At 33.7% G+C, this 53783-nt stretch overlaps 5 protein-coding genes, 1 long non-coding RNA gene and 1 pseudogene across 7 annotated transcripts; all 7 read left to right on the top strand.

Annotated features, from left to right (window-relative positions):
• Window positions 1-5924: 5924 nt before the first annotated feature.
• LOC111200577 lies at window positions 5925-7254 on the top strand. Its single transcript, XR_002654240.2, has 2 exons — window positions 5925-6622; window positions 6708-7254. It is a non-coding gene; the product is annotated as an uncharacterized LOC111200577 (long non-coding RNA).
• Window positions 7255-9319: 2065 nt separating this feature from the next.
• Window positions 9320-12906, top strand: LOC106347138 (proline-rich receptor-like protein kinase PERK10). 2 transcript variants are annotated; one of them, XM_013786634.3, is made up of 8 exons: window positions 9320-9679; window positions 9930-11082; window positions 11249-11659; window positions 11742-11828; window positions 11904-11974; window positions 12075-12151; window positions 12241-12388; window positions 12468-12906. In XM_013786634.3, the coding sequence occupies exons 2-8, from the start codon at window positions 9930-9932 to the stop codon at window positions 12822-12824; spliced, it is 2304 nt and encodes a 767-aa protein (XP_013642088.1). In that variant the 5' UTR covers window positions 9320-9679; the 3' UTR covers window positions 12825-12906. The 2 variants fall into 2 exon arrangements, with proteins under 2 accessions (XP_013642088.1, XP_022546714.1); XM_022690993.2 differs by having other exon boundaries at window positions 9323-9538.
• Window positions 12907-13382: 476 nt separating this feature from the next.
• LOC106349999 lies at window positions 13383-13700 on the top strand. Its single transcript, XM_013789947.1, has one exon. It carries the CDS (start codon window positions 13383-13385, stop codon window positions 13698-13700), a length of 318 nt encoding a protein of 105 aa, XP_013645401.1.
• A 20133-nt stretch (window positions 13701-33833) lies between these two features.
• Window positions 33834-36749, top strand: LOC106350000. The gene has a single exon (XM_013789948.3). The coding sequence runs from the start codon at window positions 33834-33836 to the stop codon at window positions 34917-34919; it is 1086 nt and encodes a 361-aa protein (XP_013645402.2). The 3' UTR covers window positions 34920-36749.
• Window positions 36750-37859: 1110 nt separating this feature from the next.
• Window positions 37860-39415, top strand: LOC106350001 (annotated as a pseudogene).
• Window positions 39416-40022: 607 nt separating this feature from the next.
• Window positions 40023-42753, top strand: LOC106350002 (UPF0725 protein EMB2204-like). Its single transcript, XM_022690992.2, has 5 exons — window positions 40023-40934; window positions 41012-41143; window positions 41230-41416; window positions 41482-41603; window positions 41693-42753. The coding sequence occupies exons 1-5, from the start codon at window positions 40851-40853 to the stop codon at window positions 42242-42244; spliced, it is 1077 nt and encodes a 358-aa protein (XP_022546713.1). The 5' UTR covers window positions 40023-40850; the 3' UTR covers window positions 42245-42753.
• Window positions 42754-44574: 1821 nt separating this feature from the next.
• On the top strand, window positions 44575-49061 carry LOC111200730. The gene has a single exon (XM_048740626.1). It carries the CDS (start codon window positions 47441-47443, stop codon window positions 47918-47920), a length of 480 nt encoding a protein of 159 aa, XP_048596583.1. The 5' UTR covers window positions 44575-47440; the 3' UTR covers window positions 47921-49061.
• The last annotated feature ends 4722 nt before the right edge of the window (window positions 49062-53783 follow it).

The following is a 53783-nucleotide window of genomic DNA, read 5'->3' as shown; positions in this document are numbered from 1 at the left end:
ATTATTACATGATTTCAATTTTTTCCCATTTTAAATTATTTTTAAGATCTACTGAACAAGAAGACTTCTCTAAGAAGACTTCTTTGTAAGTCTTCTCACACAGAGGATTATAATGGTAAAACTCAATACATGTTTTCGGTTTAGTTATAAGGAGATTGTTGTAATTTCACTAGCCTTTTGGATTTATTTTGCATTTGACTGAATTTGGGGTACACTTTTGTATTCAAAATCAAGTTTTGAGTCATTTTTGGCAATTTCCCCTAAAAAGTTATAACATGTAGTTTGTATTAATTAAAAAAGTGCACTGCTGAGTTGTTCGTAATTGAAATGCTAATTTTACATATGTGGCAGCTTGAGAATCAATTGAGAATTTTGTTAGTCCAAAATTAAATTGTTAGGGTATGTTATATTATATAGTATGTCAATTATGCACCAGTTATTTATCAAATTTAAATTATTATATATTCGTTCCTTAAATGAAACCTGCAAAATTACCTAATGTGATTAAGATATATATATGGTAATTAATGATTTTAAATAATAAAGATTTGCTAACAATCTGTATACTTTCTATCATTTTTGTTTAATTATTTATTATTAAAATAAATTACATAATTACATTAATCATATAATAAAAATTTAGACTTTTTTTGTATATATTGTATTTTGAAGTTTTCAAAACGAGTATAAATTAATAAAACTGTGTAATCTCACATAAACTTTTGTGATCAAGGTTTAAATTTTTTCTATAATAAGATACAATGATTATAAAATCATAAGAATAAATAATTTTATTTTAGTAGGTGTTTATGTTACATATATATATATATTTCATATCGTTTAAATTAAACTATACATCATATGAAAATACATACTTATATTTTGATATATGCGTTGAACATATATTGAAAGTTAATATTTTAATTTTGAAATCTTCATTGTTTTTTTAAATGATTATAAATTATTAAAACCACTAAACATTCCACATTAAAAAAATCGTTGGTGTGAAATATTGTTATCCAAATATGCAAATAATCATAAAATCATATGAGTAGAAACCTCATTCAATAAATATGTATATTAAAAGTATACTATATATCTATGTTAATATCATTTAAATTTAATTATCTATATATATATAAATATGTTCGCTTCTCTCTTGTGACGCCACGTCATCAAGTCGTGCGTTATGGGAGTGACACGTGTCCCATTTTATATTTGGGGTCAAAATAAATGAATGCAGTTAGGGGTAATTGAACCAATCACCTCTAGCACTGGTAATTTCTCTTTGAACCACTAGATTAAAGTCACGTTTTATAAATATGTGGCCGCGAAAATATTTATTTGCGTATCGGCTGAAAGCCAATGCTTCTTCTGCTTGTGGCCAGGGCCGACACTGAACTGACGTCAAGATGAAGATCTTGAAGTTAAAAACTTTGCTCCAAACAGTTTTGCAATGTTTCCAACCTTTATAACTTGATGCATATAATATATATCAAAATACATTTATTTTTTTTTTTTTTTTTTTGACAGCAAGAAATTTACAGACTCATATTGACTCTGTAAACCATATTGGTAACTCCGCATCCATGTGAACGACAAAGGACAATTGCTTTCTTGCACTACGTGCTAAGCTATCTGCCCGAAGATTCGCCGTCCGAGGTACATGGACGATGTCTGAATTAAGGAAGCTTCCTTTGAGGAGCTTGATATCTTCCAAATAGCTTTCAAATGCTGGCCATTCTTCTGGTTCCGAAACCATCTTCACCAATTGAGAACAATCCGTTGCAAAAGTAACCTGGAACTGTCTTAAGTTCTTCATGCATTCCATTGCCCAAATCAAAGCCTCTACCTCCGAATGAAGGGGAGAGAGGCATGCCCTTACATTTCTTGCCCCCAGTAGACCATCAAATCCCGGTAAAGTACTATACCAGCCTTGCCCTGACATTAAATCCTTATCCTTCCATGAGCCATCAATAAAACACCATCGACCTGGTGTCTCTAAGGGAGGAATGGTTTGTACCGAGAGCCCCCTCGTTGGTTCATTTCCTACCTGTGCTTCTGCCCAGAGTGATGATTCCACTTCAGCTAATTTTAGAGTGTCACACGGATCAATATCCAAATTACTAAAAACTTTGTTATTTCGGCCTTTCCAAATATACCATAGAATCCATGCAAACTGATGGTCATCCATTTTCGGTTGCACTCTCCAAAAAAGATGATCCATATTAGTAAATAAAGAGCTGATAGGAAAGATATTAGGCGATGACAGAATCTTGGATAGTGCCCACACTTGACGTGCAAGGGGACATTCAAAAAATACATGATTTATTGATTCTTCCGGATCTCCACAGCGAGCACAACATATATCTCCTCTTATCCCTCTTGCCTTTAAATTTTTCATTACCGATATACATCCTGAGACCAATTGCCAAAGCAGGTATTTATTGTACACGCTTTTATTAGTTTTGCTTTTAAAAGAAGGTATTTACAGTTATAAATGTTTTGTGCCAGTGAAGTAATGGCTGAAAAACCTCTATACATATGTCATTTTAAAATAACACCCAACTTCTATATATAGTCAATACATATGTCCATGTTATATTATAGACTAAATATTTTCTCTTTTAAAAATATAGAAAACAGTTTTTTTAGTCTACAAGCAAATATTGTAGAGCAAGTATGCATTACACAAAATAATATATATTTAAAATCTATACGCAAAAACATAAAAGTTGTTATATGCCTCTTTCTGACACATGCACCCTCCACTATGAATAAAAATTAAAAAAAAAACAGTATTATCATCAAACTTTATCACAAATCCATATTTGTACATATATAATTATGAGTTGGACAATTAGTTAATTTGATACAATACCAAAGCAAAAATAATCGAAAAACAATTATACCACCGCATACTAACACATAACAGATAACCAAATTCTTGAATCTTATAACAAATTTCAACTCGAGCATTTAGTGAATATCAAATTAACTAATATCCTGCCCGTAGGGCGGGCCGACCCTAGTATATCATATACAATAGATAAATTGATTGGTTTGATTTATTTACCCTAAAATGATTGCAAATAAACAAGAGCGATCGTTTGATTTATATCTGAATGCCAATTTATTACATAATAATAACTGATTTCTGATTTATTTAATATGTAATTATTATTTTATTATTTTATAATATGCAGAAAAACATAAAATAAGTAATAAATATAAAATATTTATTTTGCAAAAGGTGCGGATCTTAACCTAAGTATGTATCTCTTTAATAATTTTAAATCTTAAACATTTTTTAAATCTCAGGCCAAAAAAAAATAACGAAATGAGAATAAACTCAAAAATCAATATTTATATCGAGCAATAACCAAAATAAAAAAAAACAACACAAAAATGAGAAAAATATCGAGATAGATATGATTGGCACGTGAACGTAGACTTCTCATAACTATAATTAACTTTTAAATTGATAAATCATGATATAAAACTGAGCTGGCATAGTTTCATTGTAACCAAATAGTAGGCATGAGATTCTTTCGCCTAAGCGTTAGGTTCTTATGCGATAAGTGATTTTTTGACCCAAAATATTTTAAAAAATGAGATCAGCTCATCAGTAAACAAATTATGTAATTAACAAAAAAAATTAAAAAATTGTTTAATGGCCAAAATATTAATTCGATCAATAGTATAAATTTTATTTTTTTCATACGATATACCTTAAATAATTTTCAAATAAATTGCCTTGCGCAAGACGCATGTCTTAATCCTAGTGATTGGAATTAAAATCGAAAGTATTCTGCATAAATTTTAGAATTAACCAATTTAAAATTTTGTTGGATTGCAAAACTTTGATAATTGATTTTAAATCATTGATTAAATCAAGAATCTTGAAGATTTAAAGGTAGGAAAACAGGTGGAGGTTCCTATATATGAGTTTGACTTTAAGTCCAGCTCTCGTGTTGGATACAGGTGATGATGCTATGCTGGTTAACCATTATACTCATTTGAAGACATGGTTTGTTTTATTAATGCCATGCTTTTGATTTTTGTTAGGACTCTTGATGTCCCAGCTTCTAGGATTGTGATTAGGGATATATGCTTTGAGTGAAAAATTGCGACCTTTGTTGGATCTCCGTGTGTCTGTCACTGGCCAGTTCACTTTGATCTTGTTAAACTTGGTGATATACAACGTGCAGGGCAACAGCCAGAGGAGATAATCCATCAGATATCTGAAACAGTTTGTTCCCTCAGTCCTTTTAATATCTTTGCTTCTTGGCTATTAGTGGTTAAGTAAACTTAAAACAACTTTATTGTTTGTGTAGGTGTACACTATGTACAAAGCTTTCATAGAGCCCGGATTCTCCGGACTGCTCAAATCAAAATACCCCTTCACTGGTTTTCAGAGCCCAACATACATCTTGAAGGTTTGAAAAAATGACTTGATTTTGTCTATCCATGCTGTAATAAGAGCTGCTCTGTAATCTCATTATTCATGTATTTGTTGTCTGCGTTTGGTAAAGTGAAGTTATTTTGCTGTTTGGTTTGTTGTAGTCGAGAAAGGATGTATCCGTTGATCAGATCAAGGCGGTCCTTTCTGAAGGACATACAGAGACTAAGGCCCTGTTCGTTTGTACATCTCGAAAATGCATCCAGATGGTCCATCTAGATGTCTTACCCAGATGCTTCATCTCGGTGTTGTTCGTTTCTTTATTTCGTCCATGCATCCAGATGAATCATCTAAATGTAACTATGTTCGTTTGCTTGTCATTTTTTAACTTCCATCTGCATCCAGGTGAAATTGTTAATAAAATGACTAAAATATAATTTTTTTTACGTTTTGGCGGAAAAATATAAATTTTTACGGTTTTTAGCCGAAAATATTTTTGCGGTTTTTGAGGAAATATGTGTTTTTTCGCGAAAAATGCATTTTTATGGTTTTAGCCGGGAAAAACATTTTTGCAATTTTGGTGGGAAAATACATTTTCCGGTTTTGGCGGGAAAATACATTTTTTCCGGTTTTGGCGGGAAAATGCGCTTTTCCGAAATTGGCGGGAAAATACATTTTTTTGGTTTTGGCGGAAAAATACATTTTTCCGGGTTTGGCGGGAAAATACAGTTTTCCGATTTTGGCGGGAAAATACAGTTTTCCAGTTTTGGCGGGAAATGCACTTTTTCGGTTTTGGCGGGAAAATATGATTTTCCGGTTTTGGCGGGAAAATACATTTTTCCGGTTTTGGCGGAAAAATACATTTTTATGGGTTTGGCGGGAAAATGCGTTTTTCCAGTTTTAGCGGGAAAATACGTTTTCCGGTTTTAGCGGAAAAATGTTTTTTTTTTCCGGTTTTAGCTGGAAAATGCATTTTTCCGGTTTTAGCGGGAAAATACGTTTTCTGATTTTAGCGGGAAAATACGTTTTTCCGGTTTTGGCGGGAAAATTTCATTTTCCGGTTTTCGCGGAAAAATTTCATTTTCCGGTTTTGGCGGACAAATTTCATTTTCCGGTTTTGGCGGTAAAATTGTGTGTTTTCAGTTTTGGCGGGAAAATGCGTTTTCCGATTTTGGTGAGAAAATTTCCGTTTTCCGGTTTTGGCGGGGAAATTTTTTTTTTCTGGTTTTGGCGGGAAAATGGAATTTTTCGGTTTTGGCGGGAATATTCTGTTTTCTAGTTTTGGCGGGAAAATTCCGTTTTCCGATTTTGGCGGGAAAATTGTGTTTTTCGGTTTTGGCGAGAAAATGCGTTTCTTCGGTTTTGGCGGGAAAATGCTTTTTGTGGTTTTGGCCGGAAAATGTTTTTGAGTTTTGGCGGGAATATGCGTTTTTAGGTTTTGGGGGGGGGGGGATGCGTTTTTTGGGTTTTGGTCGAAAAGTGCGGTTTTACTGGTTTAGCCGAAAAATGTGTTTTTATGAAAATGTGTGTTTTATGTTTTTTTTTGCGGAAAACGCATCTTGCGGTTTTGGCAGGAAAGTGTGTTTTTCAGTTTTTGCGAAAAAATGCATTTTTGGTTATAGCGGAAAATGGTATATGCAATAAAATATAATTTACGGTTTGAAAATAATATTTTAATTTTAAAAGGTTATTTTTGTCATTTATCATTTTGGACTGAACTAGATGCATCTGCATCCAGATGCACCATCAAGACTCACCTTCATTTGGGTGAGAATTTGAGATGAGTTTTTAAAAATTCAGATGGGTGATCCATCTGGATGTAATATTATAATGCACAAAACGAACATCAATTTGTATATTCATCCAGATGGATCACCTGGGTGAGCAAACGAACAGGGCCTAAGGAGGAGACCTATGATATATATATCTTCTTCCTCCTGGTGAGATCCAGAGTCGTGCCAATCATATTAAAGGATGCGGAATAAAGATGGAAAGTACAGCCTCATGTTTGAGGTTTGGCCCTTTCAGAGTTTTCTTTCCATGTGGTGAATACTTATGGTTATGGTTACACAGAGGTATGTCAACGCAAAGAGACAAGAATCTGTCCAGGCTCAGCTCCAACTTCGTATTTTATTTCTGGTCTGGACAATGGCTGTTTGACAAATTCTATAATGCCTCGTTCATCCTCATCCTTCCAATTAGCCAAGGATTTGCCACTAGGTGAGTCTACCTCTCTCGTTTAAGAGATTTGGATTTTTCTTATTATTGCTTTGAAAGGCTGAGTTGGTGTTTATGGTACAACCAGATATCGACTCTCTCTCACATGGACAGCGTCAAGGTGATGCATCAATTGGATAATCTGTGCAGTCTGATGAGAGAAAGCTCATCAGCAGAAAGGTCACGCCTAACGAGAATGGGAAGCAGTGATAGCAGTAGCAGAGACTGATCAATCAAAAGCTTCTTATTGTACAATGCGAAATCTAGTAGACTGCCTCTCGTGTTAACGTTGGCTCTTTGCAGCGTAGGGGTTGTAGTGTTTAGGAGCTGCTACGTTAACAAGCGGCAATAACATCTATAAGCACTTTGTTTCTAGTCTCTTTTTTTGGGTATTTTTTTTCTCTCTGGAGGCGTTTTGTGAGCTTCCATGGTTTAGTACTTAGACTATGACACCAATTCTAGATTAATTTCATTCAATAAAGCTCAGTGTCTTAGCTTAGCATTCATTTTGCTCTTCTTTTAGTTCTTACATAATCAAAGACGAGACCTGGATGTGAGAACAATGCTTCTTTAGAGGCAAGTCTTGTGAAAGACTTTTTGACGAGGTAATAATGGTCTTTGATGGCTTTTTAATTCATGTTAGCGGTTAATAGTTACAACTTACACAACACATGGAGTCCACTTACTCTTGTCTTTACTGCGGTTCTAATTAAGGTTGAGATGATTCTCCAGTCACTAGAATATGAACCCATCTCACATGCCATTTCGCTTCACAGTCAGAATCATATGGTTAGTACATTTGGTTAAACTTTAAAAACCAGGCAAGTTTCAAACCAAAAGTGGAAAGAGCAGGCTGCTGAGATCGACATAAGGAGAGAAAATGTCAATTGACAAACAGACAGAGATAGTAATCCAGTTGCATGCTTATATCAATAGTAGGAATCTTCAAACCAAACTTCACAAGATCATGTTTCTTTACACATTCTGGTTAACATGGATCTAAAAAGGTGAGATATGCTTTGTTGCTAAGAAAAGTGGATCAGAGTTTTTCATGTTATTAAAATCTTTGTTTGAGGTTCCTAATCTGACTGTGATGTCGTCACAACATAACTGAAAGTTTGAAACATACTCACATACATAAACTCTTTGTTGCAAAAAAATAAATGCGGTCCCACTAAACGTGTGCATGTCACTGTTAATTATGTAATGAATGAATGTTCGAAGAGAGTCAAGTCAACAGCTACAGTTCCTGGAAAGATCTTAACTAGAGGCACCAAATGTTGCCGTGTGTTATTTCACTGAACACAATTTCTCTTTTTTTTTTTTCTTCTGCAATGATGATGACGAATGAGGCTTGCTTTTTCCTTTCACACATAATAATAGACCGACTGATGTGTAATTGTGTATGATACAAGGTTATATAAAACATATATATACATGTGCGTATTAATTTCGACCGACACAAATATTTGTCCGGAAGATCCTCCATTATCTATGGTTAGTTGGTTACACGTTGCCGGTTACCCCAAAAGTGACTACTGAATAATAGTAAAATGCTTTGTGAATTTTACACTAAACTCTTTGTTTGGGTGAATTTTTCTACCTGTAAGATTGCAGATTCTGGAATTATATATTTTATATTATTAATGTATTGACAATGTTATAAGTTACGTAACTTAAGTTTTATTTACCATTTTTGACAGTTAAAAATAAGATCTCGACCAATCTTTAATTTTGTCATTTTATTCATTCATTTATATATCATACTTACTAAACCGGTTACCTAAATTGAATCGGCTGTCCGATTCAGATTCTTAAATCATCAACCATTGGACTTGCTCCCAACTCATAAGTGTGCACTGACGATGGAGAATGACATTGTGGTGTGACCAGTGACCACTTAGAGGAATGGAAAATAAAAAAAAAGTGGTAATAAAACATAACAAAAAACAAAAGAACATAATATTAAAGGCATGTAACTGATCTTGACAATTGGGTTCCACATTGTGACTTTTTTCCTTTTTTTCTTTTTTATATTGGCATGTAACTGATATGGACAAAATGGTCCCAAAGTTCTCAACGTCCCTTTCATGAAATTTAACGTCAAGCAACGAGTGAACTACTGTTTTCAGGATTTTACATAATTTTCAGCACCAATCGTACATATATTATGAACTAAATATACAAATAATTACACTTTAAATCCAATAGTTTATGTCAAATTTTTAATTATGAAACAATAGTACTTAGGCAATGGTTGTAAAATTTCACACATTTCACTGCAGTTTAAGTTTTTTTCTTACGTTAAAATAATTTCAAATAAGGCTGTTTGTTCGTAACTGATTTTGTAATATTAACACATAACAAAAATATATATTTTTAATTTGGTAAATACTTTTTTAATAATACGAGAAAAATAAAAAAAAAAATGGTTAAAAATGAAATGAGTGAAGAAACTTTAGATTTCCATATATAGTAATGACTTTCCTAACTAAAACAAGATTTCAGTATAGTAATTAATTATTTGTTTGCAAACCAATTATCAAAAAAATATAGTAGGTAATTGCCAATTAGCGATCTTCTTTTTGCAAAAACAAGCAAGAAATAAAATAAAAATAAAGCTAAGATTTCATGTTGACCGTTGATTAGACGTTACAATAAAGCATTCTTTTTTTCCTTTATGATGCATACAAATATATTAATTAATTTGTCTTAAGTTCCTTCCCATATGAATTTTCTTTTCGTTCTGATGACTTGTTTGATATTATGATACACACAAATACAGTTTTGATTCATCCATTCATCTGCCTTTGAATTTTGTTTAGTTACTTCTTTTCTTCCACACAAACAGCCTTGATAATTTGAAGGCTTCAGGCACACCACCAAATCTTGTATGCTGCGCAGACGCAATCTCAACTGGTGAGAAAAAGAAGGAGACAAGTTGCTTACTTGGCCATTAGCTAAGACTAGCATATAATTTTCTTTTTCTGGGTGTTGCAAGGAAAATCTTTTACAGAGAGATCTGAAGTTTTGTTTGCATTAAGTCTATCACCAAGTCAGGTAATCTGAGATTTTGGATTCAGTGATCTGGGTTCTGCTCGGAAGTTCATTTCACGATCTGGGTCTGCTTCGTTTCGAGTAGTTTAGGAACAGTGTTGGGTAAAGTTTGGTGCTTTACGGTTCCTCTGTCTTCGTTTCGAGTAATAGTAGTAACAGAGTTTGGTAAAGTTTAGTGCTTTACGGTTACTGTCGTCCTCAAGCTCTGGATTTTTCGGTGAAAATTTGTTAAAAATTGGGTCTTTTGATTTAGATGGCTACACCGGTGCAGCCTCCTACGGCGGAGGTGCCACCGTCTCCACCTTTGTCTCCCGGTGGTAATGCTGTTTCTCCTACGAGAGAGCCCATTGATGGCAATTCACCGGAGATCCCAAACCCTCCACCTCAGTCTACTCCTCCTCCGGCGGCTCCTTTATCATCTCCACCACCAGAAGATTCTTCCTCGCCACCTCCACCTACCGGAGCTCCTCCTCCTACTCCCACGTTACCTGCTGACCCTCCACCACCACCATCACCTGACACCTCTCCCCCTCCACAGCCTCCCATTTCACCACCATCGTTCCCTCCACCGGAAACATCTCCTCCTCCTACTCCCTCTTCACCTGACCCGCCATTAAACCCACCACCACCGCCACTACCTGAGATCTCTCCCCCTCCACCTCCTCCACTACACGAGCCTGCCGTTTCACCACCATCATTTCCACCTCCGGAAGTATCTACTCCTCCACCACCATCATCACCTGAGAGCTCTCCTCCACCACCATCATTACCTGAGAGCTCTCCTCCTCCACCATCATCACCTGATCGGCCTGCCATTTCACCACCGTTATTTCCGCCACCCAAAAGCTCTCCTCCACCACCTGCTTCAGACCCACCTACAAACCCACCTCCGTTAGTCCCACCGTTACATTCATCTCCACCTCCCCCATCACTTCCTCCTCCACGTCCTCCCCCCTCCCCACCAGGCTCACAACGTCCTGCTCTCTCTCCTCCTCCTCCTCCACGGGATCCAGAACATCCTCAGCAACCTCCTCCTCCAGATTCTAAACGTCCTCCTCCACCAGAGAAAATCCACCCACCTTCCAAACCAAGTCCAGCTCCCTTACCTTCTAACTCTTCTTCATCACCCTCACCACCATTAGTTCCATCTCCTCCTCCTCAAAAATCTGTACCAGACTCAGGCAATCCACCTCAACAAAACAACCTTACTCCTCCCGTGACAAACAATTCCAGCAACTCAGGTTTTAGTACAGTAGCTCTCGTGGGTGTGAGTATTGGTTTGGTCCTTGTGCTCCTTGGTCTTATTGGAGTCATTGTCTGGTGCGTGAAGAGACAGAAAAAGAGGCCTTCTTCCATTGGAGGTGGCTATGTTATGCCATCTCCTATAGTTTCCTCCCCAAGATCAGGTACATTTTAACAGCTAACCCTTAATTCTCTTTCTCACATTAACTTAGCAAGCATGGCTGAAAGAACTCTCCTTAGTAATGTATTGATGGTTCTTATCTCAACTTGAAGTTTATGTTTATGGACATTTCTATGCGCACTTGTTTATCAGTAGTCTCTGTTGTTCAGATTCAACGCCTTCCAAGACAAACTCGTCTGCCCCGCTAGTGGGAAACCGTTCTAGCAACCGGACATTCTTTTCACAACCAGAACCTGGTGGCTTTGGTCACTCAAAGGAACTGTTCTCATACGAAGAACTCGTCAAAGCAACAAATGAATTCTCAGATGAAAATCTACTGGGTGAAGGCGGGTTTGGTTGTGTATATAAAGGGGCTTTACCAGATGGAAGAGTGGTGGCTGTTAAACAGTTAAAAATAGGTGGAGGACAAGGCGATCGAGAGTTCAAAGCTGAGGTTGAGACCATAAGCAGAGTTCATCACCGGCATTTGCTTTCTTTGGTTGGATACTGTATCTCCGAGAACAGGAGGTTGCTTATCTATGATTATGTTCCTAACAACAACCTTTACTTCCACCTTCATGGTAAGCTAGAATTTAAGACTCACAGATTCATAGAAGACAAAACTACTGTTACTTAAAAACTATGTTTCTTCTGGTCTTTTAGCTGCAGGAACACCGGGTCTGGACTGGGCAACGCGTGTTAAAATCGCTGCTGGTGCGGCTCGTGGACTAGCTTATCTCCATGAAGATTGTAGGTTTCTGTGTTTATCTGATGGTACTATCTTCTTATGGTTCTTGGCGGCTAAACTAATTATGTGAATGGCAGGTCATCCTCGTATCATACACAGGGACATCAAGTCATCCAACATTCTTTTAGATAATAACTTTCACCCTCTGGTATAATACATATTCATATTCATCTTCTCTTCTGAATTTGTAAGGCTGCTGATGTTTATGATCATGAGTTTTAGTAACATTTGATCTCTTGATTCTTTAGGTTTCTGACTTTGGTCTTGCAAAGCTAGCTCTAGATTGTAACACGCATATCACAACTCGTGTTATGGGAACGTTCGGGTAGGTGTTGGTTAAGTTCTCATAATAGTTCTCTGTATGTAATGTTGCAATCTCTGCATCTAATACAAGTAGTGGTTAATTATTTCCAGCTACATGGCTCCTGAATATGCATCAAGTGGCAAATTAACTGAAAAATCAGATGTCTTCTCCTTTGGTGTTGTTCTACTTGAGTTAGTCACTGGACGTAAGCCTGTTGATACATCACAACCCTTGGGAGATGAGAGCCTTGTTGAATGGGTATGGCATAAAATAAACATTTTTGAGAATGGAACTCTTTTCTTTTAGTCCAATGTGTTTTTGTGTTGAATGTTTTCAGGCTCGTCCTTTGCTTAGTCATGCCGTAGAAACCGAGGAGTTTGAAGCTTTAGTAGACCCCAAGCTGGGAAGAAACTACGTTGGCGCTGAAATGTTTAGAATGATCGAAGCAGCTGCAGCTTGTATTCGCCACTCAGCTGCAAAGAGACCTCGGATGAGTCAGATTGTGAGAGCTTTCGACAGTCTAGCTGAGGAAGACTTGACCAACGGGATGAGACTAGGCCAAAGCGAGGTCATCGACTCAGCTGAGCAGTCTGCAGAGATCAGATTGTTTAGAAGAATGGCTTTTGGCAGCCAAAACTACAGTACAGATTTTTTCACTCACAATATTTACAATAGCAGAGACGAAAACGTGTAAATAATATATCAGAAACAAAACTCATTGGAGATTTTGATTTTGGCCAAGAAATGAGATCTCTAAGCAGAACCTTTCTTGATTACCACGGAATCACATAAACACTGAGAGGAAAGGTTAATATGAGTTTAGAACCTCAATGCAAGTCCTCTGGTTCGTCTAGTCCAAATCTTTTGGAAGAAGAGATGAGAACAGGATAGTGAGTGGTTTCATCTTCTTACATGAGAAGTCACCTCCTCTGCATCTATCTTCTCTTCTGTGATGTAACTCATGCCCACTCTTCTGCTAATAATAAATCAACAAGGTTCTCTTCTCTTTATGTCATCACCAAACTTTTCATTGGCGTGTGTAAATATAGAAAGATGAGAATAGACCTATTTGCCCTTATATGAACCACATTCATGTTGGGGAATAGTATCAATGGTAACAAGGATTTGAACAGCTACAGTTCTTTTGCCGTCCAAGATTCCTAAACATGCCGGTATACATGTCTTGTGAAATTCACACACCAGTCTATGTATTACATTTGTAGTCCTTGAAGTTTTGTGCGTAACAAGAGTAATGGAAGAAGACTGTGGTGTCCTTTCATGCTGCTGCCAATGCCTTGTGTTACAAGTCACTACCTTCGTCTTCTTCAAGGTCCCTTGTAAACTTGGCCAGAAGATTAAGAAGTTTGCGAAGAGAAGATGTGGGAGAACCTTGCAACCAAGAACGGAGGAGGATGTCGTCAAAGAGGAGCGTTGGTATGGAAATGGGGTTGTGTTTGAAGAAGGCTCATCAAGATCTAATTGCATTGAAGTCACTGAGGGAATGTTGTCGATGAGCAAAGAGTTCGGTTTTGGAAGCTTCTGGCGCCATGAAGATCTTCTGACATTGTAGATGTCAAATAGCTGGAGGAAAGAAACAGAAATGAAAACTTATCTTCTGTGCTTATGGCATTCATGTGGTGTTATTGATCAAGAATCGTAAAAAGAACTTACGGGTTCAAATCTTTTTCTCAGAAAGACAGATGAAGATATAGGTGACTAAGACAAAGGCTGTAATATTGTAAATCTTTGTTTAATCTTGTCTTAACTTATGGTATAATCTTCCACTGCTTTCCAATATAAGTTGTTGTAATGATCTACTACTTTTCCCTTGAGTATTATGCAGTTTATTTCGTCCAATTTCGTATAATAAAGTGGATTCCGAACCCCATAACCTCTCCACGCCGACCTTTAGAAATTCCGATTTAAAGAAGAACACTTTGTGTCAAAAGTGGTTCATGATTTAGCAGGAAGTACAAATGAACCAACCCATTTAACATGAAGTACGATGAACCAATTGATGGATCTGAAAATCGTTAACGTATATAAGAAGATATCTAAAATATATATAAATTGATGACTTAATATTAAGAGTGTGTTTTATTGATAACAAGATATGAGTCCATGTGTTGCAACGAATTTTGTTTGATGATTTAATTTCATAAAAAAAAACATAAAAATAATAAAATCATTTTATTATAGTTTTAGGATTGTTGTGTTAGATTTATTTTACAATTAAGAATTCGTTTTCACACATAAATTTCAGTTAATATTTGTATTTATAATTATGGTCCATCGGTGAATTGTTATAAACTTTCTACTTAGGTCTAGAGAAAATAATCATACCTAAAAAATTTAAACCACACCTGATCCAAAGTAAGAATTAGAAAGAAAAATAAAAGTGAAAGTTAAATAAGGCCAATCGAGTTAATGACAATATCATACACTTTATTATGTACTAATTTTATATTTTATTAAACTATAAAAATGAATTAGAAAAAAGTACAACATAGTAAAACCAAAAAAAAGTAATAAGATGACGATGAAGTTTGATGAAAAATGCATATAAAGATCACTTATGGTGACAATAATAATAATCTACTAGGATAAGACCCGCGCCTTGCGCGGGATTAAGTTATTATTTTTATTATATTTTGGAAAATGAAACAATAGTTTGGCTTCATTTGGATTAATCCGGATATCGGATTGGTTTCGGTTCGGTCCGGTTTTTTTCGGTATTTGGTTAGTAAAATATAACTACTATTCTAAATCCATATTTACTTTGACTTTAGTTTTTCACATACTTTTGAAAGATTTCAACTGGACGACTAAATTGATCAGCCAATCTTGTTGCTTTAAATCATTAGTGTTTATATATATATATTATTTAGTTTGAATATTCATTAAATAAAAATTCATATGCGTTATATTTTATGATCATTTGTAACTTATTATAACAAAAAAATAATCTATTGATCACAAAATTTTCAGAGTGGGAATATTCAAATTTCTAATAATATATAGACGTTTTGAAAAATTCAAATATAACATATAAGAAAAAATATAAAAGTTTTTATTATATATTTAATGTGATTTTTTAATATCTTTCAATAATATAAAATTAAAAAAAAAGAACTAAGATACCAAAATTGTTATCAAATATTTATCATTCATAATAATTAATTTTCATATATACGTTAATCATATTAGGTAATTTCGTAGCTTCTAATTAAGGAAAGTGCAAAAAAAATTTTGGTAGATTATTTATCAATTCGATAGTTAGTTTAATAAAAAATATAATGTAAGTCAAGATGGACCAACCTATTTTTCTAAGAATAGTATATTTTATATAGTCATTTATTAAATGAGAATTTATAATCATACAGTTCTATGATCATTCATATCATTTTATAACTGAATATTTAAATCATCGATAACAAAATTTTCAATGTGAAATCTTTAATAAGTTTATAATTTATAAATGTTTTTGAAAATTCATTGAAAGTTTTAATATTAAAATATTTATGTAATCTTATGGTATATATTATAATCTATATATATATATAAATATATATGTTTTATTATTAAATGATATTTTTTACTCATATGGTTTTAAAATAATGTGTATCTTCTTATAATATTAAATAAAAATTCATTTTAATACAATTTTATGATCATTTGTAACTTATTATGACAAAAAAAATAATCTATTGATCACAAAATTTTCAGAGTGGGGATCTTCAAATTTCTAATAATTTATAGACGTTTTGAAAAATTCAAAATATAACATATAAAAAAAATTATAAATGTTTTTATTATATATTTAATGTGATTTTTAAATATATTTTAATAATATAAAATTAAAAAAAGAACTAAGATACAAAAATAGTTATCAAATATTTATTATTCATTATAATTAATTTTCACATATACGTTAATCATATTAGGTAATTTCGTAGCTTTTATTTAAGGAAAGTGCAAAACATTTTTTGGTACGTTATTTATCAATTCGATAGTTAGTTTAATAAAAGTGTAATATAAGTTAAGATGGACCAACCTATTTTTCTAGTAATAGTATATTTTATATAATTATTTATTAAATAAGAATTTATAATCATACGGTTCTATGATCGTTCATATCGTTTTATAACAAAATATTTAAATCATCGATAACAAAATTTTCAATCTGAAATTTTTAATAAGTTTATAATTTATAAATGTTCTTGAAAATTCATTGAAAGTTTTAATATTAAAATATTTATGTAATCTTATGGTATATAGTGTTTAATATATATATATATATATATATATATATATATATATGTATATATATATATATATTTATTTTATTATTAAATGATATTTTTTACTCATATGGTTTTAAAATCATGTGTATCTTCTTATAATAAAAATGTTAAACCATTGATCATTAATTTTTAACATAATAATTTTAATAGTTTTAGTCATTTATTGTCATTTTTAAAAATTCAAAATATAACATATACGAAAAAATCTAAATTTTATTTTTATAGCTAATTTGATTGTTTAATTTATTTTAATAATATAAAATTAAACAAAAAATGATAGAGGAGATATACATTGTTATCAAATCTTTATTATTAAACTCATTAATTGTCATATATATATTAGTCATTTATGGTAATTCCGTAGGTTTTCTTTAAGGAAAGAAAATATCATATCATATCATTATATCATATAGTTTGACCAACTTATGTATCTAACAACATATAAAAATCGAATGTGGACCTACTTATTTTTCAATTGAATGTAATTGACTACCTAATTGAGTGCCACCTATGCATTGGGACCTCTTTTAATTAATACAAAATTGAGGTTACATCTTTTCAAATGTTCCTCAATTAATATATAAGGGATTTAATGACCAAACATGAAAATATATATCAAACATGTGTTTGATTTTCATATGTCCAAACACATATAAATAGCATTTACGACCACATCCTATTTTTTTATTTGTTAACTAAAGAGTTGTAAAATCCTATCTTTCATTTACGGTGGAAGCACCGTGGCCTAGTGGTCAAGGTTTAAATGCTTCTACACCCAAGTATGGGGTTCTAACCCCATACAAGAACCCCATACAAGGCAATTTCTATAGGAAGAGGTCTGGGTTTCAATTCCCGGAAAGACGAATTATGTAAAAAATTAGAGAAAATGCTTATAAAATATCTTCAGCATGGTACAAAGAGTACCGCCAGGAATGGATCTCACAGGACTACTCAGAGTGATGCAGTCAAGCGTGAATCCTCATAAAGAAGGTAGAATTGTCGGCTGTAATATCGTATATGTAATGTTTCTCATAATTTGTAATAACATAATTAACCAGACAAAAAAGAAAAATAAAAATTCAATTACCATCAGATAATTATATATATTAAATTCTTTTAAAATTAATATGTCCATCATAAAGTTCGCTCTTTAAAGTATTATCAATTAACTTTTTACAATTCTCTTATGGTTAGAATTTAAAAAATATGATACAAATATCATTATTTAGGATTTTGTTTTTTTAAAAAGAAAACAACTATCAAATAATATTTTACAGCTTTTAGGGTTTTAAAAAAGGAAATTTTAATATTACATAATCTTTTAAATTATATTTTGTATAGGATTTAAAAAGTAAAATTAATATCAAATCATCATTTTCCACTTAATATTAACTATTTTTTAAAAGTTGCTATTTTCAAAATTCGTATTTTCAATATCACTAATAGTTTTACAATTTTTCTTTGTTAATTAAATAATTTTTAGTATCATGTTTTTCTTTAAATTTATAAAATCAAAAATTACTACTAAGTAAACTCTTTCAATTCTCTTTGATTAAGATTAAAAAATTATTTCCACTTAATATTAACTATTTTTAAAATTTGCTATTTTTGAATCTCGTATTTTCAATATCACAAATATTTTTACAATTTTTCTTTGCTAATTAAATAGTTTCTATTATCATGTTTATCTTTAAATTTATAAAACTAAAAATTACTACTAAATAAACTTTTTTAATTCTCTTTTGTTGAGATTAAAAACGGAAACAAATTTTACAAATGTCTTTGATTTAAGATTATAGGAAAAAGAAGTTGTTTTCACATAATGGCAGGTTTTTTGACACATTCATAATTTTTTTTATATTATTGACACATTTCACAATCATATCGGGTGAGATATTTGAAGTTATTTTTGGTTTATAAAATTTTAAAGACAAGGTTATTTATTAAATAAAATAAATTAAGTTATTTATAGGAAAATAGATTATTTTAATTTTTTTTATATTTTATTTAGACTTTTTAAAAAGGAAAAATTAATTATTTTATAATTAATTAAAAGGAAAATTTTCTTCAAGACTTCTCATTAAAATATTCATTGTATTTGTAGGATACCATAATCAGGTTTTGTTTAAGATTTTTGTACAATTAATTTACTTTTGATAAAATAAAATCTGTTTAAATAATTTTATATTTTGTCTTGTACGTACAAACACATATTCATCATCTTCACTTATACTCATTTACGAAAACGACATCATAATTAACTAAATGATGATAGCATCATAAGATGTAATATGAATAATAAAAAAATGTGTTGTATCAAGAAATGAAAAGAAAATACTCAAGTAATATTTTATTGTAAATACTATTGTCTTTTATGAAGAAAATATGAGGAAGCTTAAATCTAAATATAGATGTGAAATATTTGTACCTATTGTTAGTTTATAATTTTTGTAATATATAATTATCTATCAAAAAGAAGTTTAGTTATTTATAAGAAAATAATAGGAGTACTTTTACAATTTTCTTTTGCTTAGGCTTTTAAAAAGGAATTTAACATATTTTATAATTAGTATTTCTTTATGATTTTCATTAAATAATTTCTTGTGCTTGTAAGATTTTATATTTCTTTCTAATTTAAGATTTTTTTTTTAACTTAATATTTTGTTTTATATATTTTTTAAATATATTTAAAACGAAAATTAATTTTATTTAAAGAAAAAACTACTTTCAGATAGCTTTTGACAATTATTTTTTGTTTAGGATTTAAAAAATTAAAATTACTATCAATCTTTTTTTAACAATATATAATTGTAAAATATTATGTATTAGAAATTTTCCTTTTCTACAATCTTACAAAGAACAGTAAGAGTATATTTTTGTAACAATAATTTTCTTTTATAATAAGATTTATAATTGTATCATATGTTTAACATATTTCATAATCTTAAAAAATTTAATGACACATGTCGCGATCATGTTAATTAGCAACTTTGAATAACCAATCTTTATATAATAAGATATGCGTAAAAATATCTAGAACAAGAGAGTATTATTAAATTGAAAGTATAGGTCCCTCTCGAAGAAATCATATCTTTTTTTTTCTGACAACAAAATGTTATTCTATTACTCAAAGAACTTGAGGTGGTCTGGGTAACCAAACCAGAATAGAATAACCAATGAAATAAAGAGGCCTATGGAAGGATCTTGCAGTTCTAGCTAATGAATCTGAGGTCTGGTTTTGCGCCCTTCGGATATGGGTAATCTTGAACTCCGGGAAAGATATCTTGAGTATCTCTATTCTCTCTAGTTCCGTCGCATAGCCTGGCCAATTCGGGGGTTCCGCGATCATGGCGATCAAATCCTTGCAGTATGTACCGAAGCTCTGACATGTCGAGTACTGCATCATATTTTCCATCGCCCATCGCAATGCTTCCAGCTCCGTATGCAATGTGGACTCTCTTCGGATGCAGTTTCGTGTTCCCATGAGTTGTACTTTTCCTAAGCCATCCATCCAAGCCCATCTACATCTACTATACTGTATTGTAGCTGTCCATGATCCATCTACCATGCATATATTCTTCAAGCTTACGACTTGCGGTTCTTTATTGCAATCCTGTGTGGCCGTTTGGTTTCTCTCATTTGCAGAACCATGCTTGGGATTCGCTCTCAGCATATCTAAATAGTTCTAGGGGGTCCCTGTCGATTCCCCTAAACAGTTTATCATTCATCACCTTCCAAATATACCAAATGATCCAGAGATAAGGATCTCTGTCTAGTTCAGGCTCTACTATGTCATTCTTTCTCCAGAATAGATAGTCCATGTTTGCATAAATACTCGGTAGATGGAATATGTCCTAACTTGTTGGTGTCGACGATAATGACCAAACTTGTAAAGCTGGTGGACATTCGAAAATCACATGAGTTACATTTTCTTCTGGTTCTCCGCATCTCGGACAATAATTATCGCATCTCATATTCCGCCTAATCAGGTTCCTTGTTACCGCAACATAATCAGATATTAATTGTCATATAAGATTGCATATCTTTTTTTGGAGCTTGTAACTTCCAAACAAAGGCTTAGAGTTTTGTTATGCTGGGCTCCAACACCTCATTTTCTCCTCTACATTTAATAGATTTCGAGCTACCCAATATCCTGACTTTATTATGTACTTTTCATTTTTGGTGAAAGACCAACGGAAGGTATCTCGGCGATTTATAATGTACATGTAGCTTGTTGTTATTTTGGATAACAACATATTAATAAGAATTATCTTATTTATTTTAAAAAATAAGTTTTCCATAATCTCTCCACTCCGACCTTTAGAAATTCCGATTTAAAGAAGAACACTTTGTTTCAAAAGTGGTTCATGATTTAGCAGGAAATACAAATGAACCAACCCATTTAACATGAATTACGATGAGCCAATAGATGGATCTATAAATCGTTAATGTATATAAGAAGAAATCTAAAGTATATATAAACTGATGACTTAATGGTAAGATTGTGTGTTTTATTGATAATATGCGTACAAAAGATCTAGAACAAGGGAGCATGATTAAATTGAAAGTACAGGCCGCTCTCGAAGAAATCATATCTTTTCTTTTACAGATGTGTCTCAGATGGATTTATAATGTACATGTGCATTGTTGTTATTTTCGGATAACAGCATAATAATAAGATTATCTTATTTATTTTTAAAAATAAGTGTTTATTTTTTGCCTAATTTTTAATATGTTATGTATAATCATTATTTAATCTAATTTAAAGTTATTATCTAATCAATAAACAAATATATAGTTATTAATATATAATTTATTTTAAATTTTGTATTGTATGATTGTATAGATATTCGTTAAAGGTATTTTAGTAGCTTTAAATTTTTGGTGTTGATTGTTTGAGTAGTTTTTGGTTAATAGTTTTGAGATTTTTAGATATTAGACTTTGGTTTTGGTTTTTACTTCTTTTATATTTTTTCTTTTGGTTTTGCTGTATTTTACTTTTTCAAAAAATAACTGATACATTATTAAGTTTAACAAATTACAGATTGACCCCATTAACTTAGCTTATGATCAATTAAATCCGATTACGATGTCGTTACCATATACTTCGTATATGTGACATGTATTAACATATACATCGTATAGTTGTTGACACATTCTCATATATTAGATGGTTTCCACCATATTAGCTTAAACGTCGTGTAGCTAGAAATTTCCTATAAGGTATCAAATATTATGATTATTATTTAATAATAAAAATATGTTTAATTGTTTTTAATTTGATATTTTAAAATTCTATTATATTAAATATGAATCATAAAATATCTATAATTATACAAATTTAAAATGCCTGAAATTTTTGAAACCTAATTATAAAATATTTCCTAATATGCATTATTTTTTTTGTTTGAATCTGAATGTAAATTTTTTGTTCTTTTCCAAAATTAATATAATATACTGTATTAGTACAAAGTTTTTATGTTTTTTTTTTATTTTATGTTGTTTTTAATGTGTCTAATAATTACTTAAAATTATTAAAATAATTAGTTAAAAAAAAATTAATAACTATCTTTTTACAATTAACTAACATTATATATAAATACCTAATTTTTATTTATAGATTTAAGCCACAAATAAATTAATGAGAAATAACCTAGGATGACCTAAATTTTTTTATCACAAATATAAAATGACAAAATGTTTCATTAGAGAGACAAATAGACAACAAATTTTCTTTAAAATCCTAGAACCTACCCCGTAACCCACTCAACAAATCTAAATAACAAGTCTACATTTTTTTTTTTTTTTGAATTGAATGTTAAATTTAATTCAAAAAGAAAATACCTTGTTACAACTATGTGTGACATTTCCTAATATTTTCTATACAAATTCGAATAAAACCAACTAGAAAGAAAGAGGCTTTCCCTTCAACTCATCAAGCTTCTCATCCCTTGTCAATCTTCACAAATCAACCTAGCACTCACTCCTACTAGGCAGCCAGCTCTCACTCCTACTGGATGTCCAGCACTCACTCCTACTGGACCTCTTGATCACAAATCAACCTAGCTCTCACTCCTACTAGGTAGCCAGCCCTCACTCCTACTGGATGTTTAACCCTCCCTCCTACTAACTTTCCTCAATCAGAACATGGTAGATTAGAATCAAGCTCACTCCTTCAATCCTTATCACCCCTTCTGTCGTCCATAAGAAACAACCAACTCCATATTTCTATAAGCTCATCTTGTACTAAACCAATAGCTCATCCCTTCTTCAAACTCTTTATCTCCCTTCTTCCTTATTATGGAGAATTTATTCCTCATGTTTTTGTCAATCATTCTGATCAACAAACTCACCGGCGAGGATGTTTCTCCATGCCTTCTCCTGTTTCTCTCCCTCCAAATGGAGTATACTGCTGATTGAAAACCATATCTCACCGTAAATAGCTTGATCTTCCCCAGGGAATGATCCAACGCCAAACGTATTATACCTCTCCAGCTCGATGTGTATTGCCTATCCATAACTCCCTTCATCAAAGCCTCCCATAACTGAGAAGAATATGGGCAATCAAAAAATAAATGAGACAACGTCTCATGCGGATCTTGACAGAGCACACAAGCCGTATTAACACTTCCACTCCATCTACTCATTCTTTCTCCAGTAGGGAGTCTTTCATGCATTGCTGTCCATAGAATAAAGGAGAATTTTGGCGTTGCATGCTTAAACCAAACCATCTTATGCCAGTAGCAGCTCTGATATTTCATCCTTATCACTTGCCAAGTCTCCTTAGCTGAGAAAGAGTTCCTATAAGCTCCCTTACTATTCCTCCATAATGAAACATCCTCTTCATCCATTAGATTGGATTTGAATCTTTCTATCTCAGCTTCCACTTGGTTAAAAATTGGAAATCGATGGAACCTTCTTCTGTGTCTGATGCACTCTTCCACTCTTGCATTTACCGAGATTCCCAATACCATATAACCTCTATCACTTAACAGATCTTTCAGACAACCCAACTGCGACCACGACTCATTCCAAAAAGAGGTCTTCTTCCCATTCTTTACTTCTACCCTGTACAACTGCTTCGCCACTTCTCTGCACTTTAAAATTTTCTTCCACATCCAAGAGCCTGCTTGAGTTGTTTCTTTAATTGACCATAATGATCCCTTCCTAATCAAGTATGCCTTTATCCAATTAACCCAGAGAGTATCTGCTGAGAGAATTCTCCATATCAGCTTTAAACTGCAAACAAGATTCACTTCTTTTAATCTTCTCACTCCCAGACCACCATCTTGCTTAGGCCTACACACGTCTGCCCAAGAAACTCTAGCTTTCTTCCCATTTAGTTCCGGACCAGACCATAAGAAAGCTGAACAGAGTCTTTCAACCTCTTTGATACAAGCACTAGGGAGTCTAAATGCCGCCATCCAAAAGTTTGAGAGACTGTTGATCACAGAGTTTATCAATTGCAATCTTCCTGCATATGATAGAAATCTGTTCGTCCAAGAATTGATCTTTTTCCTGATTATCTCGACAAGAGGAAGAAAATCCAGTACTGTCATATTCTTTGTCAACAGAGGCAATCCAAGATAACGTACCGGGAGAGATCCCGTTCCAAATGGGAATCGATGCAGAATATCTTCTTGGTTCTGACTTGATATGCCCGCCATAAACAACGTAGATTTCTCCAGACTTATCTTTAACCCCGTCATCTTATCAAACTCCTTAAAAACCTCCAAGATACCCTCCACTGATCTCTTGGTCCCATCCGAGAAAACCATCAAGTCATCTGCGAAGCATAAGTGAGTCAGTTTGATGTTCTTACATCTTGGATGGAAACCGATCTTCTCCTTGCTAGCTGCTTCATCTATCAGTTTCGATAAAACATTCATACTGATCACAAAGAGATACGGTGATAAGGAACACCCCTGTCTCAACCCTCTTGTACTTTGAAAGTACCCTGCAAGCTCTCCGTTAATTTGTACTGAGAATGAGGCAGATGAGATACACAAGCTTATCCAATGTATAAACTTCCCGGGGAGACCCATTGCTTTCAGAGTATTGATCAGAAAAGACCATTGGACAGAGTCGAAAGCCTTCGAAATGTCTATCTTCATAGCGCACCGAGGGGAGATGGAATCTTTGTGGTAATCCTTTACCAATTCTGTTGCCAAAAGTACATTCTCCATAAGAAGTCTTTCCTTTACAAATGCTGATTGATTCATCCCAATACATCTCGGCATAATACCCTTCAACCTGTTCGCAATAAGCTTCGAAATAACCTTGTACAAAACGTTGCAGCATGATATGGGTCTATAGTCCTTCATCTCCTTTGCCTCTTCTTTCTTAGGGATCAAAGACAGTATTGTTGAATTCACTCCTTTAGGTAAAAAACCCTTCAAGAAGAAGGATTGGATAGCAACTGTGACATCATCCCCTATCACCTCCCAAGATTGCTTGAAGAACTCTGATGTATATCCATCTGGCCCTGGCGCTTTACTACCCGCCATCTTAAAGATTACACCCTTAATTTCTTCTTTTGTGACTTCCCTTTCCAGCTTAACACAGTCTTCTCTACTGCACTGAAAATTCAATAGTTCTCGCAGCTTATCTACTTCCACTCCTTCATACTCCCTTGGTTGAGTAGTCATAAACTCTGTGAAATATCTTACTGCTTCCTTCTCGATATCCTCTTCTGTCACAGCTATAGACCCATCAGCACATAGTATTTCATGTATCGCATTTCTGACCTCCCTAATCTTCACCCAGCTATGGAAAAACTTATTGTTACCATCTCCCACATCCAACCAGTGCATCTTTGATCTTTGTTTCAAAAATTCTTCTTCTAGATCAGCTAGCCTCTTCCATTTCTCATATACTTTTAGCTCCTCGTGAATTTTCTCCTGAGAGGGGTCTGCTAGAGTTTCTTGTTGCTTTACACAAAGATTCTGATAAGCCTCCTTTGTTCTTCGTGGCAGATCACCCAGCTTTAGCTTACTTAGAGCTCTGATAGGCTGTTTTAGATCTTTAAGCCATTTGGTAAGTCTGAACATCGCAGATGTTGAATGAAACAGCTTCTCTCTATATCTCCACTGATCCTTAATTAACTCATCGAACTCAGACATACTTGCAATGGCATTTGTGAATTTGAAAGGCTTCCTTTTTTTCCTCTCCTCCTTCTTCCACTGCACTCTACACCGTAGATGATCAGAGCAACCTCCAGACTCAAAAACACTATAAGTTTGAGAATTCTTCATCCACTCTTCATTTATAAGAACTCTGTCCAGCTTTTTACAAATCAACCCCTCTACTCTCTTATTACACCAAGTAAACCGCGGACCATGATAACCCATATCTGACAGCCTACAATATCTGACCACTTCTTGAAAATCACGCATCCCCACAGGTATTCTTGGAGAGTTATCATACTCAGAGTGCTCACCTCCCTCCAATATCTCATTATAATCCCCCATAATAATCCACTTCTTATCTTTAAACATCGGTGCATCATAGTGACTTCGCATCTCTTCCCATAACTCTTTTCTCTGATCTACTGTGTTCAAAGCGTATATGAAGGAGCAAAAGAATTCCTCTTCTCCTTGCATTAGTACTGAACAAGTAATCATTTGAACACTCTTGAAAACCGGAGTCATTCTAACCTCAGCTCCCCAAACCACCCAAAGTCTCCCCAATCTACTAAACTCATAATTCGACATGAAATTCCACCCTTGAAACACTTCTGAAACTATCTTCTCTGCCTTTCTCTCTCTTACTCTTGTTTCTATTAGACATCCAAACTGAAATGACTGACTTCGTATCCAATCTCGTACCACGGCGTGCTTAGTTGGCTTATTAAACCCGCGTACGTTCCAAAAGAACCCAGCCATTAGTGTTGTTTACGGGAACCTCTTTTCTTGCCAGGATCTCTGCCCTTGGCATGGTTCGAAGTTACCGTAATCACCTTATGTTTCAACTTAGATTGTCTTGGTAAAATTTCCCTTCCCTGTCTTTCTTCTGCTTCATCCATCCCATTATTTTCTTCTCCACTACTATCTTCTTCAATCTCCTTATCCGTTTCTTCTGTTGTCTCATCTTTACTCTGCTCATTGCCCTCTTCATTCTCTATTGTGTTACTTAAGGCCTCAAATCTGGAAGGAGTTATAATCTGCTCCTGACCATATTGCGGGCTTTGAATTATCTTCTTAGTACTTCGACTTGATTTCTCTGGAGTTACCTCTTTCCAACCTTCAATTATTTGGCCCTCCTCCACTTCCGTATTATCTTTGTTACTCTGTGACACCTCTCTAGTATCTTGTTTTCCCCCCACTGATGCAGAACCTTTCTCTTTAACTTCCATAAGATCCCTCTCCTTCTCCATTTGTTCTACCCTTTCCTGAACACACAACTGCTTGTAATGACCCCATTTCCCACAAGTAGTACATTTTGGAGGTAACCATGGATAGTAGAAAGATACTTTCGTCTCCACTCCTTGAATATTGTAGGTCATCTCCGTTGGTAATTCCTTCGACATATCCGCCTTTACAAACACTTTCGCCACTTTGAAATTTGTGCAGGCAATTGTTTCCGGATGCAGTCTATCTGGTTCACCAGCTGCACTTGTTATGAAGTTCAGACCATCCCATGAATACATGTTCATTGGTACATTCGTTAGATGCACCCACAGCGGTAGAAGTGTTGCTGTCGAGTCTTCTTCATTTGGAGCCCATATTGAAACCACCATTGGGACTCCAGCAATGTTCCACATACCTCTTCTTACAATCCTCTCCCTCACCAGCTTATTTGGAATCCTGATTCTCATCGTTGTTGAATCAACTTCATACACATCCAGTTTCTGAGATTTATCCCCAAATGTCCAGATCTTGTTCAAGATCACATGAACCTTCGCAATATGTGGAGCCGTCTCCAAAAACCTAGCAATCACAAAATCCTCCCAAAGCGGATTACCTTTTTCAATGATCTCAACCGGAACCTCTACTGATTTCTTCCCCTCTGATTCTGAAATCTCAAACTCGAACTTCTGTAAACTTTGCTTCTTCTGAGTAACTTCTGCATACGATTTCTTCTTCGGACTTCCCGACGGTGGCGGATCTTTCTCCTCCATCGGAATCATCACTACTGCCTGAAGACAGCGGTGATCGGAGCTGCTCGGAATCTTCTTCTCGATCGCCTTCAAAATCGCCCTTTTTTTGTTTTACCAAAACAGAGCGTTTTGTAGTTTTTTTTTTAATAAATGTAAATGTAAACAAGTCTACATTAGTTAGCCACATGGATGTAAATGTCTTTTATCTTTTTAATAAATTTTTTTTGGTCATATTGACTCTGTTATGTTTGTTACAAAAGAAATTTCTCTTTGTGATTTATAAAGGTTTTATATAAACTAATTCGTGAAAGCTTATAAATGTGTTGTATAAAGAAATTACTTACTTGCAAAGGGTTTGTAAAAATCAGATGTAAGAATTCATAAAACAGAGAATTGTGATTTATAAAGGCATATAAATAATTTATAAAGACTTATAAATCTATGTAAAATAATTTATATAATAGAAATAATTTGTAAAGGCTTATAAGACTATGTAAAATATTAGTTTTAAGAATTATCTAAGTATTTGCAAGCATTAATATTTATGAAAGTTAATAGGATTTAGAAAGGTTCTATATAAAGTAATTAGCCAATTCTTATAAATGTTTTATATAAAATAATTTATAAAAATTTTATAAAGTCTTATACAATAAATGTTTAAAAAAATCTTGTGGTGTAGTGGTGTAAGGTTCTTGCTATTACTTTCAGCACGGATTCTTGGTGATATAACATAGTCAAATCTTTTTGTTTCTCATTAAAAAAGAGCAAATTTGTCTTTAACCCTTTCTTCTCTTTTATTAGTTTTTTTTTTCATTTCTGCAACTCGTCTGTTAGTGTTGGTTTTTTTTTCCATCAATTTATTAAATAAGTGAAAAAAATCAGTGATAAAGTTTTATTAATTAAAAATACAAAAATGAGTCATAGCTTATAATAATATATTATAAGGGTTTGTAAAACATGATAAAAATCATTGATATAAATAGTTTGTTATAATTTATGATAGAGATAATGTATTATACATTCATATTATAATATAAGGATATATAAAAAATATTTTTGTCAACGATATAGGCAAATAAGAGCTTATTTGCCTATTAACCAAATTTGTAGTAGATATTAGGGTTACAAATTTTGTCAACGATATAGGCAAGTAAAGTGATTTTGGCTTAATTAAGTAACTATCATTTAGTCTAACTTTGGCCTTGTTTTACCATATCTAATTGCAAGTGACCGGTTAAAACAGAGAAAATAGATGAAGTTTAGTCAATGCTTTTCATATTAGCAAGAGTGACTCACTGGTCACTACTATTTATAATCACATCATTTTTTTTTTTTTTGTCAATTTTTTCGTTCTATTAAACGAAGCCCAATGGGCATTAGTTACAAGCAGATCCAAACCTTAGATACAAAACTATTTTAAGCCCAGATAGAACCCAAAACCAAAGAGATAAGAATCCTGAAATTATGGCACGTAACGTGACACGTGCTTGTTCCTGGCTTCATCACATCATGAACCGAGATGAAAAAGGCGGTGCCGTATCTCTGCCGGATCATGCCGTCGATATCCATCTCCGTTCGTTTGAAACTGCTTGCTTGCTCATCCATCTTTCAATCGCCGTCCATCTTCAAGGTTTCCTTCTCCTATCAGTAGAGTTTTGATCCAGGGAAGAGCTTCGGCAGTAATGGAGAACAGAACCTTGTCGGAACACTAACCGATAGGCAGCTCCAACTTCTCTAAGCTCGAATCGCTTTCTTTTTCTTTTTCTTAGAAGCTTTAATTTTCTCTCTCCTGGCGATAATTTGGGCGATTAGGTTTTCGACCGTTGCTCCGCCATCGGAGGGTCTCTGCTCGCCGGCGACTTCCGTTCTTCTGCTCGCTCTCTTCTCTTTCTCATGGTTCTTGTGCCACGATGCTTCTCACGAAGAAAAAGTATCGTCCTCCTTTCGCTCTCTCTTTCAGAGCCTCTCGTCGCTTGATTTGCTCGGCTAAGCGCGCCGCGTTGGCCAAGAAGAAGATTAAGTCCATCTCGCTCGTTGATCTCCCTGACATTGGCGTTGCTGTTTCTGGATCTATGATCCTTGGTAAAGATCTCTCTTTGTTGGCTCCTATTCCCGGTGGCTCTCCTCTCGTTGTCGCTGGACCTTCGGGTTCTATTCATTCTGCGGCTGTTGCTTCTCCCGTTACGCCGTCTGCGTCTGGGTTGGTTCTTATGAAAGATGTATCGGCATCTACTCAATCTTCCTCTCCTCCAGCGTCGGAGGCTCAGGCTCCTAGCGAAGGGTCTCTTCCTGTTCATCCTACGGTGGCTAAGACTACTGAGGTGATGAATTATGCAAATCTCCTTAAGAGTTCTGCTCAGCTACAGAAGATAGGATCTCCGGTAGAACACATATCGGGGGCTCCGTTCGTCCTAATTCCAGATGAGAATATTGAAGCTGCAAAGCTTGAGTTCAAGGATTTCATCTATGCACGTTTTCATGGCGATTATCCTTCCATGGGTAAGATTATTGGTATAGTCAATGCGGTGTGGGCGAGAACGGGTCCACGAATCTTTGTTCACAACATTGGACAGGGTATTTATCTCCTTCGAGTCCCAAATCCTAGAACTCGCGAGGTGTTACTGGCTCGTACCTGTTGGAACATTGGTGGTCTCCCGATGTTTGTAGCTCCTTGGGCTCCAGATTACTCACCAGACGAACCTCCTCTCACCAATGCCATCGTTCCTGTTGAAATGCGAAATGTTCCATATTTGCTTTTCAACAAAGAAAGTTTGAGTCGGATTGCGACTGCTGTGGGAAAACCAGAGTCGTTAGCTCCGGAAACAGAGCGTAAGGAAAACTTTGAGGTGGCAAAGCTGTTTGTGAGGGTTGATCTTACTGCACCTCTTCCAAACAAAATTATCTCCGGGTTTTCGAATGGCAGAGAAGTTGAGATTGATGTTTCTTACCCTTGGCTGCCAGTCAAATGTGAGTGATGCAAAAAGTTCGGTCATAAATCAGCTAAGTGCACCGAAGGGTTAGTTGAAGGCGTTGCGGTAAAGGTACATCGTAAGGTCTCACCTCCGGAAGCAGCAAGAAGACGTTCGAAATCGAGGCCAGGCCGTTCTACTGAAAAAAGAATCCAGCAAGGACTTCTTCGTTACGTTCCTGTGGTTCGTACGTCTACAGAAGATTCAAAGAGTACCCCATCAGCTGAAGGGCCTGATGATTCTAGAGAGATTACTCCACCTGGCCCCTCTACTCAGGACATTCCGCCTGCTGATCTGGAGGAAGGAGAAATTTGTCCGTCTGCATTAGAGGATAGTACAGCAACTCAGCGTGATGATGTTGAGAACCCTCAGCCTACGGGTGGTAAACAGAGTACGTTAGAAGCTCAGCTTTCGGTCTCTGCGGATTGTGTTGGTGCTACTGCTGACGGTTCTAACCAAGTTCCTGCTGAGGTTAGGATTGTGAAGACAACTGATCCTGGCGGGATGGGAGTTAACTTGATTAGTCTTTCTCCTGAGGAGTTGGTCCAGTCATCGCCTGATACTGTTGAGGGTCTTTCAGAGGTGGTGGTCCATGCGTCCCCCGTCACTGATGAGGTTTCCCCTAAGGTTCTGTCGTCTGTGGAAGAATATCGTCCTGTTGAAGAAGATGAACAGGACAACCCTTTTATCCTGGTTAAAAACAGGAAGAGCAGTCGCAAGGCTGCGAAACGCCATTAAAATTATAATTATGTTTTTTGCGTGGAATGTTAGAGGACTTAATCATACAAGACGCCACACGATGACCAAGGATTGAATTAATATCCATAGACCACTTTTTGGAGCTTTTTTGGAAACACACATTTTGGAGGGTAATAAAGAGAGAGTATTAGGAGCTATTCCAAGGGGATGGAATTATTTTGGCAACTATGCTGAGGCTGCTTCGGGTCGAATTGTCATTGTTTGGGACCCAAGTGTTCTTCTGGTTATATATGATGCAACAGCTCAATCAGTTACTTGTGGGGTCTCTATCCTCTCGGAAAATATTAATCTCACGGTAACATTTATCTATGGCTTTAATTTGGTGGAGGAAAGGCGGAGTATGTGGAATTCATTGGTCGACTTGCAAGCTTCATCTCCAGTGTCCTCTCACCCTTGGGCTGTGTTGGGAGATTTCAATTATGCTGCGTACCTCTCATCACTCCAACCACCTCGTCTCTCGTGTTGATGTCTCTGGAATGGATGACGCTAACTTGGGTCTTCAGGATGCTCAATTGTATGAGGCACAAGCTAAGGGTGTTCCATACACTTGGAGGAACAGTCAGGATGTTAGTCCTATATCCACGAGGATCGATCATGCCTTCATTAATCAACCGTGGTCTTCATTATTTCCTGACTGGTATGCGGAATTTCTCGATCCTTGTCAATCTGATCATGCACCATGTCTGTTTAGGATGCCTTCTGTTCGACGACAGGTTATTAAGCCGTTTAAATTTTTTTATCACGTGATTGATCACCCTGACTATGCAGGGATAGTAAGAGAAGCTTGGAACTCAGACCTGATCACTGGCACAAATCAATTTAAGCTGGTTCGATCCCTAAAGCTGTTGAAGAGACCGTTGAGAAGCTTAAATAGGAGGCACTTCAGTGGTATATCTGATAGGGTTAAAGAGCAGAAAGAGAAGGTCGACATTCTCCAGAGAGCTCTCCTTACTTCGCCGAACTCTGCTACTGCCCAAGAGGAGCATGCTGAAAGAGACAAGTTAAATGTTCTACTCAAGGCAGAAGAAAAATTCTACAGACAGAGGTCGAGGGTTCGTTGGGCAGATGTAGGTGATCGTAACACACCTTTCTATCACAGGACTGTGTCTACTCATGCCACCAGAAATCATATCCACTATCTAAAAGACGCCGATGATCGTGTTCTGTATTCTGCGGAGGAGATCAAATCTCATGCTGCTGATTATTTCCAGGGGATCCTAGGTACCACAGATCTACCCTTTTCTTCAGTTTCTCCTGATATCTTGGCGTCTCTGCTGCCTTTTCGATGCACTGATCTCCAGAAAAATTACTTAAAACGGGAAGTGACAGCAGCGGAGATCAAAGCTACTCTATTTGCGATGCCTCTTAACAAGAGTCCAGGGCCTGATGGTTACTCCGTTGAGTTTATCAGATCCTCTTGGGACGTCGTGGGTCAGGATATTACAGCTGCTGTAAGAGAATTCTTTCGCAACGGTAGATTGCTAAAGGACATGAACACTACTGCCATTGCCCTTATTCCAAAGAAACCGGAAGCTTGTTCTCTCACCGACTATAGACCAATCAGCTGCTGCAACATTGTCTATAAACTCATTTCTAAGATCATTGCGAATCGTCTCAAGCCAATCTTGACTGAATGCGTCAGCCCAAACCAAGCAGCGTTTTTAAAGGGGCGCAGTCTTGGCGAAAATGTTTTGCTAGCAACAGAGCTTATCAAGGACTACAATAAATCCTCTTGCCTTAGGAGTGCCATGATCAAGATTGACATCCGTAAAGCATTTGATACGGTGTGTTGGGATTTCGTGGTGAAGGTTTTAGAGGCTCAGCACTTCCCTCCAATGTTCGTCACTTGGATTACAGAGTGCATTTCCTCTCCCCGGTTTTCGGTTGCCATTAATGGAGAGCTTGCTGGCTTCTTCGAAGGGAAGAAGGGCCTTCGCCAAGGCGATTCTATATCTCCTTATCTCTTCATCATGCTTATGGAAGTTCTTTCCCGTTTGTTGGATAGAGCAGAATCTGATGGATCCTATAGACTTCACCCGCTTTGTACAACCCCGAAGCTCACCCATCTGCTATTTGCTGATGACTTGTTAGTCTTCTCTGATGGTTCTACAGCTTCCACTGCTGGGATCAAAGGCGTTATGAATCAGTTTAAGGAGTGGTCTAGTCTTGATACTAATGAATCCAAGTCTGAGATCTTCTACGGCGGTTATTCGGATTCCGAAGTCGCTGATCTGAGCAACCTTTCTGGTTTTCGTCGTGGTGAATTTCCTACCAGATATCTCGGCTTACCTCTCAGCCCTAAAAGAATCTCAGCAGCTACTCTTCAGCCTTTCCTTGATCGAATAACGTCGAAGCTCCATTCCTGGACTGTGAAGGTGTTATCTTTTGCTGGAAAGGTTACGATGATCTCCTCTGTGGTCTACGGGATGGTTAATTTTTGGAGTTCTGTTTTTGTCTTGCCTAAATGGTTTTATGCAAAGGTGGATTCTCTTTGTTCGGGTTTCCTTTGAAAGAACAGTACAACCTCTGCTTCAGGGGTTAGAGTTTCATGGAAGCATATATGTACTCCTAAAATGGAGGGAGGCCTTGGGATCAGACTCCTTGAGGAATTTGAGATGGTTTTCAGGTTGAAAAGGCTTTGGTTATTTTTCTACGGGTCAGGCTCTCTTTGGGTTCCATGGTTAACAAGTAATAGATTCAATGGAAGGAGTTTATGGCTTATAAGTGATGCGCCAAGGTTTTCAAGCACTGTGAGGAGTATGCTTCAGCTAAAGGACCAACTTCATAACTTCCTCCGATGCAGAGTCGGAGATGGTAGCACAGCCTTGTTCTGGCATGATTACTGGACTCAGCTGGGTCCTTTACTTCAACCTTACGGAGCCACGGGTCCCCGTTCTCTAAGGATTCCGCTTAACGCCACCGTCTCTCAAGTAGTCAACAATGGTCATTGGTATCTACCGACAGCCCGTTCTGAACTCGACGTAACGCTTCAGATCATCCTATCTACAACGACAGTCCCGTCTTCAGCTCACGGTCCTGACGTATATTTGTGGAGGAAAAGATCTGGGGGTTTTGGTTCATCATTCTCTTCTAGGGTGACTTGGGAAGCAATTCGAACTCCTAGTCCTCTGGTTCAATGGTATTCAGTTGTTTGGTTCAAAGAGGAAATTCCTCGTTGTTCCTTCATCTCTTGGACGGCTTTCTTAGGAAGACTACCAACTCGTGATCGTTTGATCTCATGGGGTCTATCTGTTTCTCCAGGTTGTGCTTTATGCTCTTTAGCTGATGAGTCTATAGAACATTTGTTTTTTCATTGTCCATTTGCGGTTGCTACTTGGTCTCGTTTCTGTGGCAGGTACTTGGCGTCTCCTCCTGCCTCACTTGCTGAAGTTGTTCTCCTCTGCCAGCAGCTCCCTGGACCTCATGCCTCCCGGGCAGTGACTGTGCTCAAGCTTCTCAACCAAGTGATCATCTACAACCTTTGGCGCGAAAGGAATGCTCGCATCTTCACCAGCGTGTCATCTTCTGAAGAGCCGTTCTTTCGAGTAGTGGACCGTGCCATGCGTGATAGACTGCTCTCATTATCTCGGCCTTCTTCTTCGGCTCCTCATCCTTCTTTGTTGGAGTTGTATTTTTGGTTCCTTTCCCCTTTTAGTTAATGCTATTCTCTTTATATTGCTCTCTCCCTTGCTCCTTTTCTTTCTTGTAATAAGTTGTGCTTCACAACATTGTAAACTCTAAAAAAGTGGTATAAATCTTAACATTTACACCAAAAAAAACTTCTCTAAGCTCTGCGTCGACACTCCAAAGAAAATCCAAATCTCGAAACTTGATCATCATGGATACTCGGCTTAAACATAGACGAAGATTGATTCCAAATCAGAATCAAGAAGCGAGCTTTACTAGCAATAAGAGAAATCCAACCTCTAAATCAAACGGATAAATAAGTTCAAACAGAAAGATGAGAGCAAAATTTATTCAACTCAACTCAAGATCAAAGAACAAAACAAAGTCGTGAAGAGAAGCTTTGATTTTGAGTTGAAAACAAAATCGCCTAAGCGAAAAAGAAATCCGCTAACGGAACAAAAGATTCGATCTATTGATCGAAATTTATACAAAACAAAACATAAATCTTCTTCCTTGTGAAAGATTTGATTTTGTGAACAAGGAAGAAGAAAGAGTTTTCTCACTCTAAAGAAAGAGAGAGAAGCTCTTTTGTATATAATCACATCATCTAAAGAATCCAAATCACCCGCTATGCAATAAAATATGTGGATTAAAATCAGTTGCAGAGCCAGCCTCAATTCTGACTGGGGTCAATTAAAAAATATAAACGAATTTTAATATTTTTTACATCAATTAAAATAATATAAATATTGAATAGGTTAAAGTGATTTACACACACATATATATATATATATTCCCAAATAATATCTTCGATATATATCCAATCTAAAACAGATTTAACCTTGTGAGCTAAAATGGTTCAAAAATTGTTTCCAAATGCATGTAAAGTTCTACACTATTTTATGCCAAAAATCGTTTCCAAATCGATTTACGCTATTTTAACGAATTTTTTTTTCAAATGCATGTAAAATTCTTTTTGGCATAAATCTATAGAGGTCAAGTGACCCCCCTCTCCTACAGATGCCTCCGCCCCTGATTAAAATAGATAAATTTTCAATACCATTTACTACAGTTTTTTATTTTGTTTTGTAATATATAATTTTTTTCTATTTTGTTTAATAAAATTAGAATAGTACTAAACTTACATTTTGATATACAGAGTAAAATGGTATGCCACTGCAAATAGAGCATGGTTCAAGTTGTTATTTTATCTATAGATCTCACACAGATTTCCACATCCGTTAAATACGAAACTCAATCTCAACCGCTTATTACTACACTTAAAATCCTAATCAATAAACACAAATCCAGTTATAAACCAGAACACATATTTATAATCTTTTTAATAAATTAACATTTGAAAATATTAAATTATAACATAAATTAAAAAGTGTTAAGATTTTAAAAATATTAAATTATAACATATAAAACTGAAATAGAATAACTTGTAAATTAAAAAAGTGTTAAAATTGAAATTTTCAAATAACTAAATTAAAAAGTGTTAAAAAGTTTATATTCTAATAAAGAGAATATCATGACATACTATTTTTATTAGTTGTAATAATCAACTTTTAAATATAAACTATAATCATTATAAATAGAATAAGAGAAATTGGCTGAAGTCTACACTTGAATGAATGTGGTTAACAAAAAAAAAAATAGAGATAAGAACTAGCATTCTTATTGAGACTAGAATTCATAGGAAAGAAAATCGATTTATGGATGAAATAAAATATGCAGTATTTATAGACAAAAGTATTCGGTTATTGTGTACGAGTTAGTTATAATTACAGAATTAGATTTTGACCCGCGCTTTGAAAGCGCGGATTTATTTTTGTTTTTTTTACAATTGACAAATATTTAGTAAATGTTACATTTCCATATATTTGTGTTTTATTTTATAAAAGACTTAAAATTTTTATCTTTATTTATCGTATTTTATTTTAAATGACTATTTATGTTTAAAAAATTAAACTTTATTTTTTTAATGAATTAAGTTGGTATAACTCTGATAAATTAATTTTATTATGTGGTTAATATTTTAATTAAAAAATTTTATACTTTTAATAAAGATTTATATTTTTCAATAAAAAATTCAATTATTTTTATGAATGCTTAAATTATATTAAGAAAAGAAACAAAAAAAATTAAGAATAGTTGAAAAAAAATTATTTGAATTTGGACTCAATGTCAAAAAGAAAAAAAAAGTGAGAATTGAATCTGATTTTTTAATAGGCCCAAATGGCCCAAGAGAGATTTGATGTGGGCTGGATCCGAAAATAATGACCCAATATAGATGTGTTATTAATATTACTTGATTGCCCTTAATGAAACATGCAATGTTAGTAAAAGAAAGGGCAAGCTAAAGTAATTATGACAATAGGATCCTGTTTTAATAGTATAGATACCTAACATTTATTCGCATGATCCTTGTAAATTCTTAATTTTGATCAATATGCTTAAAACAAGATCCATATCAATCATACGACGTCAAAACATAACTCATGATTATCGACTATAAAAGTTTATTTTATTTATTTAAACCATAATATGTAGAGTAGACACTATACCCATACATTTACTAAGCTAGATTTAGAATTTAGATACTAGGTGGGATTTAGGATTTAAAAAAAAAATACTAGAAATATAAAATAAAAACTTTTAAAATAGTTTCATTTTTATATATTGAAAAACAAAACAAACTCGAATAAAATAAAAAAAAAACTAAATTTAAAAACGTATTATCCAATATAATAATAATAATAAAATATTGATTGGCAAATAAAATAGACTATATAAAACAAGAGCTAAAATATAAATATTGATTGGATAAAATTTAATTTTTGGAAAAAAAAACAAAAAGATAATTTATTACGAGTAATAACAATTTTAAAAATTCTAACTAGCGAGTCCAATCTTTACAAATAATAGAAAAAGTAGATTGAAACCCAAAGGTGGAGTATATCTATCATCTCGTATCTCTAGAGGGACAACCCTAAGTCGACCAAAAGAAGAGGAAAATAATAATGATAAAAAAAAGCATCAGCGGCTCGACGATGGTTGCTTTCTTGTCTGGGTATCCAAGGAAGGAGGTTGATCGCCTTAGGAGGGGCTATATGAAAGAATAAATCCGAGGTAATATTCTTTAACTGTTGTTTCTATGCTTCTAGGGGTTGGTTACAGACTAATTAATGGGTCGTCGTCGCCATAGGGGTTCGATGTCAGTGGTCTTCCAGTACCAGACTCTGCTCCTGGACTAACTGAACACATCTGTAATGATACTTGTTCCCCCTTAATCCTCCTTTATGCTAAGTTAGGCCTTCATCGTTACAATTTGGTCCAGGTATTATAACCACCCCTTGCTTCATTTATCTATATATATATATATATATATACACACAAGCTATTAGCCCAATCGATTTGTTTCTTTCTTGATCAATTAGGGGAAAAACTTACAGCTCAGTAGCGTTAAGAAATACAACAAGTCCATGGCTTCTGTTAATTCCTCTTACTACATAACTTTGGTAGCTATTCATCCAGCTACCCAGTTGCTTCAAACTTTTCAGACTAGAGTTAATGAACTACGCTATGGCGAATTGGTTTTGGAATGCTGTACTGCTAGACCTCTTGGTAATTTTTTTTTTTTTTTTTTTTTGTAAAACAACAAGTCTATCACATTGCTGATTTTGATCTTTTATAGGCGAAACCCACATATGTGGAATCAAGAAAATCAGTGATCACAAGCCTGTGGAAGACTTGCTCCATACCTTTCCTGAGTGGCCGCCCAAGAATCCTTTTAAGAAATCAAAGAGATGTTACGTTGTGAGACTACCCCAACCCTTACATTGTACCTTTGCTTTTTGTTTTTTTTTTTTCTTCTCGTGATTTTTAATATGTTTTCTTGCAGCTGAAGAAGTCAGAGTTGCGAGAGAATGATGATTGGATTCGTCTATACTTGGAACTCGCAGTTGCCGCGTCGAATAGGGACACCCTTGAAAACCATCTTGTGTCCAACTTGAAGATTGTCAAAGTAGCTATAGATACTACTAGTACCCAAGAGGGACTCGACTTATTTGCAATTGTCTATATAAGATACAAGGACTCGTGCGAGGCTCGAGTTGGTAAGGATGTTGATCGCGTAGCTGTTGTCAGAAGATTCTTCAATGAGGGCATGGGATCCTTCAGTCTAGTGGGCCAAAACCTGGGTATTATACAAAAAAAAGAGTAACAAACAACTTTTGCGTTTCAAACCGTGGCTGTTATATACTCCTAGGTGGCGGCTCAAGGCATACAGACACAGTGGCCTTACCTTGTCTCGTCGTGTGCCCAAGACGAGATCCATCGAGTTTTTCTTGAGCCAATTCACGTTCAGAGATGATTTTACCAAAAAAGGAAAAGAATCAGAGTGCAAAACAGAAGTCACAACTTTGATTCATGGTTTATTTTTTTTAAAATGGATTTAATGAACATATTCCTAGAAAGTCATGTTACATTTAATCTCTAATTTTATCAATTAAATTTTGGGTCTGCCACAAATTTTTATTGGGTTATTATTAATTGGATTTAAATAATAGATAATCCATTGGATTTATTGATAATATAAATTAAATAAATGTAATTTAATGTTGTAATATTATACTTTAATATGTTAATTATTTAAATATTTGTTGATGTTAACTTTTAAAATTATAAAGATTATTTTTTAAATAACAAAAATCATATTATCTAACAATGATTAATATTTACTACATTAAACCAATGAAAAAAAAATTAAAACAATATAGTTTATTTTAAAAATTAGACAAAAACTAAATGTATAATTATTTACTCGATAATAAATCTAAGAAACAAAAATTTTAATTTTTTTAAAACTTTCTAAATTTGTGAAATGTTACAATAGCTTTGAATATGACAATAAAACAATATTTTACTAATCTTTATATATATAGTTACGATTTTAACAATAAAATAATAATCCAAAAAATATATATATAAGAATATTCAAAAACATGTGAAAGTTTGAAACAATCAATTCAATGAAAAAAATATACCGTAAACTTATTATGTTTTAAAAATTGATAGACACATATATATTATAATATATACCAATTTTGAATTGAAAACAAAATATTTATATAAAAATAAATGAAAAATAACTCGCGCGGTTGCGCGGATCGAGATCTAGTGTGACATTAAATTTTATTAATATTTATCAGCAAAACACAAACAACATGAAATTGCATATATCTCATCTGAAATGATAAACAAACTTCCGGTGTTAAAACAAAATTTTATATTTTTTTAAGTATTTATTTATATATTTACTAGAATCCTAAATTTCACGTTCCAAAAACTTCACTCCACCCTTCAACTCTAAACCCTAAATTTAGATTAGTTAATCATATGGATATAAGTATCTTTTAGTCTTCATTAAAAGTGATGGTAAAAATGATTAGTGTAAGCATAATGAGTGGTACTATGAATGTGGTATTTGTGACAATTTCCCTTTCAGATACTTTTGTTCATTTAATATAAAAGCATAACATAATTTCAAAAAAAAAACTAATTTTGTAGTTATAACTAAAATGTTATTATAATTTACATAAACTTAATAAATTTGTTTTTTAAACAAATAAAATTATACTATTATATATTTTGTGAGATTGTATATTAATACAACCTTTCAATAATTTTTATTTAACATTTAAATGTGTATTTTATATTAAAACATAACATAATTTCAAACCTATTATTAAAAAATTATTTATAAAATTTAGATAGAAAAACTAAAATTATGTAACCCAAACATTTATCATGTTTAAGGAAAATAACTAAAATAATCAGATACAAAAAATAAAATAAGTTATGTATAAAACTTAAAAATATATAACATTATATATAACCTAAGTCGACCAAAAGAAGAGGAAAATAATTTAAAAAAAAAAAGCATCCGCGGCTCGACGATGGTTGCTTTCTTGTCTGGGTATTCAAGGAAGGAGGTTGATCGCCGTAGGAGCAGCTATATGAAAGAAGTGAATAAATCCGAGGTAATATTTTTTAATTGTCTTTATGCTTCTAGGGGTTGGTTACATGACTAAATAATGGGTCGTCGTCGTCTTCATAGGGGTTCGATGTCAGTGGTCTTCCAGTACCAGACTTTGCTCCTGGACTAATTGAATTCATCTGTAATGATACTTGTTCCCCCTTAATCCTCCTTTATGCCAAGTTGGGCCTTCATCGTTACAATTTGGTCCAGGTATTATAACCACCACCCCTGCTTTCTTTATCTATATATATATATGCTATTAGCCCAATCGATTTCTTTGTTTCTTGATCAATTAGGGGAAAAACTTACAGCTCAGCAGCGTTAAGAAATACAACCAGTCCATGGGTTCTGCTGCTTCCTCTTACTACATAACTTTGGTAGCTATTGATCCAGCTACCCAGTTGCCTCAAACTTTTCAGACTAGAGTTAATGAACTACGCTATGGCGAATTGGTTTTGGATTGCTGTATTGCTAAACCTCTAGGTAATTTCATTTGTTTTTTTAGTATACAACAAGTCTATCACATTACTGATTTTGATCTTTTATAGGCGAAACCCACATATGTGAAATCAAGAAAAGCAGTGATCACAAACCTGTGGAAGACTTGCTCCATACCTTTCCTGAGTGGCCGCCCAAGAATCCTTTTAAGAAATCAAACCGATGTTACGTTGTGAGACTAAGACACCCCCCAACCCTTACATTACACCTTTGCTTTTTGTTTCTTTCTTCTTCTCGTGATTTTTATATGTTTTCTTGCAGCTGAAGAAATCAGAGCTGCGAGAGAATGATGATTGGATTCGTCTCTACTTGGAACTTGCAGTTGCCACGACTAATAGAAACACCCTTGAGAACCATCTTCTGTCCAACTTGAAGATTGTCAAAGTAGCTATAGATACTACTAGTAACCAAGAGGGACTCGACTTATTTGCAATTGTCTACATAAGATACAAGGACTCGTGCGAGGCTCGAGTTGGTAAGGATGTTGATCGCGTAGCTGTAGTCAGAAGATTCTTCAATGAAGGCATGGGATCCTTCAGTTTAGTGGGCCAAAACCTGGGTATTATACAAAAAAAGAGTAACAAACAACTTTTGCGTTTCAAACCGTGGCTGCTATATACTCCTAGGTGGCGGCTCAAGGCATACAGACACAGTGGCCTTACCTTGTCTCGTCGTGTGCCCAAGACGAGATCCATCGAGTTTTTCTTGAGCCAATTCACGTTCAGAGATGATTTTACCAAAAAAAGGAAAAGAATCAGAGTGCGACACTGTCCTCTAAGAGCATCTCCAACCCATCTCTATATTTGCCTCTAAATGCTATAATAGAGTAAAATCAGCTCCAAGCCATCTCTATTTCTTCCCCTAAAATAGAGATTGCTATTTTTTCCTCTATATATAGGGGAAAAAATAGCATTCCTCTATAATAGAGGCAAACTTTTTTATTTACAAAGTAGTCCTCTAATTTCTTATGATTGTAACTAAAATACTTGTGTATGAAAGAAATACAATTCTTACATATAAAATCACACTTTTTTGTTTATATACTAATTATTAATTTTAATAACTGCTGTTATAATCAAAATAAAAATTATTATTATTTATTTAAAAGTCAATTATAATTTTAAAAAATATTATTTTAAAATTACTACATGTATAATTTTACATAATATGATTATTGAGGATGAGCGTGATCTCGATGCACCAATTGGAATTGGAAGAGAAGCTCCACCTCCGGAATTCCAAATACCGGATAATGAAGATAACCGATTCCAAGAGTTTCTAAGTCGATTCAGAAAAATCAAAGATAAAGAAGCTCATTTCTCACTTCGGAATGCATTAATTGATCATTTATGGGAAAAATTTAGTAATAATGATTGTTACATAATGGTACTTTGTTTTAATTTTTTGTTGTCTAATGTCTTTTTGTAATAAAATGTTTCATTTAAATAATATTGCAATTTTATGAAAAAAATTCAAAAAGTATAATGAATGGGTTAATTTTCAACATCTACAAGTTAGAGGTGTAAAATGTAAAATAAAAAAAGAATCTTTCAAGAATATTCCTTTTTAGAGGAAAAAATAGAGGAATACATTAGAGAGAAACTCACCTCTATTATAGAGTTCCTCTATTATAGAGGAAAAAATAGAGAAATACATTGGAGATGGTCTAAGTACAGTGGCCCCTGGCTTCAGATAATAATAATAATAATCCACAAATAAACTTTGTGTATTAAGTGGGATTGCCTTCTCTTTTTTTTGTGTGGCTTCTCCTGGAATAATTTAACACAAGCAAGAATGAGAGACATTCTTCTGGCTCTCAGACGGTCTAATTTTCCTTTTTCATTTCTACGCATTGCGAAAGGTAAATTTATATGAAAACTATTTAAGAAATACCGTATGAAAAAATAAAATTTATATTATTGATCGAATTAATATTTTTGGCCTTTAAATAATTTTTTTAATTTTTTTTGCTAATTACATAATTTGTTTATTGATGAACTGATCATGTTTTTAAAGTATTTTAGGTCAAAAAATTACTTATCGCATAAGATTTAACGTTTAGGCCTAATATTTGATTACAATAAAACTATGTAAGGTCGGTTTTATATCATGATTTATCAATTTAAAAGTTAATTATAGTTATGCGAAGTTTACGTTCACATGCCAATCCTGTATATCTTCAATATTTTTCTCATTTTTGTGTCGTTTTTTTCATTTTGGTTATTGCTTGATATTAATATTGATTTTTTAGTTTATTCTCATTTCGTTATTTTGTTTTGGCCTCAGATTTAAAAAAGAAAATGTTAAGTTTTAAAATTATCAAAGAGATACATACTGAAGTTAAGATATGTGCCTCGTGCAGAATAAATATTTTATTTATATTTATTCATTTTTGAAGTTTTTTTTTGCATATTATGAAATCATAAAATAACAGTTATATTAAATAACTAAGAAATCAGTTACTATTATGTAATAAATTGGCGTGCACATATAACCACTCTTGTTTATTCGCAAACATTAAAGGGTAAATAAAGCAAAACAATCAATTTTATCTATCGTATATGATATATAATTAAATTTAAATGATATTAACATAGATATATAGTATACTTTTAATATAGATATTTTTAAATGAAGTTTCCACTCATATGATTTTATGATTATTTGCATATTTATGAAACAAAATTTTACACCAACGATATTTTTAATGTGAAATGTTTAGTGGTTTCAATAATTTATAATCATTTAACGAAAAAACAATGAAGATTTCAAAATTAAAATATTAACTTTTCAATATATGTTCAATACAAATATCAAAACACAAGTATGTATTTTCATATTGTATAGTTTAATTTAAGCGATATGAAATATATATATATATATATATATATATATTAACATAAAAACCGATTAAAATAAAATTATTTATTGATATCATTTTATAATCATTGTATCTTATTATAGAAAAAAAATTAAAAGCAAAAGTTTATGTGAGACTTTTAACAGTTTTAGCAATTTATACTCGTTTTCAAAAATTCAAAATACAACATATACCAAAAAACTAATTTTTTATTATACGAATATTGTAATTATGTAATTTATTTTAATAATAAACAATTAAACAAAAGTGATAGAAAGTATACCGATTATTAGCAAATTTTTATTATTAAAAATTATTAATTGGCATATATATCTTAATCACATTAGGTAATTCCTTAGATTTTATTTAAGGAAAGATTATATAATAATTTCAATTTGATAAATGAATGGTCCATAATGAACATACTATATAGTATAACATTCTCTAGCAATTTAATTTTGGACTAACTAAATTCTCAATTGATTCTCAAGCCGCCACGTAAGCAAAATTAGCATTCCAATTACGTGACAATTCGGCATAGCACTTTTTTAATTAGTACAAACTACATGACTTTTTAAATGTTTCTGTATTAATACATAGGAGATTTTCAAATTGTATTGAATATTATAGAGTAATTCTCTCAAATAGCCATTTTTTTAGTTTTTGTCATAAAAATAGCCCTCAAGGAAATGACCAAAATAGCCATTTTTATTTTGAAATTTTTAATTTTTATTTTTATTTTTTAAAATTTGAAACCATATCCCTAAAACCCCGCTCCTTAACTCTAAACCCTAACCCAAATTAGTTAACCCTAGGATAAAAACACTTTTTTTATCTTTTAATAAAGTTTATTTTAGTCATTTTCTTCATTAAAGACTATTTTTGTTACAAAAACTTAAAAATGCTAACCTAAGGAATTTCTCAATATTATATGCGTTCCTTGTTGATTATTTGTTTTGGGACATATTGGTCATGTTTAGAGTAAACTCTTTTGTTTTGTTAGGGCATCTACAATGGCACTCTATTTTTTCCTCCATAATTTACACAAAAATAGAGTAACTCTATTATAGCGTAACTTTTGCTCCAATGGTGTTACCCTATAATAGAGTTAGACTATTATAGAGTAAAATATAGAAGAATGTCATATTTTACTTTATATTTGGAGTGGAAAAGTGACATTTCTCTATATTTCACTCTATAATAGAGTAACACAATTGGAGCAAAAGTTACACTATAATAAAGTTACTCTATTTTGGTGTAAATTATAGAGGAAAAAATAGAGTTTCATTTGGAGATGGTCTTAGACCATCTCCAATGGCTTACTCTATTTTTTATTTTAAAATAGAGTAATTCTATAATAGAGTTTGAGTTTGCTCCAATGGTACTCTATTTTAAAGTAGAAAATAGAGTGATGAACAAAAAAAACAAATTACTCTATATTTGGAGTAAACCTATTTTACACTCTATTATAGAGTGAGAAATATAGTATCATTGGAGCATTTTTTACTCTAAATTCTATTTTAGAGTGAAAAATAGAGTGGAGTTGGAGATGCTATTAGGGAGAGATACTGCACAACAACAAGAGCAACCAAATGACTCAAACAACTAGACATGTTGGTTTCGGTTAGTTTCTGCTTATAACTACTTACTTTCGTCCCTCCAAGTGATACATGTGGTTTACGTGCAGCTATGATGGTGCCAATCAAGTTACTCTGCAGAAGACTTTTCGGACTTCACAACTTATACTGTGCAGCAAGCATGGCACTTTAACACCCACCAGAACATCCCAATGCAATAAGTATCAGATAGTGAAAAGTATGTGAGCAATTATTTCTATACCGTTACTGACAGATTTAGGAGAAGGACTTCTATGGTTTATGTTGGAGATGAATTACATCACTCGAATCGTTCCCATCAAAAACTGAACTCGATCCACTTGGTTAAAAAGCGGTTAGATGTTACATTGATATAAGAAGAATAAAGAAAAATAATTGGCTATAAAGGAAACAGACCGATGAAGAGGAAGTGTATTCACAGACACAGACACGGGAAATTCAGCACAAGATTAATGTTTTCATAGCTTACTTTGTTCTTGCCGAGTTGGTCATCTTTCATAGAAATTCAATCTTCTCTCTGGTAATCCGTCTTAGATCACTCAGTAACTCACCAACAAATTCATGCATACATTTTGTACAGCACCGAATTCAGATTAAACAATGGGCGCTGACTGTGGGATTATAAAATAACGCCAAAGAAAATCAAAGATGTCTGGAGAAGATCTCACCGGCACAAGGGTTGCCTTTCGGACAACAAATCTCACTACCATGATGAAATGTCTTACTCAACAACATGTTACAAACAAAACAACAAAAGAGCACCTAGATGCTCTGACCGCTGCTCTTACGCCACCACCCGCTGATGATCACCGGAAGAAAGCAGTTGTTCAGTACGGTTCTTCCTGCCGGACAGGAGATTGATCAGATCAATCATGCGACTACCCAGTAAATCACCGTTCTCCACAATACAACATAGGATATCTCATGAAGAATCCACAAATTAACAAGTTAGATAGAACGTATCCTTGCCGCAATTTGAAAAACTCCCTTCGCAAAGAAGATCATTGCATGTCAAGGTCGAGAATCAACTCCTTTCTTAGGAGATTATGATCCTTACGGCGTTCAACATAGCCATGGGATAAACACACACTTTACCATTGAGGAGCAGGATGTTGGATACGTTCATGTGGAAGATGTCGCAGCAGTGCGCTAAGGATGCATGATGTTCCAACCGTGACAAAATGTTTTCTGAACTCTTGATCTTACTTTCAAGCATTTTATCAAGCTCAGAAATAACAAAAGGATGGAAAACAGGACAGCGAGTGGGCGTAAAAGAGGTTTCATCTTCTTACATGAGAAGTCACCTCCTGCAACTATCTTTGCTTTTGTGATGTAAGTCATGTCCACTCAATGTTATGCTAATAATGAATCAACAAGCTTCTCTTTATGTCATCACCAAACTTTTCACATATATAAAGATGAGAATAGACCTATTTGCCCTTGTATGCAACCACATTCATGTTTGAGAAATAGTATCAATGGGAACAAGGATTTGAACAGCTACAGTTCTTTTGCCGTCCAAGATTACTAAACATGCCGGTAAACATGTTTCAATCCCTTTTAGCAAAAAAAAAAAAAAAACATGTTTCAATCCCCACCCGGAATACACACATCAGTCTATGTATTACCTTTGTAGTCCTTGAAGTTTTGTGCGTAACAAGAGTAATGGAAGAAGACTGTGGTGCATTTGTAGCAGACTGTGTTGTCCTTTCATGCTGCTGCCAATGCCTTGTGTTACAAGTTACTACCTTTGTCTTCTTCAAGGTGCCTCGTAAACTTGCCCAGAGGGTTAAGAAGTTTGTGAAGAGAAGATGTGGAAAAACCTTGCAACCAAGAACGGATGAGGATGTCATGAAAGAGGAGCATTGGTGTGGAAAAGGGGTTGTCTTTGAAGAAGGCTCATCAAATTGCATCGAAGACATTGAGAGAATGTTGCAAGAGATGAGTAAAGAGTTCGGTTTTGGAAGCTTCTGGCGTCATGAAGATTCGTCTGACATTCTAGATGTCAAATAGCTGGAAAAAAAAAACAGAAATGAAAACTCATCTTCTTTGCTTGTGGTTAGGTATTGATCAATAATCTGGAAAAAAAACTTGTGGATTCAAATATTTTTCTCTAAAAGGCAAGATGAAGATATAGGCAAACTAAGACAAAGGCTGTAATATTGTAAAATCTGTCTTTGATCTTGTCTTAACTCATGGCACAATCTTCCACTACTTTCGAATATAAGTTCTTGTTTATTTCTGAATAATCATTTTTTTTACATCTTTATGCTATACAAACCAGTTAAAAAGACAATGTTCTCTATAGTCTTGTAAAAGATATTAAGCACTTTTCCCTCGAGTCTGAAGTTTACTTTGTCTTATTTTTCTTTGTTAACCCTGGGTTCCGAACTTTATATATTTCTCCAATCCGGTGTAGGTCTTTATAAATTCCGATTTTAAAAATAACACATGATATTAAAAGTGGTTTATGATTTGAACACAAAGTACAAATGAACCAATCTATTTAGACCAAGTACAATGGGGGTGTTGAAAGTGAATTTCAACTGTTGAAAGTCTTCCAATAAGGGTATTGAAACATTGTGTCTATCTACGTGGATTCAACAAGTGTTATAAAGTTTCAAATGTTGAAAAAAAAAATTTGTGGTCCGGCGCTGCCACATGTCACTTCATGACTGGGCAAAAAAATTATGTAGATTTCTTTTGATTTTTATTCTCACTCAATAGTTCGAAAGCATTTATTATATAATAAAAAATAATTTAAAAAATATTAAAATTATATAAAAATTTGATATTTTTTTTCTTTTATCTATAAATAGATACCACTCTCATTTCATTTGGATACAAAAAAACGTTATTTTTCATTATAATCAACTATTTTAATGTTTAACTTTGTTAAATGAATCTCAATAATAATTTTATATGTTATTTTAGTTTTCAAAGTTATTAATATATAATTTTTATGTTGTAAAAAATAAATATCCTCCTATACATTAAAAGAGAAGTCATTTTAGTGATTTTTGCTGACATGGCATTAATATAGAGCTTCTCAGAAAAATTGTTATAATTCTATTGGTCGTTTTTTTTTAACTTTTATTTTTCATTTATTTTAATCAATCGCTTATGTAGACAAGCCCAAAACTATTGTCGATTTCATTAAGCCCATATATAGCTAGGAGATAATAATTATCGATTTAGTTTAGCCTTGGGTAAGATTTAGAACTAAGACAAATATTAAAAATTTTCCTTATTATTCAAACAGTTAACTTCCGCATGTTGATATCATATTAATTACATTTGCTTAGAAAATATTTTAATGTTTCTAATTAGTAGGGGTGGGCGTTCGGGTACCCGTTCGGGTTTGGATCGGGTATTTTGGATTTTCGAGTATTTCGGTATAGAGGTGTAGAACCCGTTCGGGTATTTCTGTACTTCGGCACGGGTTCGGGTATTTTTAGTTTGGATTCGGTTATTTCAGATCGGGTTCGGATATTTAGATTTTGAAAAAAAAAAAAAATTATTTCTCAAGTTTCTTATATTTAAAAATATAACTTTCAGTTAACTAATTTTTTATTTTTAATAGATTGAATGATTAATAGATTTGGACATAAAAATTTAAAACTAAAAAGGCATAAATTTAGTTATTTTAAAAAAAAAATTGGATGTAACTTTTTGTTAAACTTTTAAATAAAAAACTTGACATGCATTTTCGGATCGGGTTCGGGTGCCATTTCAGATATCGGATAAAGTGCCTACCCTTACTAATTAGATTGTTTGTTTTTAATAACTTACCTTTCTAATATGGATTACTTGCACAAGTTGAAATCATTAAATATGCAAATAACTTATTGACAAAATTTGTTTTTAATAACTTACCTTTCTAATATGGATTATTTGCGCAAGTTGAAATCATTAAATATGCAAATCACTTATTCACAATATGGATTACTTGCGTAAGTTGAAATCATTAAATATTATCGATTTAGTTTACCCTTGGGCAAGATTTAGAATTAAGACAAATATTAAAAACTTTCCTTATTATTCAAACGGTAAACTTGCGCATGTTGATATCATATTTATTACATTGCTTACAAAATATTTTAATGTTTCTAATTAGGTTGTTTGTTTTTAATAACTTACCTTTCTAATATGGATTACTTGCACAAGTTAAAATCATATCATATGCAAATCATTTCTTGACAATACACATTTAATATCTTTGTTTAAACGATTTTATTATTTATTGTGCAAAACATTGTGCGTCATTAATATGAGAAATAAATCGACTGTATATATATAGGAGACACCCAAGATCTTAAAATACAAACATTCCCTTTTCATTCTTTAAAATATTATTCACAAATCTCTCCTCTCATACTATTAAGGTATTACGACGATGCTGCTTGTGTGCTAAGAAAACTGTGTTTTGACGCAAAGGCTCCTCATCTTTCATCGACTCTGCCACCCACTTTGCCTTAGAAGTTCAATAAACATGTATACCCTAATAAAGGACTAACCCGCCAAGGCAATGAAAACTCAGAAGAGCTACGTTGTGTCATTGCTGTTATTCGACAATATGTTTTCTTAGCATATAAATCACTTTTATCTCCTTTATACTTCTATCTGTTAAAATTTTGTTATTACATGACAGTGGCGATCGAACTCTAAAACAGAAGGTGAAACTAAATGTTACAGAGGAGAAACTGTTAAACCTGATGCTGAAGTACAATGGTGGAAAGCCAAGAGCTGAGGTGCGAGAGGCTCCAGCTTTCCTGTCATCCATCTTTTATCAGAGCCTTGATTCATTTTATATTTTTTTTTCTTTTTGTAGACAAGACTAAAAAGTGCAGTCCAGTTGCAAGACCTATTAGATGCAACAAGAATGTTAGTTCTCCGTACAAGATAGAACCATGAATTCAACTCTTTGTGTCTTGTCTCCAAAAAGCATGTCTGATCTATCATTTCCATGTGTTGAATACTGGTAATGACAATATGGTCATCCTTTTTTTATATGTAGACCAGGTCGTGAGAGTGATAGTGATCCAGAAGACCTTGAACATGTTGACAAGCTTCGCCAAGTTAAAGCAGTTATTGAAGAGGTTCTTTAGTACTTTCTCTTTTTTTGTTGAATATAGTTCGGGAAAAGTATTACAATATCATTTAGTAATACTATCTTATATCATTTTTTTGTTGAATCCTTTATATATTAAAAGAGAAGCATTGACTTTAATGCATTCACACTAACTTTGCCACGTGTCGCTTTCACAGTCAATTTAAAAATTTTACGCTTACGTGTCGGTTGCATAGAACTCCTCTAAACTTTGTTTCCTATTTTCCATAAAAGCTACAACAACAAACCACATACGTGAAAAAGAGAAGTTAAAAGTTAAAAGCTCTGTCCAAGAAGAGACATGGAGACGCACGAAGTGTAAACCAACGGAATCGAGCTAGAACTTGTAAGAAGAAGGGTGTCTAAATATTCTTACTGTCCCATAGATTTCTGGTACAGATTGGTTGCTAGCTTCACTTCCTTTGCTGTTCAAGGAGACTAAGTTACAACCGGAGATCATATCTCCGACGAAGGTCCAGCCACCATAGTTGATGTTAGAATCCGACCCACAGTTGAGGTAGAACTTCTCGGGACGAGAATATGGAGAAGAGGTAGCAGAAGGGGTGTGACGTGGAAGAAGAACAATAACTGTAATAGCCATGAAGACAAAAACAGAGTATCTAAAACAGAGTTTCGCCATAGTTGTGACGGAAAATCTAGAAAGAAAGAGAGAGTCTAATAGATGAAGAAACATGTGGTTGGATGTGAAGAGGATTTAGGAAGAAGATGACACTGAAAGATAACAAATAATTGAGATTATCGGAAGAAGACTCGAGTTGACTTTTCAAGTCTTTGTCTCTCTAACCAATCTTTACCTTACGCTTCTCTCCAAAACTAACTTAGTATTTTTTTATTAAGTTTGTTTGGTTTTTTTTTTTTGGCAAGATACATTTTTCTTTTCTTTTATTCAAATTTGGTTTTATATGAAATTTTCACTTTTGATGTAGTAACTTGATTGAATTTATCGAATTTTATATCTTTATGATCAAAATATTTTGAGGTCGTTTGTATAGTATTTATATGATACTCAACATCGACAAGTTTTGGTTTACGCCGAGGACCATGTCGACGAATTTAGTGTATATGTATTTTAGAAAGCGAGTAATTTCGAGGACCATATGTCTTTGGCTCTGTCCACTTATCATTCACGATGAGAGAAGCAAGCAAGACTTTTATTATATATATATGGCTTCGTTGAGACGTTTCGAGCTTCAACTGCATCTATGTCTTCCTATAAGAAAGCTAGATGACGAAAACATAGCATGAACTTGCAGAACCGTCTTCCTCTCTTTTCAGGGAGAAGACTCACAATCTATTAATGAATTTCCCGACAAGAGAAGCAAGCAAAGCTTTTATTATATATATGGCTTCATCGAAATGTTGCGAGCTTCAACTGCATCTCTGTTGGATATATGTTATGTCATATTGTGAGTAACTTAAGGAGCTTGATACCAAGGCGGTCCATTACATCGTCTCGACAGTTCACTCTCATGTTTTGTAAGTATCAAAAGTGGTCACCCAAAACCATCCACAGGATGAAATCGACTTTGAGGCAGACAATGTTACCACTAAAGCTCATCCACCAGTTCTCATCCACACGGTAATCTATGGATGTTTGTTCGAGAATTGAGTGTTTCTTTACATCGACACGTTGCGAGGTCCAACTGCATCTCTGTATTCCTCTCCAGCTTATTCACGGAGCTCCCGTAACTCCCAATACGAAAGCAGGACGAATACGAAACACTCACGAAGAGTTCTCCGCTGAGTAGAATCCCTCAGTGAGCAGAGTATATCGGTAAACAAGATCAATGCACAACTAAAGAAAATAATCCACTCTTTTGAACTTGGATTTTACCAACATAGAACAAAATCGATGTCCACATTAAACAGACATAATGCTTTCTTATCTTATAAATAACAAAATTAATAATCTCATCCCGTGCAAGGCACGGGTTATCACCTAGTATACTATTAAGCTAGCATTATGCATTTTTCATTTAATTCATGAAGTCATTTTCAAAGCAGTCAAAAAATCTAGAAAATTAATAATCGAACCAACTACCTTTTTTTATTAGACCGGATATTAGTTCCACCAATAATCGTGGTCAACTTACCAACATGGTGCATATATATCAAATTGACAAATCTACGTTTAAGTAACCCAACGTGTAAGGGATTTAGACTTTTTTTTGTGAATCTCGTGGACTGATCTATCGCAGATTGGGTTCATAGGTGAAGTTTCAAGAAATTGTTATAATTTAATTGGTCGACTGTTTTTAATTTTTATTTATTTAATTTAGATCTAAAAATTTAAGATAAGTCTAAAATCATTTAACATCACTTGCCATATAATCTAACGAATATTACAAATAACAATTTATGGAAACTAATTCTCGAAATTATAGAAAGATTAGTAATGTTTTATTTATTACTTTTAATATTTATAAACTATAAAATACAATGAACGAAATTTTATATAAGATAATTATAATAGTTTTATACTCTACTTGATGAATTGTGTTCGAATATAATTATATAATAACTATTTTAAATATTACAAAATCCAAAAATGTTTATTAATATTATTTTTAAATTATTTATCATTGTTTAAAGAATAAATTTATCATAACTTTAAAATAATTTATAAAATACTTACAAAATGCAAGGCAAAGTTGTACTTTCAAGAGTTAAGTCGAGATCTGGATTAAAAATCCTAATAACTGGTAAAGAAGGAAAGCCGAAGACAAAAATATTGAATGTTGTCTA

The sequence above is a fragment of the Brassica napus genome, chromosome A9 (genome assembly GCF_020379485.1).
Source record: "Brassica napus cultivar Da-Ae chromosome A9, Da-Ae, whole genome shotgun sequence".
Lineage (NCBI taxonomy): Eukaryota > Viridiplantae > Streptophyta > Magnoliopsida > Brassicales > Brassicaceae > Brassica > Brassica napus.
This window is presented reverse-complemented; position numbering and strand designations above follow the sequence as displayed.

Coding starts and splice junctions, on each gene's coding strand:
- LOC106347138 (XM_013786634.3), top strand. CDS start 9,930: ATGGCTACACCGGTGCAGCCTCCTACGGCGGAGGTGCCACCGTCTCCA. Junction 11,975..12,074: donor ATAATAACTTTCACCCTCTG/GTATAATACATA, acceptor TTGATTCTTTAG/GTTTCTGACTTTGGTCTTGC. Junction 12,152..12,240: donor CGTGTTATGGGAACGTTCGG/GTAGGTGTTGGT, acceptor AATTATTTCCAG/CTACATGGCTCCTGAATATG.
- LOC106349999 (XM_013789947.1), top strand. CDS start 13,383: ATGGAAGAAGACTGTGGTGTCCTTTCATGCTGCTGCCAATGCCTTGTG.
- LOC106350000 (XM_013789948.3), top strand. CDS start 33,834: ATGGAGGGAGGCCTTGGGATCAGACTCCTTGAGGAATTTGAGATGGTT.
- LOC106350002 (XM_022690992.2), top strand. CDS start 40,851: ATGGTTGCTTTCTTGTCTGGGTATTCAAGGAAGGAGGTTGATCGCCGT. Junction 41,144..41,229: donor ATCGTTACAATTTGGTCCAG/GTATTATAACCA, acceptor TTGATCAATTAG/GGGAAAAACTTACAGCTCAG. Junction 41,417..41,481: donor CTGTATTGCTAAACCTCTAG/GTAATTTCATTT, acceptor GATCTTTTATAG/GCGAAACCCACATATGTGAA.
- LOC111200730 (XM_048740626.1), top strand. CDS start 47,441: ATGCCGGTAAACATGTTTCAATCCCTTTTAGCAAAAAAAAAAAAAAAA.